At 44.0% G+C, this 71,349-nt stretch overlaps 2 protein-coding genes, 1 long non-coding RNA gene and 2 other non-coding genes across 6 annotated transcripts; 1 reads left to right on the top strand and 4 right to left on the bottom strand.

Moving 5' to 3' along the window:
* Window positions 1-12,820: 12,820 nt before the first annotated feature.
* LOC118632513 lies at window positions 12,821-13,594 on the bottom strand. The gene is made up of 3 exons (XR_004960037.1): window positions 13,339-13,594; window positions 13,099-13,224; window positions 12,821-12,995 (listed from the first exon to the last, which is right to left on the bottom strand). It is a non-coding gene; the product is annotated as an uncharacterized LOC118632513 (long non-coding RNA).
* Window positions 13,595-19,520: 5,926 nt separating this feature from the next.
* On the top strand, window positions 19,521-20,375 carry NANOS1 (nanos C2HC-type zinc finger 1). Its single transcript, XM_036265684.1, has one exon. It carries the CDS (start codon window positions 19,521-19,523, stop codon window positions 20,373-20,375), a length of 855 nt encoding a protein of 284 aa, XP_036121577.1.
* Window positions 20,376-24,731: 4,356 nt separating this feature from the next.
* On the bottom strand, window positions 24,732-64,465 carry EIF3A (eukaryotic translation initiation factor 3 subunit A). Of its 2 annotated transcripts, XM_036264959.1 has the most exons (22): window positions 64,280-64,465; window positions 57,236-57,426; window positions 56,948-57,084; window positions 56,409-56,572; window positions 53,233-53,432; window positions 51,445-51,653; window positions 49,073-49,244; window positions 45,212-45,316; window positions 44,734-44,832; window positions 43,484-43,600; window positions 43,035-43,220; window positions 41,909-42,256; window positions 40,935-41,039; window positions 40,739-40,852; window positions 38,609-38,731; window positions 37,667-37,820; window positions 36,577-36,761; window positions 33,698-33,786; window positions 32,088-32,959; window positions 28,395-28,596; window positions 27,155-27,336; window positions 24,732-25,935 (listed from the first exon to the last, which is right to left on the bottom strand). In XM_036264959.1, exons 1-22 carry the CDS (start codon window positions 64,326-64,328, stop codon window positions 25,706-25,708), a joined length of 4,233 nt encoding a protein of 1,410 aa, XP_036120852.1. In that variant the 5' UTR covers window positions 64,329-64,465; the 3' UTR covers window positions 24,732-25,705. The 2 variants fall into 2 exon arrangements, with proteins under 2 accessions (XP_036120852.1, XP_036120853.1); XM_036264960.1 differs by lacking the exons at window positions 56,409-56,572; window positions 56,948-57,084; window positions 57,236-57,426; window positions 64,280-64,465 and adding an exon at window positions 55,784-55,943.
* On the bottom strand, window positions 43,939-44,066 carry LOC118632815. Its single transcript, XR_004960076.1, has one exon. It is a non-coding gene; the product is annotated as a small nucleolar RNA SNORA19 (small nucleolar RNA).
* Window positions 44,972-45,101, bottom strand: LOC118632817. The gene has a single exon (XR_004960078.1). It is a non-coding gene; the product is annotated as a small nucleolar RNA SNORA19 (small nucleolar RNA).
* Window positions 64,466-71,349: the final 6,884 nt, after the last annotated feature.

Raw genomic sequence — 71,349 nt, 5'->3', positions numbered from 1 at the left:
AGAGAGAGCAAGCACCGATGATGGAAGGGCTCATCGGCCGGACACTGCCGACATAAGAAACGTCCAAACCCAGACAGAATTTTTGTAAAAGTGTGTTGGAGCCAAACTGATGACAGTTGCTGGGGAACAAGATCTAAAGTGCTCCCAAGAATGACCATTTGCAGTGTCTTTTATGCATTTGGGATTAAGGAGGAAACATAAAAGAACTTCTATGAAGGTTCGAGAAAGGAAGGTGGGGATTGGATTACAGAAGAGTTAAGGTTATGTGCTCTGTCCAGGGCAGTTAGGCCTTCGCCTCTGAGGGGTCTGGGAACGAGGACTACTGACATTTCAAAGGTGTGTGAACCTGGATGCACAAAAACGACGAACAGGGCTCGCTGGAGGAAAAGACAGACCTTTTCTTGACCTAGGGCTACCCACCATAGCTGCCCAGTCAGGAATGTATGATCAGATCACCCTGCGAGGTTACTCTCAGATTTGTTGTAGCTCCCCTTTTCATCCACAACATTCCTCCCCGAGGACTTGAAGCTGAAGGCATGTGAAGCCTGGCGCTGCTGTGGCCATTCTGTAACTCTGAGGTCAGGGCTTAAACTAGGAGCCAACGTGAAGGACGACAGGGACAAGCAAAGAGAACATGCCGTGTCCCAGTGCTGTCCCTGCCGCTACTGCTGTTCCCAGCAGTGTCTATGGCCTCTGGGACTGCTGATCCTAACGACGATTACCCTGAAGTGGTTCTCAGCCCTGGCTGCACACTAAATCACCTGGGACAGCTCAACACATCCACGCGCGCGTGCACACACACAAGACACTCGGGCACAGAGATTCTCATTCACTGGGTCTGGGGCGGAGGAGCCTTAGAAGGCTGGGGAGGGAAGAGAAAACCCGCATTTCAGCCAGATCATCTCGTTCGGGTAAGGTTGTTCTCATGAAGACTGGCTCTGTGCTATTCCTGCAAAACGAACACCACACACATTTCCTTTCCGCTCTCCTCCCCATTCGCCTGAGGACATGGGAACTCCTTGACATTTCCAGGGAAAGCAGGAGCAGAGACTATAACAAGAAAGACAGTTCTAGAAAGCAAACAGGAACCCTTGGGCTTTGGGGAGGGGGAGCATTCCTTCACCCTCTGAGTCAGCTGCGACACAAGCAGGAGCCGCAGCCTCGAGGTCAGTGAGTAGCTGGACAGTGCGCTAAGGCAGGAGGACTGGCCTGCACTCCCAGGAGGAGTCGCCCACGAGGAGAGCGGGTGGAAATGGCTTGCTGGGCAGGGAGACCAGCTGCCCGGAATGTTTGGTGCCAGAGCCCGCCACAATGGGCGCGGGGGGGCTGCAGTGAGCTGGGGGAAGGAAGGCCCCAAGCAGGACACCAGGACTGGAAGCCCGCAGGCACTACACAGAGGAGTATAGACTTTGCCTCTGCACGCTCCCTGCCGGGGATCGAGCCCGAAACCTGGACATGTGCCCTGACAGGGAATCAAACCAGCAACTTTCAGCGCACAGGATGATGCCCGACCAACTGAGCCACTCCGGCCGGGGCCAGACTTTTCCCTTGGCTGCACCTGGGGGTGTTTGGGAACCGGTGGCAGGTGCTGGGTGTTTTGAGACATCTTTCCTTCCTTCGCACCTTCCCGTCCCGGGCCACATCAGAGTGTGTAGGTGATGGTGATCAAGGACGGCCCAGGGCTCGGACTAAACAGTTCAAAATGCATTCAAGATGTCAGCGTTGACCTGGGGGTGGCTCGGAGCCTCCATCCGCCACCTGCTGGGGTTTCTCAGGTCGACCACGCCACCCTTGTGAGGGCAAAACTCAGAGATCAGTCTTCACCCTCCTGGTCCTTCTCCAGCGACTCCTCAGCTGACAGCTCCCCCTCCTTTCCCACGGGCCGGGCTGGAACCTGGGGGGATCTGGATAGTTCTTTCTTCCATTTCCCTCAGTGGGGACATTTGATGGAGGCCCAGGAATCATCAAGAATAGACACACTCTCACCCTGGCCTGTTTGGCTCAGCGGTTAGAGCGTCGGCCTGTGGACCAGAGAGACCCGGGTTTGGTTCCCACTAAGGGCACGTACCTCGGTTGTAGTTTGTCCCCGGCCCCGATTGGGGTTGTGTGGGTGGCAGCCACTCGACATGTCTCTCTCACATCAATGTTTCTCTCTCTCTCCCCTCCTCCCTCTCTCCCTCCCGCTCTATCTGAAGGTAAATGCAAAAGAAATGTCCTCAGGTGAGGATAAGAAAATAATTTTTAAAGAAAGGAATAGACACACTCTGTCCTGCAGAAATACTCGCGAGAGCCTGCATTTGCACACCTGTCTATGCTGCATGCATTGTCAGAGTGGCAAATGGGAATTCCCTCCATGACCATCACTGTCAAACAGACCCCGATGGCCATGACCACCCTTAGGTGGGTCCAAAACAGTGAGCGCCTACGTTGAGTTTTCCTCCCTGTGCGCCCACCCTCCTCTGAGCACCGTCCTCTTTTATCTCACTTGACGTCACAACAACCCTGGGACAATGACCCCATTTCCCAGCTCAGGAAACCAAAGCTTAGGTGTTATTACCTATTTTTGCCCCAAACTGAATTTCACTCTACAGCAACCAATCTTTACGTCTATTTTAGGGTGAGTTTTGTTTCGTTTTTAAGTATGGGTCATGGAGAGAAAGTAGAACAAAAGCTTCTGGAAAGTCATGAGGAGACTATTTTCATGGCCTTGGGGTAGCCAAGGTTTGGAAGACAGGACAGAGTGTGAGCTTCCCGGGCTTGAGACCAGCAGCGGGTGTTACTCAGCACTTGCTCCCGTGCAGGAGAAGAGGGCGGGTCACCGGCCGGACTGGCTCCGCACCCGCAGTCCTGCTTCCCAGTGCGGTGTGCAACTCCATCTGGGAAGGGGCTTCGGGTTAGGGGCGTCCCATCACCATGGACACCAGGGGGCACCCTTCAGACAATGCGTGCACACCCCCCCAGCCGCTTGTTTCACTGCTGTCCCCATCCCAGCTTGTCCCTGGCAGCGGGTGACAAAGGATCAGAGTTTCCTGGGGAGGTCAGCACTAGGGGGAAAGGCTGAGGGGCCCCTGTGCCCGCCCAACACCCCATGCTTTACAGAATGCCTTCACCTACCTTCTCACTTTACCCTCACACCAGCTGGCTGGGGAGCTCCTACCCCATAGCATTGATCATGCGACTGAGGTTCAGCAAAGGCAAAACCACACACCTGAGGCCCCTCAGCAAGTGAACCGCAGAGCCCAGCTCCCGGGCCTGGTGCCCAGGAGGCCCCTCCTGCCCCTCCTGCCTCCTCCCTGCACTGTCACCCTCTCTAGGGCAACGTGCTTGATCCCAGCTGCCGAGGCTCGTTGGGAGCATTATTACACTGTTGACAGAAGTGTGGGCAAACACAGGAACCTGGGCGGAAGGTGGGGGCAGTGAAGGAGACAGGCATTTGCCACCCCAAAATATGCTGCTTTGAGCTGAAGGCAGGTGAGCAGCACACAGAGCTCTCCCCGTCTGCCTAAAGCAGGACCTCAATTTCCCTTTGTGAAAGTGTCCCCACTCCCCAATTTCTGTTCCCTTCAGGCCCTCAGTGGGTTGGACAATGTCCGTGTACCCTGGGCAGGGCTGGCTGCTTTACTCAATTCAGCAATTCCGATGCTAATCCAGAGACACCACCACAGACACACTCAGAAATAGTGTTTTACCAACTATCTGGGCTTCCCTTAACCTGCTCACTGGCACATAACAATAACCATCACAGCCGTGCTGTGCGTCTGAACTAAGACGGCCCGTGTTCCAGGGAAGAGATCGCAGACCCCATTCCTCCGTGCAGGGGTCTCAGTGTCATAGAGTAAGAGCATGGGCCTGGCAGGTCTTGCTCAGTGGTTAGAGAGTCGGCCCATGGACCGAAGAGTCGAGGGTTCGATTCTGGTCAAAGGCACGTTCCTCGGTTGTGGTTCAGTCCCCGGCCCTGTTCAGGGTTGTTCAGGAGGCAACCAATCAATGTGTCTCATATCGATGTTTCTCTCTCTCTCCCTCCCACTCTGTCTGAAAATAAATGAAAAAATAACCTCAGGTGAGGATTTAAAAAAAAAAAGGAGTAAGAACATGACAATCTGCCGCAGTCCCCTTGAGAAGGAGCCCTGCTGCCCCAACAAGGCCTTCCGGCAGGTGCCTGCGCCCCTGTGCACTGCAGAGAAACAACGCGACTTGCAGGGATTACTGGACCCAACGTGGCCACGGCACTTTGAATGGTGCTTACATGAGCTCGGCCATGTGGGCTTCCCCGCCTCAAGTCTCCTCCGGCTACAGACATGTCACCAGTCCCCAAGGGGCCAGCCAGTGATCCAGCGGCAAGTTGATTACATTGGATCACTTCCATTATGGGAGGAGCAGTGCTTGCTCACTGGAATAGAATCTCTAAATATGGATTTGCCTCCCCTGCTGTCCACGCTTCTGCTAAAATCACCACGGGCTCCCCGAATAGCTAAGTCACGACAGCGGTATTTACTTAAGAGTCAGCGTAAGGAGGAGAGGGTGACTTCCACAAATCAAAACAAAATACGGGCCAATTGTGAAGTTAATATTTTATCTTCATCCATTTCAGACTTATCAAGGGTCCCTTCTGGCAATTGGAGACCAGCAGATGTTACGTTTCAGGAAGGAATTAGTTCAGAGAAGCCTGCCCCTCCACACCACAATTGAATTTATTATGAAAGATCAGCTAAAGGAAAAATAAACCACTTGCTAATTTATTATAGGAAAACATTCCTTCAACTGTCCGCCAAGCTTTCTACAAGTTGCAGGTTTGGAAACATGTTGCTCCTCTGATTCCTTTTCTTTTTTTTTTAATCCATGACTTTAATTCTTACAGCCACAGTGAAAACAGTGCCTAGGTCCCAGGGTTGCATCACAGTGCATCAATCTGAACTCTTCACCAGCAGCTGAAGCTGTATATGGTCAAGATTCCTGGCAGGAAGTCAGCGTTCCACCCACTCCAATGGACCACTGTCCCCAGCCATGGTCCCACTACCACACGGGACCCGCCTCTGACCCCCTAGCCAGCTCCTGGCTGCCTCCTAAGGGACCAAGCAGCACTCTGAGTCAGCTCTGTCCCTGACAGGTGCCAGTGCTCTGGCTCTGGGCTCTCTCATTGCTCCAGAAACAGTTCTGTCTGTTCTCCCAGCCTGTGGAAGGTCAGATCATCAAGGCACTGCCCAAGCCCAGCCTCATTCCTGAAGTAGGAACGTCGGCCAGTGGGGCTAGATCTGTCTGTTTGCTTAAAAGGTCTCCTTGCAAGGTAAGTCCAGACCCAGCTTGTCCTTGAGTAGAAGTGGCAGCTGCTGCAGAAAGGGTCGGAAGGTGGCCTTATGCTCATCCCTTCCCCGTTCGCTCAGTCACCCTTCACTAACTGTAACGACCACGGTCCACGAACTGTGGGGCCCAAGAGAGGAGCAGGGAGGTCCCGCCGAGCAGGACAGTAGCAAGTGCAACAATGTACCCAGACGTGTATACAAACATGAGTTACTGCCTCCGAAAATGTGCATGGCTCTCTTGTGTCTGTCTACCTTTAAGCGAAAAGGGTGGGGGTGGAGGGTCAGGTCCCCTTCAGGTGCCAGGAACAGAACCCCATGTCAAGCAGTTCAAACACAAAGGAGGTTTAGTGGCTCACCTAATGGGGAGTCCGGATCTGCTTCTGGCCAGCTGGACAGAAGCTGTGCAATGACGGCACGTGGGCTGTCGGTACACAGTTCTCTTCTGCACACAGGGGCTCCTCCTGCAGCTGCCAACTCCCAGCATCCCCGGGAGCAGTGACAGTGAAGAGGACACTTCTCTCCTGCAGTATTCTCACATCAGTCTCAGGAGAGAGTCAGACTGGTCCTGTTTGAGTCACATGCCCACCCCTGAACCAATCTCCGTGGCCATGGGCACCGTATCCTCTGATCGGTCTGCCCGTGTCCTGACCACGCTGGGGCAGGGGAAGAGCTGTGACTGAGGCCGAGCAGGAGCTGGGGCAGGAAGTGCTCCGGAGAAACCGGAGGAGCCGGAGAGCATGCTCGGCAGGTGAAACTCGCTGCCCCACTCAACTCCCAGGCTTTGCTGGGTGCACCTGCGCTGGCCTGAGGCTGGGCACGGTTTACCAGGAGGAGAGCACGGAGAGCACAGGGCAAGGTGTGGGACAGGAGTGACCCGAGAGAGGCTGAGAAGGAGAGTGCGACAGAGTACATGTTTGTGGGCCCCCCCCCACCGCCCCAGTTCGTATGCTGAAACTTAATCCCCAACGTCATGAGATGCAGAGGCAGGACTTTGAGGAGGCGATCCGGCCGTGAGGGTGGAGCCCTGATGAGTGAGATTAGTGTCCTTACAGAAGAGGCCACGTGAGGACACAGAGACAGCCACTGTGAACCCGGAAGCAGGCCTGCACCAGACACCAGGTCCGCCGCTGCCCTGACCTTGGACTCAGCCTCCAGCGGTGAGAATCCATTTCTGCTGTTCACAAGCCACGCGGGCGACCGTCTCCTGTCCCGCAGCTCAGGCTGAGGGGGAGGCCACCTGCCTCGCCCCGCTCTCCTCTCCCCTCTCCGGGCCGTTCAGGCCACGGAACCTGGGGCTGGGGACACAGGGCTCAGCGGCAGGAGGGGGAAAGAACACAGGACCAGACTGCCGCTCAGGCTGTTTTGGAAATGGAGTTGGGCACTCAGAGAGCCCAGGAGGAGGAAGGCGGAAGAACGAGCAGGTGCAGCTACCAAGACCTTTCGAGCAGGTGGCCCTGGTCCCTGTGGTCAGCTGGCTGCAGTCTCCTGGGACAAGAGAGGACAGTCACTGGTTGGCTTTAACGGCAGAGGAAGCAACAGGGATGAGCCAGGAACACAGTATCGGAATCTCACATCCTGGGTTCGCATTTTTTGTATTTAAAAAAAAAATAAGCATAAGCACTTTGTAAAGTATATGATGGACCACTATGCTGTACACCTGAAACTAATACAGAATAATATTGAATGTAAACTGTCATTGAAAAATAAATTTTGTTTAAAAAGGTATATTACTATGCAAAAAAAAAAAAAGTCACCCATAATTCCAGTACCTGGAAATGACCACTGTGAGCGATTCTATATGTACCCTTCTATACTTTTGCATATTTTTATATAGTTCTTTATATTTTACACAAAGCATATAGCAGCAACTCTGCCTGCCAAGCGTGTCCTTTAACAAAAGGGGGAGGTCCTGCCGCTCTGTGACTGGCAGGCAGCCAGTTCTCCATGCCACCGCCTGCGCTTTCCTTAGCCTGAGGAGCCTGAGGTCCGGAGGAGGAAACAGGTTGCACGTGGCTAGGGGGTCAGAAAGCTCCCCCAGCTTCAGCTCACTCAGGGTCCTTCCCAGCCCGTGACGCTGCTGCTCGTGAATTCCCTTCTGAACGTGGGGGCCTGAGGCAGCAGCTAGGGGGCAGTGGTGTGACCACGCCTCAGACTCCCCCAGCAGATTCCAGAGCGCAACCTCACAGCAACCTGCAGGGCAGCCCAGAGCCTTCCTGGCCAGGACCCCGGACCCTGCCTCCCAGGAACTGCCACCTCTGCCCTCCAGCTGGGCCGTCACTGTGCAGAGAAATGGCCCCAGACTTTACCTCTGGCAGAGAGACGAGGTGTGATCGGTTCAACCAAAGGCCATGGGTACATCCCGAGTTTGTCCGGACAGTCAGGATTCATCTTCGGGCTGTCAGGGGACATGTGGGATGTTTTTCCTGTGGCTGGACGATGACTGCTCTGGCTCCAGGAAGGGAGCGATTCATCAGCCAAGGTGACAGACATGGGCAGCAGGGACTGTGGTGAGGCATCCAGCCTTCTGGGAGGCAAGTCCATCACCCTCAGCCTTCCCAGAGAGCTGGGGAAGCAGAGAGAGTCCAGGACAGCAGGAGACACACCCAACAGGGCTGCAGTCTGCTGAGGCAAGAGAGGAAAATCACAGCAGAGCAGGGACGAGGGGCTAAGAGCTCTGGCTTTGGAGTCTAATAACTTGGGTTCAAATTCCCTTCCAGCTCTTGCTGGCTGTGTGACCTTGATGTGTTCCATGCCCTGAGCCTCACCTGCCGCATCTATAACACGAGACTATCCATAAAACCTACCTCCTGGGTTGTTACAGATTACAGGGGGTAGCAGGGTAGAGCTCTTACAGTGCTGGACACAGTACCCAGCATTACTAGCATTTGCCTGGAGGGTCTGAGAAAGGAGAGATGTCACATAAGTGAATGCAGCACCTGATACACTCCAAACACCAGCCTGCATGTGCATCATTTCCTAAACTGCACTATGTATTTCCTGCCTCCTTGAACAAAGTAACTGAAATGTAATCTCTTCCCAGTAATTCAGAATTAACACTGCCAGATGATCACATCCTGCCACAACACAGCATGCCTGTAGAAGTGACTGGATACAAATGGGACTATTTGTCCAAACGGGAAATGGCTCAACCCAAGGCGGCTGTTCTGCAGTGCCCGTATCAGCTTTTTTCCAGATTGCTGGGCTCCTCCCTCAAGGCCTCAGTTACTCTTCTCACTACTCTCAGCAGGCCTGGCCCAACCCAGCACCACCTCCTGCAATCACCACCACCGTATGGTTTGAGCTGAGAAACCAGATAAACAAGCCTGTTACACACATGTGTAAAGTAAGAGTTCATAGTTCCCCTGAGAGGAGCTACTCTTCTGCACAGAGGAAATCTTCGGTCAGACTCTCCGAGTTAGCTACCCAGTGCCTTTCACTCACTCCCCACCTCTCAGCCTCATCTCAGAGAGCTGAGGTTTTAGGGGTCACACCTCCCAGAAAAGTGACTATAAAATGTCATCTGGCGTGACTTCCAACATAGACAGTGCTTCAAGATGCTTGGTTTCTTTGCCCGGCCAGTGTGGCTCAGTGGATTGAGCATTGTCCCATGGTCTGAGAGGTCTCAGTTTGATCCCCAGTCAGGGCACATGCCCGGGATGCAGGCTCGATCCTCAGTAGGGGGAATGCAGGAGGCAGCCGATCAATGTTTCTCTCTCACATCGATGATTCTATCTCTCCCCCTTCCTCTCACTCTAAAAAAAAATCAATAAAAACATACTTTTTCAACCCTGGCCGGTTTGGCTCAGCGGTTGGAGCGTCAGCCTGCGGTACAGAGAGACCCGGGTTCGGTTCCCGCTAAGGGCACGTACCTCGGTTGCAGTTTGTCCCCGGCCCTGGTTGGTCGTGCGGGTGGCAGCCACTTGATGTGTCCCTTTCACGTCAATGTTTCTCTCTCTCTCCCTCCCTTCCGCTCTATCTGAACAAAAAATGGAAAAATGTCCTCGGGTGAGGATAAAAAAACAAACAAACATACTTTTTCAAAAGATGTTTGGTTTTTTAGATACATGTAAAATAACATAATAACATACAAAATTATAAATAATAAAAATATATCATTGAAATAATTGCCAACCTCCTTTAATATTTTTCTAGAAAATAGAGAGATTTCAGCTGAGTTGGATTAAAGTCTCTGACACCCTGAGTTTCTTTCTCCAGCCTGTGAGGACCACTCTGAAGACGACAGGGAGTCATCTGAGGACAGTCACCTGTGGGTGGCCTCTGAAAGACAGCCGGTGTTTCCCCATCACAGGGTTTCTCCTCTGTGTGACGCTCACTCAGCTCACCTGCTCGTTCCTAGGCGTCTTTATTCTGCAGTCACTGTGCCCCGCTCCCCCAGCAGACATTTGCAAAGTCCCATGATGTGCCAGGCACTAGGAGGGCACCGGAAGTCCTTGCCTTCATGAGCCCCATCCTGCAAGGGAAGTAGACCGGTAGCAGTGGTCAGAACTACCTCGTGACCAGAATGTAGCAGGTACCAAGTCCCTGAGCACTCAGAGAAGAGAGTGATCAACGCTTCCCAGGTGGGAAAGGGGAAAGCTTTACCAAAGAGCTCCGAATGCCAAAAAGTTCTGAGAAGGAAGCGTATTCCTGGCAGAGGAAACAGCTTGTGCAAAGGCACTGAGGCATAAACATTCGCAGCTTGTTTGGAGCTGAGAGAGGGCAGAGGCTGAGGCCAGAGTCCAACCACCATCATAGAGACAGTCCGAGCAGGACCAGAAAAGGATGCGGGAATCCCCTCGGGTCCCTTACCTATCGGCTGGAGCTGACTGACCCCAGGAGAACCCAGTCCTGCTTGAAGATTCAGAACTCAAGATTCCACATCAGCTTCCACGCCAGGTCCACCCTAGGCGCAGGCAGATCTTCCAGAGCCTGTGACCGCCTGCTGAAGGCAGCACTAGCTTCAGGCCGTGAGTGCACGTGTCCATAGAGCAGCTGGTCCCCTGGCCAAAAGGTTAAAAATAACCTCGGTAGATTTCCGGACCAGACTCTGAGGCATTCAAACCAAAAAGACTAGAATATTTGAACAGTTGATGGGAACTAAAATATCAACAGGCTCCTCCAGCTTGTGGAGCACTTTGCCCAATGATTCAGCAAAAGATGTTTGCTGAGCACCTGCCAGACACCGGAAGATAGACAGCAGGGAGTAAGACACCAACTCTGAGACACACCATGGTTCATCTTTGTGGAGCTTTAAAAAGATGGCTCTGTATACACTCGCCGGGAAGCTCCTAAGATATATTAAGTGGAAAAAGCAAATTGCAGAACGACACAGAGGATCTCAGATGTACTAAACTTAAAAGAATGTGCCCTGGCCGGTTTGGCTCAGCGGTTGGAGCGTCAGCCTGCGGTCCGGAGAGACCCGGGTTCGGTTCCCACTAAGGGCATGTACTTTGGTTGCAGTTTGTCCCCGGCCCTGGTTGGTCGTGCGGGTGGCAGCCACTCGATGTGTTCCCTCATATCGATGTTTCTCTCTCTCTCTCTTCCTCTCTCTCCCTCCCGCTCTATCTGAACAAAAAATGGAAAAATGTCCTCGGGTGAGGATAAAAAAAAAGAAAAGAATGTGTGGTGTGCCAGATAAGTGCATGGCCAAAGAATTGGCATACCTCGTAAAAATCCCATGCAGTAGTATCATCGACTCTGTCTTGCAGATAAAATTATAAAATTCTGTGAGGTTAGGTAACGTGACCATATGGCTCATAAACTGTGGAACCAGGTTATAATAATAACAACCACTAAAATTTATATAGCACATTTTTTAAAAGAACTGAACTCATTCATTCGTCCATCCATCCATCAACAAATATGAACTGAATGTCTACAGTGTACCTGGCATCACTCCTATCTCTGGAGATAAAATGACGAAAAATACAGATGAAGTTCCTGTCCTCATGGCACTTACATTCAGGGGTCGGTCACCTCTGGGATGGAAATGGTAGAGGGTGGGGGTCGGGGAGATGAAAGAAAATATTAGGCTTGTCTATATTGTTAGAATTTTTCATAATAGGAATTAACCTAGTTGAATAATTAAAATTTATTTGTAATATTTTCATTGAAAAGGTACCTTGGGCTTTGAGGATATTTCATCTTCAAGCCTAGGGCCCAACTGCTAAAAGTTTATTTCTAATAACTTTTGTTTTAATTACGATAACAGTAATGTGCATTCAGAAAAGTAAAATAGAGAGCTGCCACTTAGGGGGACTTGGCTGTGCACCAGCCACTACGCTAACCCTTTCCCTCTCATCGTCTTGTCTGATCCTCATGACTGCACTAGGAAGTGCCCATTTTCTAGACCAGTTCTCGACCAGGGGCAATCCTGCCCCCCCAGGGATATGTGACAAAGTCTGGAGAGAGGGGGAGAGAGAGAAAAACACACATATATAGACATATATATATATAATTTTTTTAAATCCTCACCCAAGGATATTTTTCCATGTGTTTTCAGAAAGAGGGAGAGAGGGAGGGGACCAAACCACAACCGAGGTACATGCCTTTGACCAGAATCAAAACCCCGTCTCTCTGATCCGCGGGCTGACGCTCTAACCACTGAGCAAACTGGCCAGGGCCTGAAAATATTTCTGCTTGTCACACTGCGGGAAAGGAAGCGTTGCTATTCTCACCCAATGGATAGAGTCCACGGATGCTGCTGAACATCCCACAATGTACAGATCAGCTCCAGAACAAAGAATTCTCTTTCTTTATGGTGCTGAGGTTAAGAAACCCTGTTATAAATGAAGACACCGAGGTTCAAAAGAATACCTGCCCAAGGTCACACAGCTGGTTGATTACAACAGTAGCCACACAGACCTGTGACTATGTTAACTTACATGGCAAAGGGAATTAAAAATGCAGATGGAATTAAGTTCTGATCAGCTGATTTTAAAATAGAGAGGTTATCCTAAATTATGAGCACAATGTCATCACAATGGTCCTTAAAAGTGGAAGAGGGGCCCTGGCCAGTTTGCTAAGTGGTTAGAGCGTCGGCCCGCAGACCAGTGAATTTTGGGTTCAATTCCGGTCAAGGGCCCTAGTCGGGGTCATGCGAGGCAACCAGATGATGTGTCTCTATCATGACGATGTTTCTCTCTCTCTCTCTCACCCTCCCTCCCTCCCTCCCTGCCTCCTACTTGGTCTGAAAATAAATGGAAAAATATCCTTGGGTGAGGATTAAAAAACAAAAAGTGGAAGAGGGAAGCAGAAGAAAAAACGAGATGGCAGCGTAAGAAGGTAAGACGGACCTAGTTCGCCGACCTGGCTTTGAAGGGGGGGCAGGGGGACATGAGTCAAAGGAACACAGGCGGCCTCTAGAAACTGGAAAAGGCGAGGAAACAGATTCTCCCCTAGAGCTTCCAGAAAGGAACCAGCCCTGCAGACAGACACCTGATTTCAGCCCAGAGAGACCCACTGCAGACTTCTGACCTCCAGAGAGGTAAGAAAATAAGTGTGCGTTGTTTTAAGCCACTATGTTGGTGGTCATTTATCACAGCAGCCAGGGAAAACCAATTAGCATCCCACCAAAACATCATCACCTGTTTGCTGCTCCGTCTGCCCGGTTAGAGTGTGCGCTCCAGGAGCTCCGGAGAACGGCAGTCTTACCACTCAGTCCCAGCCTTGATGGTGAACAAATAAACTTTAGAGCTAGAAAGAGCCAAGAAAACACTTAGGCCATCCAATTACTTGAAATGAGAGAAAACGGAGGTCCAGAGAAGGGGACTGACGTGCTCAAAGCTGCTTGACTTACACCAGCCTAGGCCACCACTCTGCCTTCTTTCTGGTCACTGAGCCCCAGAAGTCCCAGGACAGATGCTACTGTCGACTCTCCATCATGGACACGCACCATCAGGGCACAAGAAATCCCTGGGGACAGCTAGGGAAATGTACACACGAGTCAGGTAAGACCAGGTAAGACCAGCAGACGTCTAAAATGACTTGAGCTATCTTGAAAACGCTCATCCCAACAGAGCAGCTGACCCATCCGCACCCAGGACCAGCAGCTGCCTGATCAGCCGGAGTGGCTGATCCATCTGAAGCTTCGGAGAGGTCCACAGCACCTAGCTGATGGCCAACGCGAGGCTCGCTTTCAAGAAGCTCAGCATTTCACACGTCCGGCCAGAGCCAAAGCTTCAGGCTCCCTGGGAAAAGGGTACTTCATCCAGAAGACATCTTTTTCCACCTGTCAGAGAAGGGTCGTCATAGGCAAATGCCATTAGGAAAAAAAAGACACTTAACTCTGGACCTGCCAGAACACGATCGTAGATTCACGTGAATACGTATTACCACATGTATGAAGTAAAAGGCACCCCCTCAGCAGGGCACAACCCGTAGAACACAGCAGCCCTGCCTGGCTCTCTGGCCTCTTCCCCTTCACTGACCTCATCTTCCCCCCATCCCAGCCCTCAGGCCCACTGGGAAACAGTCTTGACCTCACAGTTCACCATTTATGCATAATCCCCGACTTGGGGCCCCGGTTTGAGTTCATTCCACTTGCAGGCAGCAGGGCTTGAGGGTGAGCAAGTCTGCGGGTCCCATTCAGCAAAGCACGTGCGGGGGCGGGGAGGCAGGACGCGGTGAATTCTGACACAGTGAATGTCCACGGCCAGGAGATGGGCCAGGCCGGGTGGTGGCTCACAGCAGGCCTCGGAGAAATCCCACCCCCAGCTGGCTGGGAGACGACGCTGGGTAGGTACACTCTTTCTGCCTTCCGAAACTTCTTTTCCTTTTCGTGAAACGGGTGTCACTATAGGACCGCTGGGAGGATTTAAGAAACGATCTGCGCTCATGCTGTGTGCCTGAGAGCATTGCTATTACTATGATTATCAGCACCATCAAACCCGGGAGACCTGCCTCCGACTGCCAGCTTCCAGGCATATCCTGCTTTAAACAAAATGGGGACGATCCAGGTCTCTAAAAGCAAACTCTGTTCTGGGGAGGAGGCACGGTGTGCTACAGAGTCCTCCCTGTATCCAGGAACCCACCACTGGATACACAGACAAATCCAGACCGTTTTGACATGGTTTTGTCTGGGGGACAAGCTCTGACGCAGGGTGGAACGTGCCCAGTTTTGCCCAAGGCAGCTCCCTCTCCTGTCTCCTCCAGCCCCCGCTGCCTCTCCAATGTGTCCCCAGAAGCCCCATGGCCAAAGGATGACCAGGCGCATGGAGTAGGCCCCGCCTTGCAGGGAGAAGGTCACAGGTTTCCACGTGAGCCCTCCTGCCCGTGAGCTGTGCGGCCTGCCCCAGCTGTAACACGAGGCCGATCACGGTACCTGCCTCACGTGGCCGTCATGCCGAGGCCCACAAGCCAGTGCTGGGAAGCACCTGGTCTGCTGATGGGCCGTCGCTATCACTCCCACCAGCTGGGAGGCCTTAGCCAGGCAGGGCCCCGTGAGAGAGGAGACCAGGAAAAGCCCTGTTCTCAGTTCTCTGATTTCCTTCCTGCCCTTGTCCACACACACAATTCCGACCTGACTGTCACCTCCCTCTGGACAGAATAGTGCATCCTACCTTTTTGACAGAAGCACCAAACTGCATTTTTTTCCATATGACTGAGCACTTCAATTAGAATGAATTCAGCTGTAGGTCAAAGAAAACCAGACAGTGGCTGGTTGATAAACAACGAAGATGTTTATCTTGTCACAAGTCACCAAGTCATCAAGGGAAATGTCCCCAAGGTTAGCCAACACCACTGTGCCAGTTTTTTGTCCTTAACACTTGCCCCTTGGGGTGGCCTCAGCTCTACAACCTGCTGGTGGCCAGAAGAATGTGAGATGGTTTGTTTGCTGTTTTTTTTCGTTTTCAACAAGGGAGCAAACTCCCTCCCAGGATCCTCCTAACACACCTCCCCTCATATATCAGGGACCAGGACAGGGTCACGAGCCCTCTCCTAACCCAACCCTTGCCCAGGGGGATGGGAGGTTTCTGCTGCCTGCCACCTGTCACAGCTCATCCCTGAGGCTGAGGGAGAGGACTCACTGGAACAAGAGTAAGCAAGAAAAAGCCCAGCCGGTGTGGCTCAGTGGTTGAGCATCGACCCGTGCACCAAGAGGTTACTGATTTGATTCCCAGTCAGGGCACATGCCCAGGTTGTGGGCCCGATCCCTAGAGTGGGAGACACACGGGAAGCAGTTAATTGATGTTCCATCTCATCGATGTTCCATCTCATCGATGTTTCTATCTCTCTCTCCCTCTCCCTTCCTCTCTCTAGAATCAATAAAGGAAAAATAATTTTTTTTTAATAAGAAGGAGAAAGTGGCTGCCACTTAACACAATGAGCCCCTGGCTGATGACAGGAAGGAGCTGGGACCCAGAGTGGTTAAGTCCCTCCTTCAAGGCCACATGCAACTTTGCAGAGGGCCCAGGAAGAAAACCCAGCCACCAGCCCAACAAGCTCCCGCCACTTCACCACGTGCCTTCCCAACCGACTGTGGCCTACGCTAAGCCCCCAGACAGGAGCACCGTTTCCAGGACTTTCTGAGCTTGGCCAGAGACATGATATGGACAACGTCAACACTGTTACAGAAGAGTCCTGAATGTGCCCAGAGGCACCTCACCCGCATCCAAGCCCCACGGCTGGGGAGCTGAACCACTTCCTGCCCCTCGAAAGAGCTTGGCAGGAAAGTCAGCGGGAACCCAGAGTCTGACAAACAGCATCTCTGTAGCTGCCTGGACACCTGCCAAGCTGCTTCATTCCCCAGGGCTGACCTCATGTTTCTGAAGAGCCTCAAGACGCCTGAGGGCTCTGCTGCCTCTCCTGGTTCAGCTCTGCCGCCAGCAAAGGAAATGGCCCGGGCTGGGGGCCACGCTGGGGGCCCGCGGAGAAGTGGGGACACAGAGCCCAGCGGCCCTCCCTACCACCCGCCCCTGCTCTGCCAGAGCCTTCTGCCCATGCCCACCGGCCCATTCCAGAGGGAGCTGAACAACACTCTCACCTCTATGATGAGACCCTTCCTGATCTGTCTTCCTGCTCCACCAATCCGAGGGAGTCCCTGGAAGACACTTGCATACCCTGGCTACTTCTTTCTGTTTTGTTTCAGACTTCTGGAAAGGGAAGAAAAGCAGACTTCATGGGAGGTGCTCAGAACATGTCTGAAGTCAGTTCTCAAAGAGAGCTGGAGAGCTCATGGCCAGGCCGCAGCCTATGGTTGGTGGCAAAACTAACTGTATAATTTAACCCAGAGCTGACCAGGCACCCACCCTGGCCTTCCTATGGCCACCTAGTGCACTGAGGCCAGCATGTGCCTGAAAACAGAAGCCTTCATGCACTTTAGGCTCTACTTCCAGATATTCTTTCTGGGTCAAAGACCTACTGGCATCTGACAGTGGACAAGGCCAAGAGCAGACAAGGTAAGCAGCCTTTGGAAACAGCACAGAGCCAGGCCCATAGGACACAAGAGGTCCCTTCCACCCCTTTGCAGGGCATCTCCTGGCGATCGTCGCTACCCACCCACCCAGCCAGCCTGCAGCTCTGAATCAAGGCATTTGTTCTTATTCATGTGCACGTAAAGGTTTTTATTCCCCTTGTAAAACCACAGGCTGACAACTTGTGGGAGAAGGGAGAAACCTCACTTTTTGCCATTCTCTTTGGACTGACCAAGGGGGATCAGACAGCAGCTGGCGGTTTTAAACTTTCCTTGCAGAAGTTGTCCTCAGAACAGTGGTTCCCACTCCTCAGAGCTTGCAACGTCTGCATACCTTGAAGTATGCAGGCTGCAGGGCTGTGCGAACAGAGTGGAATTTTCCATTTATAGAATAATAACCTTCATACCACTCTGGGGGCCTCGTTCTCGTGGTAAGAGCTCCGAGTTGTGTCAGCAAACCTGCCATGCTTCTGCGGGAGCCCCACGCCTTACGGGCTCTTTTATTTATTTTTGGTGGGAGAAGGGGAGGAAATAAAGGAATGACTTTTTCATTTGGGTGCCAACACAAACTTGAAAAGGAACTGGGTTGGCAAGTGCAGAATATTACTGCCTGGTTTCAGGACTTAAATCAAGCTTTAGGGAGTAGGAGGTGAGGAAGAGACTAAGAAAACATATCGTCAATCCCTCACATGGACAGGTGGCCAGAAAAAGCCTAACATTACTGCCTCAAGTTCTTCCCTGTGCCTGCCCCTAGCCCCTGAGGGCAGCAGCCCTTGCCAAAGGCAGGGTCCTATCTTCCAGTGTCCCCTGTGTTCTCCACTTGATTTCTGCTGGTGCACACATGGACTCCTCGTGGGAAACACCTTCAGGGTCCAAGGTAAAGCAGGAAGGCCACCAAGCCAGACATGATGGGGCCCAGGTCCTCATTCTTGCTGGTACATATTTACCGTGTGACCTAAACGAAGGCCTTCTCTTCCTGAGTCTCATTTTCTTTTTTCCTTTTTTTTTATCCTCACCCGAGGACATTTTTGCATTTATCTTCAGACAGAGTGGGAGGGAGAGAGGGAGAAAGAGGGAGAGAAACATCGATGTGAGAGAGACGCATCAACTGGCTGCCATCCGCACAACCCCAACCGGGGCCGGGGACAAACCGCAACCGAGGTACATGCCCTTAGCAGAAACCGAACCTGGGACTCTCCGGTCCGTGGGCCGAAGCTCCAACCGCTGAGCCAAACTGGCCAGGGCTCATTTTCTTCATTGGTGCAGTAAGATTGGATTGACTGATCCCAGAGACGCCTTCCACAGCTGACGTTCCGATTCACGCGTTCATTCTAATGGTAACTGGTGCCAGCACTGGGTTCTGGGCATCTTCCTTTGGGCCATTCTAAAGCTGCTGTAAGCGTGGCCTCGTGCCTAATGAGGGCTGCCAATACCAGCTGCCCGGCTCCTTGTTTCAATAGCCACGGGGAAGGAAAACTGCCCTGCCAGCCCAGCCATGGCAAGAGAACCCTACACGGACCCTTCCCAGTACCTTTCCATGAAAACAAAACAGTGTTGCCCCTTCTCCTGGAAAGAGCATGACCATCTCGCACCCTCCTAATCAAAACTCTTTTGATTTTTTTCCATTGCTTTTACAAAAATATTGTATTCGTTTCTAAGTATTCAATTGCGATGCTGAATATGCTTTGCTTTTCAAATTGCACATACACCTCAGATTTCAGTACAGCCTCCTAGGGGAAATGGGCGGGGGGGGGGGGGCTAGACACACACACACATACTCACACACCAATCCTAAGGCTGGAAGGTCCAGCCCCATCCCTACCTAAGTCACCAGTAATGACCGTCCAGTCTGAACACCTGGGAGGCCGCTGTGGGAAGTGCTGCGTCCCTCCACTACTTACTACGGCGAGAACCCTAACCTCTGTGAACGTCAGAGGTTTGCGCGAGGATTTCATCCTGCTGATCTCGCTCCAAAGCGCTGTGCAAACGGAAGTTACTTGATTGTTGGGCGGCTCTGACTCTAAAACTGCATCCTCAGATCGCACCCAATCCTGCCTCCCCACAGCTTTTCTTGCTGATGCTGGTGAGGTGGGAGGCGAGAAGGGGCTTCTGGCTCGGGGGATTAAAAGCTGGGAGGTGGGTGCGTGAACCACGGGGCATTCCCCCATCGCTATAGCTACCCAGTCCTTGGTAAGTCTCACCACTGAGGCAAGGGAGCCCCAGGCCTGGTCACCTGTTCAAGCCCAGGGCACAGAGCTCAGGCGAAGGCGGCCTCAGCAGCCGCCCCTCCCCGGCTCTTCTCTCCCCTACTTCCCCCTCCCCGCCCGGCTGCGCGGGCCAGGGCACGCCCCTCCCCCAGTTTCACCAATCAACGTCCTGAGCGGCACCCGTGGCACTGGGGGGAGCGAGGGGCTCTGGTTGGCAGCCAATTAGCGCCGGGGCCCGTGGAGGCGCCTCGCGCGCCCCCTCCCAGAATGAAAGCCACCCCGCAGCTGGCGAGGCTGGCGCAGCGCGCTGAGCTCCAGAGCTGCGCGGCACGAAGCGGAGATCGCGCACTGCCCGCCCGCCCCCGGCGCGCCCGCCTCCGCTCCGCCTCCGTCCGGGGCGCGGGCGAGGTGGCCGGGGCGGGAGAGCGCGGGGGGCAGGACCGCGGCGGCGAGGCCCGGGGGCGGGGAGGAGCGGGGCCTGATAAAAGGCGGCAAGGCGGCCCCACCCCCGCGACAGGCCGGCGGGCAAGCTCCGCGCGTCCCTTCCGTCCGGCCCGCGCCGGCGGCGGGGAGGCGGCGCGCGCGGCCCGCAGCCCGCCCATGGAGGCTTTCCCCTGGGCGCCCCACTCGCCCCGCCGCGGCCGCGCCCCCCCGCCCATGGCGCTGGTGCCCAGCGCCCGCTACGTGAGCGCCCAGGGCCCCGCGCACCCGCAGCCCTTCAGCTCGTGGAACGACTATCTGGGGCTGGCCACGCTCATCACGAAGGCGGTGGACGGGGAGCAGCGCTTCGGCTGCGCCCGCGGCGGAGACAGAGACGGCGGCGGCGGCTCCCCGCCCTCCTCTTCCTCCTCGTCCTGCTGCTCCCCCCACGCGGGAACCGGGCCTGGCGCGCTGGGGCCGGCGCTGGGGCCGCCGGACTACGAAGAGGACGACGAGGACAGTGACGACCCGGGGTCCCGGGCCCGCTACCTGGGGGGCGCGCTGGAGCTGTGCGCGGGCCCCGCGGAGGCCGGGCTGCTGGAGGAGCGCTTCGCCGAGCTGAGCCCGTTCGCCGGTCGCGCCGCCGCCGTGCTGCTGGGCTGCGCGCCCGCCGTTGCCGCCGCCGAGGTGGCGCCGCGCGAGGAGCGGGCCCCGGCGTGGGCGGCCGAGCCCCGGCTGCACGCAGGCTCCGGGGCGGCCGCCGCCCGGCTGCTCAAGCCCGAGCTGCAGGTGTGTGTGTTTTGCCGGAACAACAAGGAGGCGGTGGCGCTCTACACCACCCACATCCTGAAGGGACCCGACGGGCGAGTGCTGTGCCCGGTGCTGCGCCGCTACACATGTCCCCTGTGCGGCGCCAGCGGCGACAACGCGCACACCATCAAGTACTGCCCGCTCTCCAAAGTGCCGCCGCCGCCTGCAGCGCGGCCGCCACCGCGCAGCACCAGGGACAGCCTGCCAGGCAAGAAGCTGCGCTGAGCCGGCCTGCCGCCGCGAGGGGCACCGCCTGGCGACTCTCGTCTTCGGTCTGCGCACCGTCTCTCCTCGCCGCTGGGGAGGCGTGGAGCTCGGCACAGGGTTCGGCCTGGGATGGCGTCTCTCGAAGCAAGCCGGCCATTCGGAGTCCTGTGGTTGCGACAAGACGCTAGCACCTTGAGTTCTCTCTCGTTTCGAGTTTGTGCACATCCGGACGGTGAAGGGTGTATCCCACTGACTGATGTGGCAACTAAATTAGAGGCGCTGTTTATTTACTGTATACGTCGACCTATTTTAGATGCGCATCGGTATGAAATTATCAATCTAATCTTGGATATTTAATTGTATTATTGGAGGCACTTTACTAGGTCTAGAATATTTTTTTAAAAGCCTCTTAATTGAACCTAAGACTGGCGATTTTATGGAATGTCAGCAAAATGACTTTTATTGTTTGAAGCAGTATTTCTTCGTTGTCCTTAATCAGTTATTCCAATTCCAGGTGAAGCAAGCCCCTGGTTGCATCAGTTTTGAGAAGTGAAGGTTTGTTGAGTAAACTTTCCAGTATTAATTTGGGTGGGTATTCCCCTTGTGGCTTCTGTCCTAGCTGGAGGTGTAAAAATGCACAATCTGTAGCAGGTAGAATACAGCTCCTTATTCTTTCATGTATCAGATCTTTTATTACTAAATTAGCAACTAGCATTTTTCCACCTTAAAAATTGTGCCGTTATAATCATATTGTGTATACACTTGGAAATGGTGCTGTTTAAAAAAATTGACTTGTGTATTTATACAGTAACAGTATATGAATTAATCTTGCCTATAATTTTGCTACTTGACTTGTCTATGCACCTACCCCACCCCCATTTCCAGTTCTTTAAAAACACTTCTGATACCAAGATCAAGAAGAATTGATCCTGAAGTCACTCAATTTCAGGGTTCCCAAATAGTTGAAAGCTCATACCAGCTGTTGCTGCTTAAACTAAATGGAAGATGAAATCTACACTCTGGAAGGTTAATGTAACTGGTGCTCAAGAAGGTTCCACTCTGGGCTGTCTGGCTTCAGGCAGTTCTCAAACCAAAATAAGCACTAATTACGGATTTGAGGGTTGGAGACAACGACCTCCCAATGTTCCGATTCTCACTGGAAGACCCCAGTCTGTTTCTGGAACCCCACCAGTTATCCATAAATAAGGTTAAACCTGATCCCTAAGCAAAGGTTCCTAACCACTACTTGAACTCCCACCCTCATTTTTAAACCCACCAAGTTGAATGCCGCACCATGACATGTAGCTATCAAGACAGGAGGCAAAAATGGAAATAAAAACGAGTTCACCTGAAACAAAAAATGTGTAACTATGAAAACACCAGCAAGAGATTTCGTCTATATAAAAATTCCAGTAGATGAGTTTAACTAGGTTGTTAGAGGTTAGACTGCTTTCATATTAGCTAACTTCTTCCAAATTGGCTTGAGCACTACTTTGAAAGTGGAATAGAGGCTGCGGTAAAGAACATCGAATGGCTTGTGAGCAAGCCCCTTCGGGGAAGGTACATCCAAACAAGGGCGAGGGGTGGGAGACCAGAATACCATTTCTTAGCGAGGAAAACCACTCCCACTAATCGAGCCCCAGGCCCTACAACTCCAGATTTGACTGGGCTTAAACTCAAGTTTTATCAACGCCATGTAATTCCTCTTTTGTTTTGCTAGAAAAATGTATCAGCTTAAATTAGTTGTGCTTTTGGGGTAGGTTTCGGGTCCATATGAATTCCTGTAACCCCTCCCACTGCTGCTCTACTTTGCAAGTCACTGTAATATAAACAATTCAGTGCATTCTTCAGGCCAGAAGGAGTAGGCAGGGAGCTACTTACATTTTAAAAAAGAGCCAAATTTGTCCAGCCATTGTGGCTCAGTGGTTGAGCATTGACCCCATGCATCAAGAGGTCACAGGTTCGCCCCTGGCCAGTTTGGCTCAGCGTTTAGAGCATCGGCCTGTGGACCAGAGACCTGGGTTCAGTGTCCGCAAAAGGCACGCACCTCAGTTGCAGTTTGTCCCTGGCCCCAGTTGGGGTTGTCTGGGTGTCTCTCTTCCTCTCTCCCTCCCGTTCTACCTGAAGATAAATGTGAGGTCACAGGTTCCATTCCTAGTCAGGGCACATGCCCAGGTTGTAGACCAAATCCCCAGTCGGGGGGCATGCAGGAGGCGGCCAATCGATGTTCTCTATCTCCCTCTCCCTTCCTCTAAAATCAATAAAGAAAAAAAAATTTTTTTAAATGAGCCAAATCAGTTTCCAGGTCCTAGGCATGTGGCTTAAATATATCTTCAGTATGCAAATCTCTTGGTGGGATGTGCCTAACTGGAAACACATTGAACGTGGAGTTTGTCCTAATATCAGGAGAGTATTGGGAAAGGTATCCAGAAGACCCTCACAACTAGTTCAGCCATCATTATGTTAATCCATTTAAAACACCCCATTATCACTGCCCCATGTTGCCTACTTTTCCAGCTAACATTAAAATATTGACTTATATGAACACAGACTATACTACTACTACCATTAATTTTCTAAAGATCTCTTATGAAAACTACACTAGCCACACTCCAATACTTTTTTTTTTTTTTATCCTCACTCGAGGACATTTTTCCATTTTTTGTTCAGATAGCGCGGGAGGGAGAGAGAGGAAGAGAGAGAGAAACATCGACGTGAAGAGACACATCGAGTGGCTGCTACCCGCACGACCAACCAGGGCCGGGGACAAACTGCAGCTGAGGTATGTGCCCTTAGCAGGAACCGAACCCGGGTCTCTCTGTACCGCAGGCCGACACTCCAACCGCTGAGCCAAACTGGCCAGGGCTCCAATACTTTTAAAATCAACATTCCAAGTCTTCAAATTTTCAAAAATACATGTGTGAAAAAATTATTTTCCTGCCCGGCCAATGTGGCTCAGTGGATTGAGCATCATCCCATGGAGTGAAGGGTCTCAGTTCAGTTCGATTCCTCATCAGGACACATGCCCTGGTTGCGGGCTCAATCCCCAGTAGGGGGCATACAAGAGACAGCTGATCAATGTTTCTCACATTGATGTTTCTATCTCCCTCTCTCTAAAAAATAAAAACATTAAAAAAAATTATACCACAAATATATGTACTGGAAAGAAAAGTTTTTAGTCCTAATTTTCTAGTCTGTTCTTAGCCACAACATGAGAAACATACCTTCCATAGTATCCCATGTGTCCGTTAGCCTTGTAAAATTATAGCTCTAGTCAAAATGGTCAAAGACAAAGCACAGGTAGTCCTTGACATAAAAAGACCCTGCACATAAGAGGCCTACTTCCTCTTGGTAGCAACTATGGACTACTAAATGGGATTGTATTTTGGCCACTGTATTAACAGTAATAGTATTCTCGTTTGTTAAAATGCAGTAGCCACTGGGAACATGTAAGATTTCTCTACACATTACTAAGTTGTTCAGCTTTGACACTTGTGGGAGAGAAAAGTGTGTGTGTGGGGGGGGGGGCGGGGGCGGGGCAGAGAGTGTAAGGCACTGGATCACAAAACCAGCAGTGACTTCCACCTTCATCCTGCTTTGGATTCTGACTACCAAGACAAAGCTTGGGAGAATAGTAAGGCTGGGAAAGGGTCCTGACAGAAAGGGTGGGCTTGCTGACTAGCCCAGACACCTAATGCATCTGTAACTCATCTAAACAACTCCGCTTAAATGAATCATCTATTGGGGCCTGCAATGTCAGTACAGCCCGGCTTTAATAACTTGAAGACTCAGAGCAGGTTACCAACTTCTTTTACTTGTTACAAAAGAAAAGGCCTTCTCCTCATAAAAAATCTTTTAAAGACATCTACTTGTTTAGAAAGCTAAATGTTTAAAAAGTGGTTTCCATCCCTGGGAACATCAAACAGAAAAGGCTGTATCTGATACCATTTAAGTAAAAAAGCATCAATACTCCCTCTTCTGGCCTTAGAGCTGTACCAACAGGAATTCTCACCACTACTCATTTTCAGAAATAATTAAAGTGCCTACAGCCAATATAAAGTTGCAACTAACTTCCGTGGAATTACGATTTTTCTCATTTCAATATGGTACACCTCCCCCGCCCCCATGCATATAAACTCACAGAGACCACAACATTACAAAGAAACTACGGGGGTCCACAATAATGAAGGAGGACATCTTAGGGGAAACCTAGCCCCATTTGCTTTACAGTATACTTAGGTTATTTGCTTCCATACTAAATACTAAGACATTTTAATGGCATAGTTAAAACAAGCTCAACTGAATATGCAAATTAACCATTATAAACTAAACACTTTAAATATTACCACAAATCAACACAAAAACAAACTCTGTAAGTATTTTATTTATCATTAAAGAAAAAACACAGCAGCAAGTTCTGTGTTGGCTTCAATAAGACCAAATAGTTAATCTTGAACACAGCAACTACACTCCAGGATTGAAGTCAACACAGTCGTTACTACAAATTACTTGTTGAAAGAATCTATCCTGAAGAGAAATGAAATTAAGAAAAAGAATTTAAACAATTCCTCTGAACCACACATTTATAAATATTGTCATATTTAAAATGCTCGAAAGGTATGAATTCCCCATTAATGGAAAAGCAGTTTGCTATTGGCAACAGAAAAAAATTCAGCAAAAGTTTAGCAAATGCTTTAAAATTTGAAAGCTGTAATGTAACTGTTTTGGATTCACACTTGAGCAGTATTGTCATTATAATAATGACTGCAGATTGCCTTATACTCACCTTTTTTCAAGTAAAATCTACAGAAAATCCCACTGTATCCAATGTGTATGTTTACTGCACTTACAGTGAACGTAAAAACTTTTTAAATATTTAGTTGAGAGGTATGTCTCAACTGTTAATGGTGTGAAAATTGTTTCAGCTCCCTGCTAACAGTCTTGAAATACATTTTCTATAACAGAACCTTACCTCATTCCAAATTAATATCAGATATTTCAAATTCAAAAGGAAAAAAGACCAGTTCTATACCAAGATACAGGTGCTACTCAATACCTGAAGAGTTCACATTTTAAATTTATTTTTTAGTTTTTCTTTTTTTGTAAACAAGTGATTGATGAAATAATGCCAACACCTTAAATTCCAGAAAATGGCATGGTTTCCAACCTTCTGTGGATACGGTGCATGATCAATCTATTATATAGGATTAATACAAGTTCATGCTTTTTGTGTTATGGTGAGACAACATTAAAGAATCCAATTTAGACTGGTTGAAGCACAAGTATAATAACCCTTGAATGTGATCAAACCTATGTAAGACATGAGTCTGAACCCATTATTTTGAGACTTAACGTCGTACTGTAGTCCACCCGTCTTCATCAGTCTCATTTTTAGTACGACGAAGAGATTCCCTATCTTTCTCAGCTCTCCATGAGGCCTTCTCTTTTTCACCTTCTCTTTCTCGGTCTCGGTCTCTTTCTCGATCTCTTGAAAGAGCTGGAGGAGGAACACGACGAGGGGCATCCCGCTCTTCCGCCCGATCATCTTTCCTGTCATCAGCACGTCTCCAGGAACTTGCTAAAAATTGTAATTAAAGGAAAGAGAGTAAATATGTACTATATTCTATTGGCTGAGACTAAACAGAACTTCAGCAAAAAGGAATGCCTCAAACCCTGTACTGAAGGTAACAATACAGAATTGCCATTTTAAAAATACAATAAAGCTAAATACATTTAAATAATTTTGATACATTTCCTGACAACCCTTTAAAGAATATACAGGCCAGTGGGTGTGGCTCAGTTGATTGAGCATCATCCCAAGGACTGAGAAGTCCAGGTTCAATTCCTGATCAGGGTACATGCCCAGGTTGCAGCCAATCGATGTTTCTCATCTCTCACATTGATGTTTCTCTCTCTCCCTTCCTCTCTAAAAAATCAATAAAAACATTAAAAAAGTAAAAGTACTTTTCTACTAAGTTTCAATTGTTAGTTTCAGAGAATGTTTTGTTTACACTTTGTACTAATCTACTACGACCTTACTTTTAAAGAACTGATAGCTTCCTCATTTACATAATCCAATTTAATTATTAGTCAACTACTATACTTTGCATTTAGAGATGAGCTAACTTCACAGAGCAACTGTTGACTCAGTTTATGATAACTGTGAATTCTAAATTAAGTAAATATCCACTGTCTTATTTTTGGTGTTCATATAAAGTTGTAAGACAGCCCTGGCCGGTTTGGCTCAGCGGTTGGAACGTGGGTCTGTGGTCCAGAGAGACCCGGGTTCGGTTCCCACTAAGGGCATGTACTTTGGTTGCAGTTTGTCCCCGGCCCTGGTTGGGTCGTGTGGGTGGCAGCTACTCAATGTGTCCCTTTCACATCGATGTTTCTCTCTCTCTCTCTCCCTCCTGCTCTGTCTGAATAAAAAATGGAAAAATGTCCTCAGGTGAGGATAAAAATAAAAAATAATAAAAATAAATAAATAAAGTAAGACAGCCTGGCCAGTGTGGCTCAGTGGTTGAGCATTGACCCATGCACCAAGAGGTCGCCAGTTCAATTCCTGGTTGGGGCACATGCCCAGATTGTGGGCAAAATCCCCAGTGGGGGGCATGCAGGAGGCGGCCAATCAATGTTCTCTCTCATCGATGTTTCTATCTCTCTCTCACTCTCTCCCTTCCTCTCTAAAATCAATAAAAAAGATTTTTTAAAATTAAATAAAGTTATAATTAAAATCCAAAATTCCCCAGAAGTTATGGTTCTCCAGTAGTTCAGCAGCTGTGTAGACAACTGTCTACCTTCTTCACGCTCTGATCTGAGAGGAGGCCCTCTACGGTCTCTGTCATCTCGTCTTTCTCTTAGATCACGACGATCATCTCTCTCACGTCGACGGTCATCTCTATCCCTATCGTCACGACGACTTGAATCTCTCCAGCTTGAAGTTTCCTCAGCTGGTCCTCTTCTCCAGTCACCTTCATCCCTGTAGCCATTCAAAACGACACGTTAAGTTATGGTGTTAGACTACATGGGTAATTATAGCGAACATATCATATGGTGCTCAGAGAGTTTATGAATATAACAGGGATAAACTCATCACTTCATCTCAATCTGATGCCTCAGGCGAAGCTGTCAATAAGAACATTTGGATGTGTGCTGGCCAACACAGAAGCCAGTATCCACATGTGGCTTCTTAAATTAACTAAAATAAAATCAAGAAACTCCCTCAGTAGCATTAACCATATTCCAAATTGTCAACAGCCAAATTTGACTGCTGGCTACCACAATGGACATTACAGAAAAAGGAAATTTTCATCCCTGCAGAAAACTCTATTAAACAGTGACGGTGTCTAGATTTAACAATACAAAGCCACTTTACCAAAAGCAAGGAAGAATTACCACTAGTTAAAGTAAAGGGACTTCAGAGACATAGAAAGGAGTACAGTTTAGACGGACAAACCTCAGAGGAGGGGGTTGGAGGGAGGGATGGGATAAACCAAAGAACTTACATGCATGTTATGTGTAACCAATGGACATAGACAACAATGCTTGGGGGGGGGGGGTGGGAGCAGGGTGTCTGGGGGCGGGGGGAAGGACAAACACTTGTACAAAAATAAACAAAAATTGCAAAACAAAAAAAAGTAAAAGGGTTTTCTGAAACCTATATAATTGTATCAATAAAGTCAATTAAAAAGTAATGGGGCTTTTAATAACTTAAGAGCAATAAAATTGATTGACCTAAACCACAGGGAAAAAGCAACAGCCTAGTAAAGATACCTGAACTTGTTCCACTACCAAAGAGTTACAACCTATAGACAGCCACACAGCTCATGCTTCCGTTTTCACACTTTGTTAAGGAACATTCAATTAGACAACCACCAAAATTCTTTTTTAAAAAAAGTTGATTCTAACAGATAAATTTGGGCAGGGGGAGGAATAAGGAGCACCATCTCTCAAAAATGATTAGGAGTCCACAGGAGTATGGTATGTAAGACAGCCCTAACTGTAACTCCACAAATAGTTTTAATTAGAGTATCAAACCTAGGTCGCCTGAAGCGATCCTCTCGATCCCCGTCTCTCTCTCTGTCCCTTTCTCTCTCCGGGTCCTTGTCATTCTCTTCACGATCTTGACTCTCTCTCTCTCTTTCTTTTTCTCTATCCCATTCACGTTCTTCTGGCGGTCTTGATTCTCGAGGTGGACCCCAACTCTCTTCTCTGGCTTTTTCTTTCTCTCTCCATCCACCTATTTTTAAATAAGCAAAAAGAAAAAAAGAAATGTCCACTCAAAAACAGATTGGCAACTATGAATAGAGAGGTCTTAATGTCAATATTAATCCATCAGCATTCTAAACACTAATTTAAGACACTCCAACCTCATTTAAAAACAAAACTAAAGCCACTTACCTCAATTCACAAGATCCCTAGCTCCTATTTATGACTACCTGTCCTGTTTCTTTAACATACCGGAACGTATGAAATAAGAAACTTATTAGCCTGGGTTGAGTGTCCTATATGCAGATACTTTGGGTATAAATAGTATTTTGATGGTAAACAACTCATTTAAGCAAAAAACTTGAAGGGTGAAGAGTAGGAGCTAGATCTCTGAGATAGTGCCCCAATTATGTGTGTTCATTTATATCCTGCAACATTTTCAAAACCTTTCTAACCAAAAACACTCTTTCCTGTCATATCCTACCCTCCACCATTTACTGCCAATGCAATCATGAAACAAGGATAAAACCTTGACCCTGCCCAATACCTCACACTTATCCAGGGAATGTCCAAATCTAAAAACATTTTTTATTTATATATGTGTACAAAGAGGCCAAAGGCAACAGAGATGTCAACGAAAATGGATTATAGTCGTAAGGTTAATAATTATTATTGCTGTTAGCATTTGTATTACCAAGTGCCACAGCACTATTCTAAACTCTGTACATTAACTCATTCAATCCTATCCATTGCTCTAAGCTAAGTAGATTTCATACTTACTAATTTGTCTATATGCTAAAATTTACTTTTACCTCCAAAATTAATACTCAAGAACTTTTACAATTATTCACAGACATGTGCAAAGTGGCAAAATATGTGAGTCACCTGACGAGTACATTCTCAACAGAGTGAATAAGGCAACACTGTCTTCTTGTTACATATCTATTACAAATAAATGTCCTTTTGGAGGTCTAGTTAGTGCCATGTTTTTGCTTTTTTGTGCTTTCGGTTGATGGTTTCACTATTTAAAATGGCCCCAAAGCATCAGGATTGAAGGGTTCTCCAGTGTTCCCAAGCATAAGAAGGCAATGGATAGGAGAAAATACATGTGTTAGATAAGCTTCATTCAGGAATAAATGACAGTGCCTTGGCCATAAGTTCATTGTTAATGAATCAATACTATATATCAAATAAAGTATCTTAAAATAGAAATATAAAAAACAAGTTATGTATTGACTAGGTGACAAAACCGTTGTGATCAGAAGGCTCACGGTACCCTTGTATTTTCCCTAGGGTATGGGAAAGTGGCTTGCCCAATGTCACAGTTAGACAGTAGAATGAAGTGAGACTAGAAATATGCAACAGAAACCACTGTCGGTAAAGGTAAGGAAGCTACTCACTTAAACCTGCATTTAGAACAGATTACACTGGTTATTGCACTCAAATCAGGGATGGGAGAGACAGCAGAGATCATAATAGCAAGAGTTCAAAGGAAAGAATGAATGGTGGTGGCCCCAAATACGTGCAGGAGGAATAGAAGTAGGTGGGGCTTAAGGAACATTGACAAGGTCGAAGGGAACTAAATGAAAGATTTAACTTCAAGAATAAATGCAAGAGCAAAAAACTGCCAGAGGTACAGCTTAGCTTATACAATTAGATGGAAAGTGGTACCCTTGAAGAGAAGGAGGTGTCTGTATGTATGTGTATGTGTAGGGTATTTGCATACGAAGTCAGTTTTGACAAGTTGAGTGTAAAGCGTCAGTGACACTTCCAGGTAGAGATGAGCCGTGTACAGTATGCAGTTGGGAACACCAGGCCTGAAGGTAGAAGTCATCTGGAGAAGATGATAAAAGTCTCAGACTTGTATACAACTGCTTAACAGTAAAGTATGAAAAAAGATAATCAGACCTAGGACTGACAAACAAGGAAATGAGCTCTTACTATGAGTATAATCCCATGGTTGGCAACAATACAGACAAATATTTAGTTAGGTGCACTTTGCTCTTCATTATTTATTACAAGGAGGCTGGTCCAGAACAGAATCTGAAGAGCAAGGACACTTAAAGTATAGACACAGGAAGAAGAGCACTTAAAGAAGCAATCAAAGAGGCAAACAAGAAACAAAGCAGAAAAAAGGGTGAAGTTAATTTGTTTTGGTGTGTGGGATATTAAAAGTAAGCTTTGCCCGGCTGATGTCACTCAGTGGTTGAGCGTCAACCCATGCACCAAGAGGTTGCAGTTCGATTCCCCATCAAGGGCACATGCCTGGTTTGTGGGCCTCATCCCCTGTGGGGGCGTGATGGAGGCAGCCACTCAATGTTCTCTCTCATCGATCTTTCTCTTTCTCTAAAATAAAGAAAATATATTTAAAAAAAAAAAAAAAGTTTTGAAATAAGTCACTATACAGATACTCAAAAAAAGATAAAAGACCAGTTTATCTAGAAACAGGAATATAGACCAATCTGTCATATATATATTAAAAACGTCTTTTCCAGTTGAAAAATACTTAAGTAAAAAATAATAATGTAGCCCTGGCCGGTTTGGCTCAGCGGTTAGAGCGTCGGCCTGCGGTCCGGAGAGACCCAGGTTCGGTTCCCGCTAAGGGCACGTACTTCGGTTGCAGTTTGTCCCCGGCCCTGGTTGGTCGTGCGGGTGGCAGCCACTCGATGTGTCCCTTTCACGTCGATGTTTCTCTCTCTCTCTTCCTCTCTCTCCCTCCCACTCTATCTGTACAAAAATTGGAAAAATGTCCTCGGGTGAGGATAAAAAAAAAAAAATGTAGCCCTGGCCAATTTGGCTCAGCAGTTAGTGTCAGCCCAAGGAACAAAGGGTCGAGGGTTTGATTCCCAGTCAAGGGCATGTACCTGGGTTGCAGGTTCAATCCCTGGCCCCAGTAGGCAACCAATTGGTATATCTCCCTCACATCGATGTATCTCTTCCTCTATCCCTGCCTCCCTTTCCCTTTCCTTCCCTCCCATCTTAAAAAAAAAAAAAAAAAATCAATGAAGACCAGAGCCAGTGTGGCTCAGTGGTTGAGAGTTGAACCATGCACCAAGAGGTCAAGGGTTCAATTCCTGGTCAAGGCATATGCCCAGGTTGTGGGTCAAATCTCCAGTGAGGGGGGACATGCAGGAGGTGGCCAACTGACGTTCTCTCTTGTGGGTATTTCTCTCTCTCTCTCCCTAAAATCAATAAAGAAAAAAAATTTTTGCCCTAGCCAGTTTGGCTCAGTAGTTCAAGCATCAGTATGCAGACCAATGAGTCGTGGGTTAAATTCCAGCCAAGGGTACATACCTTGTTGCAGTTTTTCCCTGGCCCTGGTCAGGTCGTGCAGGAGGAAACCAGTCGATGTGGCTCTATCACATCGATGTTTCTGTCTTGCCTGTCTCTCTCCCCCTCCCCCCCCCCCGCCCCTTCCCTTCCTCCCACTCTATCTGAAGATAAATAGAAAAGTATCCTCAGGTGAGGAATTTAAAAAATAATAATAATCCAATCTGATTTTTCTGAACCTGAGAATTTTACCTGGCTTAACAAATGGTCTCCAAAGACCAGGTCTTGAGTCCTCGCCCCTTCTGCTGGGAATCCGATCATCATCCGTCCGTCTTGAGACCCGTTCATCATCCACGTTTCTCCAAGAACCCCTGTCATCATCTGCACTGCGCCTGGGGATTCTATCATCATCAGCGTTCCTCCATGGTCCTCGCTCTTCATCCAACCCACGCCTGGGACCACGGTCATCATCTATGGCCCGCCTGGGAACCCGGTCATCATCCATGCCTCGCCTGGAACCCCGGTCATCATCCATGCCTCGCCTTGGACCCCGGTCATCATCAGCATTACGCCAGGATGACCGCTCATCATCAGCACCTCCTCGCCGCGGTCCCCGGTCCTCATCCATACCACGTCTTGGTCCTCTGTCCTCATCGGCTGCCCGCCAATTTCCTCTGTCCTCATCCAGTCCTCGTCTAGGTGGTCTGTCATCATCCACATGACGCCAGCTTCCCCTGTCTTCATCACCAATTCTTCTGAGAGGCCTGTCATCATCACCGATCCGTCTGGGAGGCCTGTCGTCATCACCGATCCGTCTGGGAGGTCTGTCATCATCACCGATCCGTCTGGGAGGCCTGTCTTCATCATTGATTCGTCTGGGGGGCCTGTCATCATCTGCATTACGCCAAGAATGCCGGTCATCGTCTGCCCCACGGCGAGAGAACCTATCTTCATCAGGACCACGTCGAGGGCCTCTGTCATCATCCATGCCCCGCCTGGAAATCCGATCATCATCTGGTCTAAGAGAAGATTCTCTCTCTTCATCTTCCCCCAACCGCCTTGGGCGATCTTCATCTCTTCTAACAGGCCTCTCTTCATCTCGCCCTTCTCCACGTCTCCACTCTCTACAGAGCAACAAGCCAAACATCTTTGAGAGTAAATTTTTTTAAAAAACATATTGTCCTTTTGGTAATTATTTCACTTTAAAAAATCACTTCAGTGTAAATTCATTAAAACCTACTCCCAAAATATGTTCTCCTAATAAAATGAAAAGAAAAATGTTATGAGCTGTTCACTCTTACTCTAACTTCAATACTATTCCAGAACTCATCTCTCAAGATGTTTAAAAGAGTTCAGTAATTACAGCAGCGTTGAAGTAAACTATGAAAAACATTGCAGCAAGAGGCGTGCACACAATTCTTCCCAGCTCTCCTCTCCCCACCGCTACAAAATAAACCAAATTAGCCCTGGCTAGTTTGTCTCAGCAGTTAGAGCATCAGCCCACAGACTAAAGGGTCTCGGGTTCGGTTCCCAGGCAAGGGCACATACCTGGGTTACAGGTTCAATCCCTGGCCCCTGTCTGGGTCATGCGGAAGGCAACCAGTCAATGTATCTCTCTCACATCGATGTTTCTCTCGCTCTCTCTCTCGCTCTTTCTCTCTCTCTCTCGCTCTCTCTCTCCCCCTCCCTCCCTTCCATTCTATCTAAAAACCAATGAAAAAATATCTCTGGTGAGAATTAACAAGAATGAGTAAATAAATCAGTTAAGTAAACCATGTTAAAAAACCAAAACTAGAAAACTACCAATAAGATATTAACAGAACCTATGATCAGTTGGTACCATTTTTCTTAACTCTACTTACTTCTCTGGTGGGCCTCTTCTCCACTCAGAATCTACTTCAGGTCCTTTTCTCCACGTGCCTTCTGAATCTCTATCTCCCCAACGAGAGTCCTACATTGACCAAAGTAAGACGCACTAAATCGACAACAATTACTATAACTACTGGTATTATCATTCAAACATTTCTGTGTTTATATTAAATAACCTTAAGTCTTTAAATATAAGTTTTAAAATTGTTTCTCTTTTAACCTGAAATCAGACTGACAGTAAAATGAAACACATTCTCATGTGTTCTGGGTGGCTTTATAAACTGATAAAACACTACTTGAAAGCATTCTGGCAGCATCTTCCTGAAATCATTAAAATGTCTACAGATTGTCTTGACCTAGAAATTCCCTTTGGAGATTATATGACAAAAGCCGAGTGTCCCACAGTGCCTATTAAACAGAGCTGGAGCAAATGAAATGTCTAATAGAGGATGTTTAGATTAACATTTCCCCCTTCAAAATATTATGCTGTCAATAAAAATTATGGAGAGGTTGTGGGAGATACTCAATACCTTTAAGGTGAAAATATAAATGCGGCACAACCTCTGTAAGAAGCAATGCATACCATTTCAATCACAAACACCACTGACATAGCTTGACTACTCCTACACACGTAACCGAAAGCCACAAGCAGAAAAGACTATAAAACAAGCTCTAGGGATGGGGATGGAAGGATTAAAATAAAAACCTAAGACACTGAGAATAACTATAGTCACTCGTAGGTGAATATGAGAATTTTAATTTAAAATGTAAAGTGTCTTGGCAACAAAACCCTTCAACAACTAGCAATAAGCAGTGAAGGACAAAAATGGCCAGATGATAAGTCATTTGCCATTATCGCTACTGACTCTGAGCAAGCTTTTAAAATGGGATTGTTCTAAGAGACTTTCACCCAAGTGAACACTGTGGGAAAAAATATGAACTCAACTGTCAATGTAACTTGTGGTCACTCTAATGGAGGGAATGTCCACACCCAGAAGACCACATTTCTCCCACCCTTCATACTTACCCTGCAAATTAAAATAAAGAATTCAAGTTATGAGGATTTAATACAAATATTAGAACCTCAAAAGAAATTTTTGGGGTGGTTATGAGAGCCATTAAGCAAACAAAACAAATTCTAATAAATTAATATGATTGCCAGAACCTTTCAAGTTACTTGGTAGATCAAACAGCAGAATAAGCCAGATATGAACATAAAAACTAAACAATCTCAGAAACCCAGTTACAAAAGGACAAAGAGTTAAAAAAAAAGAAAAGTGAAACATTAAGAGAGATAAAGAACAGAACTGTGAAAGGCCAGAATAGAGAAAAGGAGAAAAAATTTTTCCTAAGTTAAGAAAATTCAATCTTCTCAAAGCTCAGTAAATTAAATCCTCTGACTGAAAGGTTACATGAGCCAAAAAGGATGACTCATAAATACCACACTTAGGCACCTAAACATAGTCTTAAATTCCCTTCACCCCAAACAGAGAAAATTCTATAAAAGCTTCCAAGGAATAAAACAGAGTATCTACCAACCAAGACTATTATCAAGACCTCCACTCCAACGTGTACTAGAACAGTGAGCACGGGTCTAAGTCTCTGAGGAGGATTTTGAATTGGTCAAATCAATGTTCAACTGTGAGATAAAAACAAAAACCTCTTTTGAGACACGCACAAAGACATTCTGAAAAAAATTAAGAAAATAAATAACAAAATGAGAAAAGTTATCTGCAAAGGGGGAAAGATGATACAATATAAACATATTTGAAACTAGATCATGTTTGCCAATATGGTTGTAAAACTTAACTGAGTCCTGAAATAGAGAACACGTTTTAAATGCTCTGGAGAAACTGCAATAAAACATAAATAAAGGTATGCTCAGAATTTTGTTTTGTTCTGAAGAGACAGAAGAGTTCTCAAAATTTACAGGCTGTTAAATAAAGTTCACAAAGATCTTGGGAAACATTACTGGTCATCACTAAAAGAACAAAGAAAACAAAATCTTAAGTTTGGCTTAAAGAAAAGAAGAAATGGCAGGCACATGGAAGTAAATAAAAAGCTCCAAACCATATGTTAGGAATAAAACAAGCATATAATAGTTACCATAATATAACAGCTCTGGTTTCATACATACACACAGAACTTTGTGCCCAAGAATATTCAGAACCTGACCATGTTTTAGAACACAAGGGAAAAACGTACTAAATTTAAAAAAATTAGAAACTATACAGGTTACAATCAACAACAAGTAAAAATAGAAATTAGTAACAAGAGTAACAAAATTAAAAATCTATCCACATACAGATAAAACTGAAACTGAAGACTACACAGTAACTTAGCAGTGGTTCCTCCAATAAAGATAAGGGCTTGGAAAAGGTGTGGCAAAGATAAAGGAGTGAAGAAAAGGCAGGCAGAGAGCATGCAGTAGATGTCACAGTCATAATAAAGCATAGAACTAGCTCTGACTGGCTAATAAAAAAAACGATGCAGATGAAGCTAATGAAAAAAACAGTGAACATGCAAGGCCTTGCTTGACTAAGGCATGTTTTAACCTTTGGTTCTGAGTAATGAGTACCAACCAAAGGAAGGTCTGAAACCCAAGAGCAAGTGAAAAATCACTCTTAGGACAAGTACAATAATCCACTGCCTATAAAAATCTCAGCTTCACTAATATAAATTTAACTTTCTCCCCTTAAGAACCTTCTGTCTTTGGGAAGACAAACAATACCAGACTTTGAGAGAGATGAAATGTAATCGGTTTAAAACACCAAGTCCAGACATTGACACATACACTAACATGTATGTATCGTGCCAGAGGATGGCTGATAAACCGAAGTCATCCCAGGGAAAACAATGTCTATATACTCACCTTTCTAGAAAGTGGATCATCACCAAGCCTTCTCTCTTCCTCTCTACGACGCTCCCTTTCTTCAATTTCCAACTCCCTTTGGCGTTTTTTCCTTTCTACTTCTTCTAACTTCTTGACCCGCTCCTGATATTCTCGAAGCTCTTCCTCACGTTTTGCCCGTTCAGCTCGTTCTCTCTCTTCACGCTCTGTATGATGCATTAGGTTAGAAAGTTTGCCTCCTATCATACCTTTCCCTTAGTGCTAGGTCTACTTTTTTGGTATTAAATATGCAGCAGAATATAGAAGTAAGTCCTTTTAAAGAATTTAAAAATAGCTTACAATCAGCTAAAGGGCAGAAGATAGTTGAAAAAATAAGTATTATGCCACACATCATTAATAGTTTTGTAATGACTTAACACATTGCCTACCGCATAAAATCTAAGACATTCGCCAGAGAACGCACGTTTTTGGGCAAACTGCACGTTAGGTTCTGAGCTGCACTCATTTGAACCAGCAGATATCCATTCCCTAGCTACTTCAAGAATATAGAACGGTGTGCTGTTTTTTGAACTTCGACCCTCAGGGCGAAGAGTCACAAGTACAATAATCCTATATCACCCCAAGTTTCAAAAACTGGAATAGCTAATGCAAGTGCAAACCCGAGTTAACTCCTGCGCGGTCTGCAACGTTTGGGCAAGAAAACACGAGGTAACTCGTGAGCGGTCAAAAATGTGTTAAGACGATACTAGAAATTCCTCCCCCAACTCTTGAGCATCTGTGATACCAGATAAAGATCACATGACAGACTTCATCTGACAAGTAATCCTAACTAAATATTAACTACATAGAATACAGTGATAAAATTTTAAAGGCAGTATTAATTTTTAAAACACCAAAAATGTGAAATTCAGCTGGTAAGACATAACACCTTCACATACAACAAATTGCAGACAACTAAGTTAAGATCTCAGAACCTTAGAACTAGTTAGTTGCAGTTTATAAGACAATGATCCCTATTCCTCAATTGATTTATTTTCTAAATAAGACCGCTATAAACTGACCTAATATCAACTTTGTGTTACTGTAACCTCCAATCTTGGTCTACACTTACCTTTTAGCATCTGCTCTTCTGCCCTCCTCTGCTCCTCCTCTTCTTTTTCTCTATAGTAGGTTATTCTGCGTTCTTCTTTACGTTGCCTTTTACGGTCTTCTAATCGATTATGCCTTTCTTGTGCTAATCGCTCTTCAAACTGTTTAAGTTTTTCCTATATTTGGTTACCCCAAATTAAAAAAAAAAAAAAAATCAGATTTTTTTGGAGAGCTACAAACTAGCAGTGAGTTTGTTTTATTATCCTCGCCCGAGGACATTTTTGCATGTATCTTCAGATACAGCAGGAGGGAGAGAAGAAGAGAGAGAAAAACATCGATGTGAGAGAGACACATCAACTGGCTGCCACCCACACAACCCCAACCGGGGCTGGGGATGAATCGCAACCAAGGTACATGCCTTTAGTGGGAACCGAACCCGGGTCTCTCTGGTCCGCATGCTGACGCTCTAACCACTGAGCAGAATGGCCAGGGTACTAGCAGTGAGTTTTAAAGTTTACAAAAGCATTGCAGGTTCCTTGGAATCATAAAAAGCAACCTTCAAGTATAAAAACCAAAATTTCCAAATGACTTAAGTTTCTCTCACATCCAATTTCCAAAAATTTAAATTGTTGACAATATTAACTGGGCCTGTCACCACACAAACTAAGCTTAATGATTCAATTAGAATGTTAAGAGCAGGACACTTGATTTTTTTCTTCCTGAATTAAACAGCAAACCAAAGCTTGTATCAACAGCAAATTTTATGCAGCCCACCTTAACCTTCATTAAAAGTGCTGGTTGACTACTATTTAGCTGAGGAAATATTTACAAGAAATTTTCTATTAAAATATTATTTGAATAAATTATGTATGTTACCTCAATACAGCAAGGGCAACTGTGTTAAAAAAAAAATCCTTAAGGCAAAAAAAAAACCTAAAACTCTAAACATTCCCCTTCACCTCACCTCATAAACAGATTGTCGTGCTGCCTTGAGTCGCGTTACAAATAAATCTCTGTCTTCAAGCATTCGTGACATTCGATTCTTGTGTTCAAGAGCCTTTTCACGTTCTAGCTGCATGGTAGTTATCTGCAAATGCATAATACAAAGTTAAGTTTTCAAAGCATTCATTATCTGATTACCAATTTACCCCAAATCCTGACATATTTTTGCCAAGTTACAAGCAGCTCTTGTGCCCTGTCCACCTTGCCACAAAAATGAAAGATGAACTATCATTCGGGCCAACAGGACCCTAGGAAGGCAATCAGGGAAACGGGTACAGGAGTCTCGGGGCATCTGTAAGAAACCATTTTTATTCAGGCCCACAATATTACAAATTTTATAAAGAAACAACTACGGTGCATATGATAAAACAAAAAAGTAATAATAAAGCATTATGACTGAATTATTAAAGGCATTTCTTCCTTAAAAACAACTGGAGGTTCAGGCAGGAAGAACTATTGATTTAAGAAGGCTTTTCCTTTTGTGCTCAAAGTGAAAAAAATGGAAGGCTTCAGGGAAGAGAGAGCAAATCATCTAAAATATTTTATTTGATCTGTAGCACGTTCCTAATTTTACATATTAAAAGAATTATCACAAATATTTCAACTTCTAAAAAAAAAAAATTGAAAGAACTGGCAATACTAGTTCCAGAATGACAACAATCCCCCAGAATCAAAAAGGAGCTGCAGACCTGACCAGTGTAGCGCAGTGGTTAGACTGTCAGCCTGAGCAAGGAAAGAAGAGCTCAATTACTGGTCAAGGGCACATACCTGGGTTGCAGGCTCAATCCCCGGCCCACGTGCAGGAGGCAACCAATTGATGTGTCTCTCTCACACTGATGTTTTTCTCTCTCCCCAATCCCCCTTCCCTTCCGCTCTCTCTAAAAATAATAATAATCAACAGAAAATATCAAATGAGGATTATACAAAAACAAAGATAAGTGGCTGCATTCTCCACACTGCAGTCCCCTCAAATGTACACTGTCTCCTGCCTGTGGTTACTTTATTTTAACCAGAACAAGGTCACCTACTTTTAATACAAATATGGCCAATACTAGCAAGCCTTAACTTTTGTATCATTAGGTAAATGCAGACTATCAAAACTATAAATGGAGCGGTCACAAGACAACATATGATTCCATTACATAAAATAATCAAAATAGACAAATCTAAAGGCAAAAAGATTAGTGGTTGCCTATAGGCAAGTGGTGGAAAGGACACAAGGAGTAACTGATAATGGGTACCAAGTTTCTTTTGAGGTATGTTCTAAAATTAGATGGTCGTACAATTCTGTAAATAATACTAAAAACCATCAACTGCACACTTTATTTTTTTTAATCCTCACCCGAGGACATTTTTCCATTTTTTTGTTCAGATAGAGTGGGAGGGAGAGAGGAAGAGAGAGAGAGAGAAACATCAACGTGAAACGCACACATCAATTGGCTACCTCCCGCACGCACGACCCAACCAGGGCAGGGGACAAACTGCAACTGAGGTATGTGCCCTTAGCGGGAACCGAACCCGGGTCTCACTGGACCACAGGCCAATGCTGTAGCCACTGAGCCAAACTGGCCAGGGCTCAACTGCACACTTTAGATAGGTAACTTACATGGCATGTAAATTCTGTATCCATAAATCTATTTTTAAGAACTGAACTTTCCTTTGTATTTTACAAGTTTCACTTTCTATCTGCCCACCAATCTGTTAGTGTCCAGCCACTAAGGTATCATTTCTGGCAAAAGAATGCAAAATAAATCAATTTTGGCCCTGGCTGGTGTGTCTCAATTGTTAGAGCACTAGCCGACACACCAAAGGGTCGGGTTTGATTCCCAGTCAAGGGCTTATACTTGGGTTGTAAATTCAATCCCTGGTCCCAGTAAGGGTGCATGCAGAAGACAAACAATTGATGTGTCTAACACCGATGTTTCTCTCTTTCTCTCTCCAAAAAAACTTTTTAATTAAAAAGCCATTAAAAATATCCTCAGGTAAGAACAAAAAGTAAAACTGAAAATAAAAATAAAAAAAAATCAATTTTGAGGTCCTTGTCCCTTTACTTGCAGTCTCTAAATATATTTCAATTAAATTAAAACCTTACTCTTTCTTCTTCTTGTTGTTCCCACAGATGCATGTCTTTAATTCTCTGTTCTTCATAAGCACTTTTTATTAAAGGGATTTCTTCCAAACGCTTAGCTCTTTCAAAATAGTCGATCTGAATAACAGAAAAACAAATGTAGTTTAAAAAAAAATCTTTTAATTTGACATGTTAAAATTTTACCAATCCTTTTATTTACCTTCTTTTCTTGATTCTTTAGGCGTTCCTGAAGTTCCTTCTTTTCTTTCTCCAGTTGTTCAACCTGTTTAGCCATGATGAAATCTGGATCCAATTCTTCAAGGTCCTAAAAAGTAATACAAATGCACAATCATTAATAAAATATTCAGCCCAGCTGGTGTGGCTCAGTGAATTAAACATCGTCCCATGGACTTGATTCCCAGTCAGGGCATATGCCTGGGTTGTGGGCTCAATCCCCAGTAGGGGGAATGCAGGAGGCAGCCAATCGATGTATCTCTCTCACACTGATGTTTCTATCTCTCCATTCTCTTCTCTCTAAAAATTAAATAAACGTGTATTAAAAAATGCAATGCAGCACTGCTTCTAGAACTAAATCCTAAATTACTTTTTATACAAAGGGTAAATTTAAGCAACGTAAACATGTTTTACAAGAGCCATCTTTCCACTGGACTATAAGAACAAAAATAACACCTATTTCTCACTTCTCCAATATGCATGTACTAAAAACTCCATTTTAACAGAGGTAAAAAACTGCACAGAGTCATTAAAAACAAATGCTTACTTGCCCTGGCCGGTTTGGCTCAGCAGTTAGAGCGTCGGCCTGCGGTCCAGAGAGACCTGGGTTCGGTTCCCGCTAAGGGCGCGTACCTCGGTTGCAGTTTGTCCCTGGCCCTGGTTGATCGTGTGGGTGGCAGCCACTCGATGTGTCCCTTCATGTCGATGTTTCTCTCTCTTTCTCTGTTCCTCTCTCTCCCTCCCACTCTATCTGTACAAAAAATGGAAAAATGTCCTCGGGTGAGGATAAAAAAAAAAACAACAAAACAAATGCTTACTTCACAGAGTTTAGTTAATAAATTCTGTGTACCAAAATGAGTGAAACAACCAAATAACCCAAAATAAACCAATAAATGATAAAGGACTATGCCTCTAAGAGATCTGGAAAAAAGTAAATTTAATAAGTAATGTGCTACATACTTCAATATCAATATCTTTGAATGCTTTGGCACCCAGTTCTGTCTTCTTGATCTGCTCCAACCGCTCACGAACAGTTTTCTTTTTGATTTGTTCATGTTCCTGTAGGATACGCTCCTTCTCTCTCTCCTTTGCCTCCTGTCGCAGCCTCTCTTCTTCAGCCTTCCGTACTTTCTGGAGTTCAGCTTCCCTCTGCTCCAATTCCTCTTTCTCACGCTGAATATTCAGACTCTCAAGGCGCTCTTTCCTTTCCTCAATTGTCTGCCGGCGAGCCAAGATACGCTGATGCTCTTTCCGTGAATTTTTAAGGTATGCAGTAACAGCCAACTGATGTTGTTCTTCTTTCTCTTGCTTCAAAAACAAATGTATTTTAAAAATTAAGTGACATTATTTAAGCTACTATCTCTCAGTTCCAAATGCTATAGCACTACTCCCATAGCAAAGACATAGGTGAAAACCTCCACTTGCTAGGTCAACTTTTCTCTGCACCAAATCTACTTTAAAGTGTTCAAGACAAGGAGGAATATGAACAAAACACACAAACAAGGAAAGAAACAACTTAGGCATGAAGGAGAAGCCCAATCATAATACTCCCTATTGTGGAGATCATTATTGTGTGATCTGTTGTACAACTAACTAATATTTATATTACTATGTGTAGTGTACTATTTTACTCCATGGAAGGCAGCTCAGTGATCAGTATATCTGATAAAGACATTTGAGCCCTGGCCAGTTTGGCTCAATAGTTAGAATGTTGGCCTGCGGTCCAGAGAGACTGGGGTTTGGTTCCCGCTAAGGGCACGTAACTCGGTTGCAGTTTGTCCCCAGACCTGGTTGGGTCGTGCGGGAGGCGGCCACTCAATGTGTCCCTTTCACATCGATGTGTGTGTGTGTGTGTGTGTGTGTGTGTGTGTGTGTCCCCTCCCTCCCTCCCACCCACTCTATCTGAACAAAAAATGGAAAAATGTCCTCGGGTGAGGAAAAAAAAAACAAGACATTTGATAAAAATACCAAAACTACCAAATACAACTGAATAGGTAATATATAATAAATCCCTTCTTTCAGACACCATCTCAAACCTTTTTGAGAAAGACATTACATGTAGTTCATTTCTCCCAAAGATACATACCAGTATATGAGCTGGTTTAATGACTTCGAGTGCTTTTGCAAGTACTGAGGACATGGCTGTCAGCTGGTTTCTTATCTGCTCTGAAGGCATGCTTTGCAAATAAGGACCAAGTGGAGCATCTTCTCGAGTAGCATAATTCAAATCAGATCCAAAACTAAGGGTCCGAGAAGTGTGGTCAATACGAACCTTTGAAAATTAAATAACATCAATAGTTAAATCTATACGTGTATATGTGGTCATTCTTCAAATGAATGACTTCTGATAAAAAAATTTCAACTAAATTTGAGGAAAAAAAATTAACAAAAGAATGTTGAATACAAAACCTAGAAGATTCAGTTAATAAAGCTTTAAATCAGTGCCAATGTATCAAAAGCTGAGAAACAAAGGCTATGTGTGTTTAGTCCTCAAAAGCCTTGCCTTCCACCTCAGCATCCCCTTATAGCACATACCTGCAGGTCACAGTGCCTGGCTGCATCTACTATGGCACGTTCCAGTTGGAAAGCATCAACAAAAGGAACCAGAGAAGTCAAACGAGAAAACTCAATGCTCTGATAAATTTGTGCCACCTGCATAAAAAACACAAGGTTACTAATAACAGGTATCATTTATTCAGCATTTTTTACATGCAGCCTCATCATACAACCATGGGAAGTAGAAATTATGCCCATTTTTCAGAGAAAAGAAGTTGAAGCTTAAGAATAGCTATAACATTACATTGCTGGAGTCGGCATTCCAATACAAGGCTCTCAACTCCAAATCCTATGCTTTAAAAACCACAGACTCATATCATTTCTAAAAAACATCATCCTTTCATAGTTCCATAAACAAAAGAACACTCTAACTGGTTACATATTTACAGAGGAAAACCTGCTACCTGATTCATCTGAACACTTTTTATAAAATTGTTTGTCTGAAGGAGACTGGCAGCATGACTATTTAGTTATACTGCTAATTAACCTTCAACCGATTGTATAGCACATAAGAAATAACACTGCTCACATATACAAGAAGGCAGGTCAATCAAATGTGCACAAATACTGAAGTGAACATATAATAAAAGCCCCTCCCCAAATCAAACAACTGGAAGACAAATGGGAACCATTTTAGCCATATTCTAAACCGTAATAGTCAACCTTAAGCAAGAAATTGGACTTAGAAGACTGATAATTACCTAGTGTTAAGAGAAAAGGCATTCTCCTTTACGACTGATGGAAGAGTCCCTTAATAGAATCTTTTCAGGAGCTATTACAGCTTTAAATGTGTAAACTCTATGACCAATTCTACTTATGCTACAGAAAGTCACAAAAGTATGTAAAGATACATGTAACAAAAATGCTCACTGTAACATTTTCTAGTAACAAGAGCCTTGAAATGCAGGTTTGCATCAATAGTGTAAATAAATTACGCACGATACCCTTAGACAATGAAAAGCACATAGATATTAAATGAAATAAGGTAGACTCTACATTACTAAAAAGGGTAAATATACAAAATTAGTGTTCAACAAAAAAGCACTTGCAAATTACATAAAATTCTTTTTTCAAATTAAATAGATAAATAAGAAGACTAATTTTGGACAGGCAGTAGAATTTGGGGACATGTTCACTTCCTAGGCCATTCCTAATGTTTTGTTTTGCAATCAAAACAATCAAGGGAGTAATTCCAGCTCTTACATAAAACATCCATTTTTCATTTTTACCTGCTGCAGAAGACGGAGTATGGTGTTGTTTTGCAGCTGTGGGACATACTGTTGCAGCTCTGGCTCTTTTTCAGGTTGGTCCTTGATCCAATTTAGAACCTATAAAAATCCATTAAATTGAAAAAGACTTATACTTTCTACAAAACAGATAGTAAAACATCTACAAAACTTTTTCCATTTTCTTAACATACAAAAACACAATACAAAGATATGCAGAATATCTTATGAAGCTATGGACACTTGTCTGAAGGTGACTGGCAGCAATGGCTAAGTTAAGTCATGCTGCTAATTTACCTCCACAGGTTTGTTTAGCACACCAGAAATATCTTTTCTCTTGACATAAAGAAAAAAGACAATGAAATGTGCACTGCATTCAAACACAAAGGACAATACTTCTCTCTTAATAGAAATGCATCCTAGAACTGCACTAGGGCAGGCTACATGGTGATATAACCAAAACTTAAATACAAAGGCTTACCTTTGTGACTCTCTCACAGAGTTTTAGGGGGTTAAATTCTACTTCCAGCCAGTTGTAAAGGTCTTTCACTTCTGGAACAACATATTGTAGCACATTGAATCTAACCTATAGTAAATAAAACAAAAGATTTAATTTCTGAAGGAAATTTTCCAACTGGGATTATGAACTGATAAATTTTTTAAAAAACACAGAATATTAGAAATCTAGACAATAATTAAAAGATTGCCTAGCCTCAATATTTAATTTTACTGAATAGGAATCCAGGACAACTGCTGAGTCTCTTACCTCAAATTACATAGCTACCTACAGTGAAAAACCCCGTAAGAACATAAAAAGCAAATTAAAAACTGTAAACACAATCAATAAATATTTACAAATACAGCCCGGCCCCTGTGGCTCAGTGGTTGAGCCTTGATCAAGAGGTTGCCAGTTTGATTCCTGGTCAGGGCACATGCTCAGGTTGTGGGCCAAATCCCCAGTGGGGGACATGCAGGAGGCAGCCCAGAGATGTTCTCTCTCATCGATGTTTCTTTTCTATCCCTCTTTCCCTTCTCCCTTACTCTCTCTCTAAAATTAAAGAAAAAAAAAACATTTAAAGAAATGGACAAAGACAAAAGTTATATTGAACACATAAATTTCACCAATAAAAGGGTTAGAAAAAGAATTTCACATGATTCCACTAATATGACATTTAAAATTCATAAAAAAGTAAACTTTAGCCCTGGCCGGTTTGGCTCAGCGGTTAGAGCGTCGGCCTGCGGTCCGGAGAGACCCGGGTTCGGTTCCCGCTAAGGGCACGTACCTCGGTTGCAGTTTGTCCCCGGCCCTGGTTGGTCATGCGGGTGGCAGCCACTCGATGTGTCCCTTCACGTCGATGTTTCTCTCTCTCTCTCCCTTCCTCTCTCTCCCTCCCACTCTATCTGTACAAAAAATGTTAAAATATCCTCGGGTGAGGATAAAAAAAAAAAAAAAAAGTAAACTTTATCTTTAATGGAATGCAGTGTGGTATAAGAATCCAAATTAAATTCCCTCACCTCATTTCATTCTTTTTTTTTTTTTTTTTTTTTTTTGTACAGATAGAGTGAGAGGGAGAGAGAGGAAGGGAGAGAGAGAGAGAGAAACATCGACGTGAAGGGACACATCGAGTGGCTGCCACCCGCACGACCAACCAGGGCCGGGGACAAACTGCAACCGAAGTACGTGCCCTTAGCGGGAACCGAACCCGGGTCTCTCCGGACCGCAGGCCGACGCTCTAACCGCTGAGCCAAACTGGCCAGGGCTCCTCATTTCATTCTTATCAAGATATTCTAGATTCTCTATTTAACACCCTTTCCAAATAGGGAATGTGCTAAGATGGACTATCCTAAATTACTAAAGTATATTGCTTACTAAAATTAACAATTGGCTTTCTGACCTAACAATCAGTCTCTTATGAACTTAATTTGATCCTGAATTTAATTAATATGATAATGGAATCATTCTCTTGGTGCTTATGCCCATGAGCCCAAAGCTCATGGATGCATAGCAAAATCACCAAAATTTATAAAGGCCACTTGGCAGTCACCTAATCTACTGACCTGACACAAACCAATATCCTCCCTACAAACATCTATACTTATCTATGAGCACAGTGAGGACCCAAATCATGTCCTGGCTGCTGGCCCAAAGCTCTCCATCACTGATCCCTGAAATGGTGTGGTATGTAGAGACACAGGCTCAAGAGATACAGATTATTCTTCCAGTTTGGCACACTTCTTCAGTATTAAATACAAAATTTTATCTTTTTATCCTCAACTGAGGATATTTTTGCATTTATCCTCAGATAGCAGGAGGGAGAGAGGAAGAGAGAGAGAGAGAGAGAGAGAGAGAGAGAGAGAGAGAGAGAGAGAGAAACATCGACGTGAGAGACACATCAACTGGCCGCCACCTGCACAACCCTAATCGGGGACAGGGACAAATCACAACCGAGGTACTTGCCCTTAGCAGGAACCAAACCCAAGACTCTATGGTCCGTAGGCCAATGCTCTAACCCATGAGCCAAACCGGCCAGAGCTAAAAACAAAATTTTAAAACATATTTGCTACTAAGACCTCTTCCTAAAGAAAATACTAGTGTTTTTTTTACATTTAATCCTAAAACAGTCCCATAAAAACTTGCCAAAACACAAAGCTGATACCTGTGGACAGTGGAAGCAGAATAAAACATGGAGGGCATACAAAGACAGAGAAATAAGGTTTTACATTTTAAGTTATTTTCAAAAGTTGACTAAAAAAGAAAACTTGCCTTACTACTACAACAGAGAAATATTACAAGAAAAAACTGCTGCTATACAAAAAACTTACTACAGTAGCTCTACACCATCTGCATTTTACTTTCCACAGCTTGTTACCTGTGGTCTGAAAATATTAAATGGAAAACACCAGAAATAAACACCAGAAATGTTTTAAATTGTGCACCATCCTGCCCGGCTGGTGTGGCTCAGTGGTTGAGTGTCGACCCCATGCATCAAGAGGTCGCCAATTCAATTCCAGTCATGGCACATGCCCAGTTGTGGACCAAATCCCCAGTGGGGTACATGCAGGAAGCAGCCAATTAATGTTCTCTTTCATCGATGTTTCTATCCCTCTCTTCCTCTCTCTCTAAAATCAGTAAAAGGAAAAAAAAATTTTTAAATAAATAATAGTAAAAAATTGTGCACCACCCTGAGTTGCACAATGAAATCTCTACCTGTCCTCTTGCTCTATCCCATCCAGGACATGCATGATCCTTTTGTCCAACATATCTAAGCTATATAGTCATGTAGGTTATCAGATCAGCTCTATCAAAAGTACTCGTGTTCAAGTCACCCTTATTTTATTTACTGCGCACAAAGGGCAAGAGCAGTAATACTGACAATTCAGATATGACAAGGTTATACAGTGTCCCAAGTAAAAAGGTGAAGACTGTACATTAAAATATTTTGAGATCACATTCTCATATTTTTACAGGATATAACTGTTCTATTTTATTACTAGTTACTGTTGTTAATCTCTTACTGTGCCTAGTTTATAAATTTAACTTTATCATATGTATGTATAGAAAAAAAAACAATATTTATAGGGTTTGGTACTTTCAGGCATCCATTAGGAATCTTAGAATGTATCCCTCAGAAATAAGGAAGAATTACTGTAGTTCTTACCTAAACTGATGATCAATTCTGTCAAAAAAATAAGGCCTCTTCTCAAGCACCTGACTCTCTTTTTTCTGGTGTACAAGTAATTTGCTGGAGGTGTACCACAATAACTACTAAAATCTAAACCCCTAAGGCATACGAATTCCATTTAAGTATCACTTGTCTGGCATATAACAGGCACTCATGAATGATAAATTTCTGCTGAATGAAAAGATTGCAATCAATGTAAAACATTGTAAAGATACTACCTTGGGTGCAGTATTCTGAAATTAATTTAGTGTTTGTGGTGGGTGAAACCTACATATCTGCATTTTACCCTCGTCATCATATTTCCAATACAGTATCTGTAAGTTTGATTCATTTTCCTAGAGTCCCCTGAAATAAGCCATGAACCTTCTTGGCCATCATTATTATTCTCTTACTGAGTGGTCTGGTCCATATTATTCCCTCAGAGCTAGTTCACATTTCATTTGCTACATCAAATTTGAATCCAACTCAGCCACTAGAGATAAATCATCTCAACTGAACACAGTGCTGACTTACAACATCGGTTCTTAAAACTTGTGTCCATTCATCAGAATCCCCTGGCAATGCAATCAGAATTTCCAGTTTTAATCATAAATTCTAAAACCTGACCATAAAGTTTTTGTTCAAAGTTTATACATTAGAATGGCCAAACATATACCAACCATATCATTAATAAGACCAATCCGTGTTGGTGGGGCTTGAAGACCTAGCAGTGTTGCAAGGCGCCGTTGTTTTTCAACTATAATGCCATCCATATCCAGAAGTCGAGCAATATCAGTACGCTCTGGGGTAATAGGGATAGAAAGAGTAGCCAAAAGCACTCTTGTAGACATTCTACAGAACAAAATTACAAATGTGTTAAATGTATAAATGTTACTTAATGAGCAGAAAGACATTACTCTTTAATTACCTAGTATAGTATGCCAGTGACAGAATACATACACCACCATGTGAATGTGAACTATACTCATAAATATTATTCATCAAAGCATGAGATTTATTATAAATGGACTGTACTAAAATTAATACCCGGAGAATCAGATCTTCATCTACCCACTTACTGTCAATGGTTTCTAGCTATAAAAAAATACTAGTTAAATGTCAAGAGAGACACATTTGTACACCCCTTATTTCCTTACAAAAACAATTAAAGCAGCTTTAAAATTTAAGAAAAAAAATGACAGTAAGAAAGGGGGAAAAACTTACAAAGACCTTAAGTGAATACAATTAAGAGGGGGGAACAAAAGCTAAATGTTTGCTCCCTTAAAACACAAGAGGAAAGTAAGGTTAAATTCAGGACACTAAGGATTGTGGGCTCTGCAGCCCTGGAGTCAAGGGTTGGCATCTCAGCTTTACCATTCTCAAGACTAAATCTTAGGCAACATACTTAATTTTCTAAGTCACAAGGCTGTCGTGAAGATTAAGCAAAGTAATATACATAGAACTAAACAGCCTAATGCTTATTATTATAGTACTCTCTAAAGAGAGGTTGCAAAAGTACCTTAAAGGAAATCAAGTGTTTTCTTATCTCAAACAGATTTGGATTACATAAGGGATAGCAAATGATATAATAAACACTATCCTCAAGAGTCTCAAAGAAAATACAGTCGTCCCTCGCCACTTCACGCGTCGATCTTTGCGGCTTCACTCTATGGAGGTTTTTTCAAATATAGAAACCGCCATAGAGTGAAGCCGCGAAGGTCGACGCGTGAAGTGGCAAGGGATGACTGTGTATAAATAAAGAATCCTACTTCGCAGAAATTCATTTATTGCTGTAGAGTCTGGAACTGATTAACTGCGACAAATGAGGGCAGACAGTACAGTAGAAAGATCCATTTAAGTTGGTTCTATGTATTGCTATATTAAAGCTAAAAGAAAAACAATTTGGTGTACACAGTTCAACTTGAGGCCAAAATATCACGGTCTACACCAAGAGGAGAAAAAGAACAATATATGAGTCGCCTAGGTCCAGCTAAAATGCTTGTTTTGTTTTGTTTTTTAAAATCCTTACCCAGGATATTTTTCCATTTATTTTCAGGTGGAGTGGGTGGGAGGAAGGGAGGAAGAGAGAGAGAAACATCAGTCTGACAGACACATCAACTGGTTGCCTCCTGCATGATCCAACCAGGGCCAGCGACTGAACCGCAACCAAGGTATGTGCCCTTGACCGGAATCGAACCTGCGACTCTCTGGTCCACAAGCTGACGCTCTAACCACTGAGCTAAACTGGAAAGGGCTATAATGTGTTGTTTTTTGTTTTTAAAGGAAAATGACTGGCCCAGCTAGTGTGGCTCAGTGTACTAAGCATCGTCCCATGGACTGAGAGGTCCCGGTTAGATTCCGGGTCAGGGCACATGCCCTAGTTGCAGGCTCAATGCCCAAAGGGAGGCATGAGGGAGGCAGCCAGCCGGTTGATGTTTCTAGCTCTTTATCCCTCCTCTCTAAAAAAATTATGATTTTAAGGAAAATGACAAAAAATAAACTACTTTTAATGTTTAAAAAAAGTCTAAGTTGTTAGGTTACAGACCCTTTTTTATATTTATATATGTACACAAGTATTTTACATAGTGTTTTATAATCAGGGGGAAAAGTGACTTGATGGATGTAGTAAGTGTCTAATTTGTTCTAAGAATAGATTCTAAATACCTGGATGTGGATAGAAGGCCTGTATTTTAACAATGACTGTCTTCTATGTTCAATATTCCTAATCAATTTTTCTCAATTGCACTTTTGGTAAAGTTAGTTATTGGACAACACAGCTACTGAAGGCCAGAAATACTATCCAAGAAGAACATCTGAAGACATTTTTGGTTGTCACAAACTGGAAAGGCTGCTACTAGAATCCAGTGGGTAGAGATAAGGGATGCTGCAAAACATCCTAAATGCACAATCCCCTACCACAAAGAGTTATCCAAACCCAAATGTCAATAGTGCAGAAGTAGAGAAACTCTAAACTAGAACATACCACCACACCATTTAGTAGTAGATATACTTCTTTCATAATCTTAGTTCTATCTGACTATAACATTCTTACCTTTGCATCTCTTCTTGGGTAAGATTCTTTCTCATTTCTCTAGATAGATGGTAAAGACGATGGAGCGTAGATGCATGAAAAAGAGCATTTCCAGATTTCCAAAACACAGTTGAGACTTTGTTATAGTAATTTGCCATCAACTGAGGTTTGGGTGGTTTTTTAGATAAGGAGAATAACCCATGAATATCTTCCACAGCTTTGAATGCTTCCTAAAATTAGTAGCATAAATTAGTTATTACATTCTAAACAAACAAAAATTGTAATTCAAATCTCTTTATGAAACCTAAAGCACAAAACAATAAGTGGCAAATAAAATGCTTTCATGTATGGTTTTTATTCATCTGTAAGATATATTTCTGAAAACTGCCATATTACAAAAACACTAAATCCTTTAACTCCTTAAAGTAGAGCAGACTTTTTTAAAGAAAAATATGCATAGTATCATACCACCTGGGGGAATATATATATATAAAAATCTGGAAGTACAGAAAAAACAATATAGATGTTATTTCTGAATTATAAGATCATAAGTGACTATTGTCCTCTTTTTACTTATCCAAATTTTCTATAATGAGCATGTTTACTTGTATTCTATATAACTTTTTCCTCTTTAGTTTATTAGGTATTTTTAAGGGTGTCCCTACAGAAAAAGTAAAATACCATAAGGAACGAGTAGGAAAACAAATCCCATTTTCACTGGCTTAAAAACTACCAATTTTTCGTTTCTTCCTCTTAGTCTCAATTAGATTTTGGGGGAATCAAATATACAAAAACTTCACCTTGTCTGGCCTGTGTGGCTCAGTGGTCGAGCATCGACCCATGCACTAAGCAGTCGCCGGTTCAATTCCCGGTCAGGGTACATGCCCAGGTTGTGGGCCCAATCCCCAGTTGGGGGCATTCAGGAGGCAGCCGATTGATGTTTCTATCTCGATTCCCAGACAGAGCACATGACCAGGTTGTGGGCCCAATCCCAGTGGAAGGTATGCAGGAGGTGGCCAATTGATGTTTCTATCTCTCTCTCCCTTTCCCTTCCTCTCCCTCAAATCAATAAAGAAAAAAAAATTTTTTAAACAAAAGCTTCACCGTATGACTACAAAATCATGTGAAATTTCACTAGAATTCTTAGAGTAAAAAGACCAAGTAGAGGATGATTCCCAACACGGCTGAGATCTCCAATGTAGGATTACCTGCCATGTACGATTACTAAACCACAGCAATGCTAAGAAATCCAGGAGACAATCTAGTGCAGTACTTCTCTACTTGCAGTAAAGGACAAGTTTGCTTTTTAATTTCCAATGTATCATTACCAATACTTTTAGAAAATACAATAAAATTACTACAAAAATAAAATGGAAAGACAAGCTGTTTTTTTTTTTTTTAACCAAGTAAACAGACCTAAAACAATCATGAAATTGCTATTAAAAAGAAAACTTTGTAAATGCATGTTCTGCTCTAGACTTAGTTTATCACAAACCAGTAAAAAGGTCACAGACTGACACCAGGCATTGAACATACTAAGCAACACTGAGGATGAACTGTTATATATGGAAAGAAACTGGGTCTAAAAGAGATTACATGATTTGGCCCAGATTTCATAGCTGATAACTAGAACCAAAATATTCTGAGATTCCTTATCCAGAACTCTCCCTATTCCATCAGATAATTTTAAATTCCTCACCTATCTACTGAACTCAACCAACAGATATCAAAATAAAGATACTCAGAAAAGGGGAAAAAGTAATATGGGCTATTATTACTTGAAAGATAAGCTAGTAGTTCACACCATACCTGCCACAATTCCATGCTGATGGCACTGTCCAACTGAACAAGCCTGGTTTCCAAATGCATAGACTGGCTCTCTGGATTATTAAGATTGATTGCTGTACTTTGATTATGGTGGCGTTGAATCTGAGACAGGTGCATTCTCAAATTGTCGCACAGCTTACGGAATTCGGCCTTACGGGTGTATTGAAGGCAGAATTTGAAAGCTATAAGCATAAATGTAAAACAAATTAGGTACTGTACACCATCAACTTAAGTATTTGAATAAATTTTATTTCATGTACTAAGAGAAGTTATTTTAAAAAGATTTGCCAAACATCATCAGAATTTAGAATTGATCAGTCATAACTCACTTCATGAGCTCTGATCACTTTTTGGACATAGTCATCAGCCTATCCTAGGACTAAAATACGGTTCTGAGTTTACACATGAAATTATTCAAATTTAGGTCTAGGAGGAACTTACCTTTCAAACACTTATTTCAAATCCTAAAAGAGCAAAAAAGTCTAGCCTGAAATACAGATGACCCTTGAACACAGGTTTGAACTGTGCAGGTTTACTTATTACAGATTTCTTTCAATAAGTACTGTAAATTTATTTTCTCTTCCTTACAATTTTCTGGACATTTTCTTTTCTCTGGCTTACTTTAGTGTAGAATACAGTATATAATACTTATTTAAAAAATGTGTTAATTGATTGTATGTTATTGGTAAGACTTCCAGTCAACAGGCTATTAGTTATGTTTTTGAGAAGTCAAAAGGTCTACGCAAATTTTCAACTGCATTGGGGGAACCAGCACACCTAACCCTGTGTTGTTCAAGGGTCAAATATACAATGAACTTTGTTATCTAACTTACATAGATAGCAAGCTTTGTACTGATGAAAACTGCACAAATTAGGGGTTTACAGTAACCTAATTTCAACTGTGTACAGATGTGCACATGAACTACTTGCTGTCATCAAAATATTAATATTTGAATCATTTATTTATTAATAAATGAACATTCACTTATTAATTTTAAAGTAGTAATTTTCTGTCATATATGCAATATTACAATAAGTTGGGGGGAATTCTTCTGCCCCTCTCTAAATAGTATTCCTATTTCGATAGGCCTAACACAAAGAGATGAAGTTTAACTGCAAGTTAATATTTATGTCAATAGTTATCAAAAAGCCCAACTTTACTTAAGTGAACATTCATATCTACTAGCCATACAAGATAAACAGAACACAGGTTCCAATACTCCTAGAAAAATACTCATAATCACAAAGTCAGTTAAAACTTAAATAAACAAATGCCAATTGTTCCCATATTAAAAAGAATGGCAGCACAAGCTTGTTCTAAGGCCAAAGCAGAAAAAAGCCAACAGCCACTCTCAAGTCGCATATAGTTAGTTAAAAGGCTGCAATGACAGCAAGACAAGAAACAGAAAGGGAAAGAGACAAGATTAGGAAAACAAACAATACATTCTTCAGATTAAAATTATATGCAGCTGCCCTGGCCGGTGTGGATCAGTTTGTTGGGTGTCATTCGTGCATTAGGTGGCTGCAGGTTCCATTTCCAGTCAAGAGTACATGCCCAGCCCTGGCGGGTTTGGCTCAATAGTTAGAGCATCAGCCTGCGGTCCAGAGAGACCCGGGTTCGGTTCCCGCTAAGGGCATGTACCTCGGTTGCAGTTTGTCCTCAGCCCTGGTTAGGTTGTGCGGATGGCAACCACTCGATGTGTCTCTTTCACGTCAATGTTTATCCCCCCCCCCCCCCAATCTGAACAAAAAAAAAAGGAAAAATGTCCTCGGGTGAGGATAAAAAAAAAAGAATACATGCCCAGGTTTTATGCTCAATCCCCAGTAGGGGGTGTGCAGGAGGCAGTTGATGTTTCACTCTCTTCTTCTCCCTTCCCCTCTCTCTAAAAATCAATGAACTATTCCTTCTTTAGGAAAAAAAAAAGCATACACAGTATATGCCCAGCCAGTGTGGCTCAGTTTGTTGAGCACCAACTCATACACCAGGAGGTCGCCAGTTCAATTGGTTCATTTCCCAGTCAGGGCACATGGCCGGGTTTCGGGCTCAATACCCAGAAGGGGGCATATAGGAGGAAGCAAGAGAACGTTTTACTCTCACCAAAGTTTCTCTCTCTCCCCCTCTCCCTTCCTCTCTGAAATCAATAAAAACATATTTTACAAAAATATATATATATAACTATTGGATACTTTTAATAATGACCCAAAGTGCCATCAAAAAGACTTAGTTCTACAGCAAATAATACGGTTTAAGAAAAATATATATTGCCCTGGCCGGTTTGGCTCAGCGGTTAGAGCGTCGGCCCGCGGTCCAGAGTGACGCGGGTTTGGTTCCCGCTAAGGGCACGTACTTCGGTTGCAGTTTGTCCCCGGCCCCGGTTGGAATTGTGCGGGAGGCAGCCACTCAATGTGGTCCTTTCATGTCGATGATTCTCTCTCTCTCTCTTCCTCGCTTTCCCTCCCACTTTATCTGAACAAAAACAAAAAAGAAAAAAATGTCCTCGGGTGAGGATTAAAAAAAAGAAATGAAAAATACCTATTTTCCATGGAATCCTAAGTCTGGAACTTTAAAACACCTTAGAAATCCAGTGCACAGTTAAGTAGCTTTCCCAAGAATATGCAGCAGTGGAGCCAAAAGTAGAATTCATTTATCAGAAAGCAATCAAAATAAGTTTACTTTTTCAATCACCTGGAAAATTCCAAAATTACTTTAAATAATCTTTCAGCTATCAATGGAATACATTTCACACAGAATTACCTTAAATAGTAAAACAAATTTCTTACAGTCACTTATTTAATATTCAAATGGATGCCAATCTTTCAATAAGGATAAAAACTATATAAAATAAGTACTATGGGAAAAAAGGAGGTTAACATTAAGTTATTCTTTTGTAAAATCTATTCTTTAAGATTTTTTAAAATTGATTTTTAGAGAGAAAGGGAGAGGGAAAGAGAGAGAGACATCGATGTGAGAACAAAACATTGACCAGCTAGCTGCCTCCTATACTCCTCACAGTGGGATCAAGCTCACAACCCGGGCATGTGTCCTGACCAGAAACCAAATCATCAACCATGGGAAAACGCCTAACCAACAGAGCCACACTGGCCAGGGATGCAAAATCTATTCTTAAGCCAACTTATCAAATCAGTTCTTGTTTTACCTTGTTGGGCAATATCATGGTAGAGACGCTCTACTCTAGAATTGTTTCGAAGAAGGTCCAAACACTGTCTGTATGACTCCCACAGGAATTTAACCCATGGAGTTAAAAGTAACCTGTCAGTACGATCCTGAGTGTCTTCACCACTTACAGCACTTAGGAGAACACTACAAAAACAAAAAATATTGAATACACTTTTAGACATTTTTCCTACTTTGCCATGATTAAAACACCAAAACCAAATGATCATTATAAAATAGTGCAAATTCTTCCTACAACTTTGGACACACTGTAAAGCTGTCACACTTAGTGTCCAAGTATCTGAATTCCCAATCAGTAGTTCAACCATTTAAATTAATATACACACCCACCTATCTGAAGGTTATAATTTTCCAGTTACAACACATGATTCTTTTGGTTACTGTACATTTAAAATCTCAAAGATAAGCAGTCTTTCTAATAAACAGCTACTTCAAATCAGGATGGAGACACATGTAAAGGAAAACACTGAGAAAAATTTATTAGCCATTTAACCCACGTACCTCTCAGGAGTTTGAATATTATCCAGATCTTCTATGTCTAAGACCATCTGCTGGGATTCTTCTTTAGCAGCTTCAGTTTTCTCCTCTGCCAATTTCAAATATGCCCTAACAACATCCTCTAGAGATTTGATGTTCACCTAAAAGAAAAAAAAAATTTTAATACTTTCCCCAACAAACTATAAAATATTTTAAAAGTGAATTTTATGACATATTTAAAAGGTAAACTCAAAATTACTAGAAGTCATTATCATCACTTATCAAAAATATTAAACCCAACTCTGTTCATACCTGTTGACAAATGTTCTTATACTGATATAATCCTTCTTTAGCCAAATGGCTCTTGCGAAGATCCACACAAAGTTCCAAGTATTTCAACATGATTGGCTCGTGTATTTTTTGCCATGTTCTGTGTTTCTTACTTTTCATAACATCATAGAGAACATCCAAAGCAGGCTGCTTTTTGCCAACCTCAAGAAATTCTAGAAAAGTAATTCAAGAGAATTAAAATCAGTAATAAATACTATACAAAAGTCTAAATCTTGCTTTTTGTTTTTTAAAGTTTATCTTTACTGTTGAAAATATTACAGATGTCCCTCCATTTTTCCCCCATTTACACCACCCCGACGCCTTCGTGCTCTCTCTGTCCATTGGTTATGCACATAAGTTCTTTGGTTTATCTCTTCCCCTCCCTCATTCCCCTTCTTTCTGAGGTTTGTTAGTCTGTTCCCTACTTCCATGTCCCTGGATCTACTTTGTTCATCAGTTTATTTTGTTCATTAAATCTTGCTTGTTAAATTGGCTGTTTTACTTCCTGAACTCATTAACATTTCTTTTTAGGTCACATCTATTTTTGACTTCTCAAGCTATGCCAAAATTATCCAAGGTAAAACTATGAAAATCTGGTACTATCTCAAAATATGGTCTACAGATAAAGCTAGATTTCACTTAAGTCCCCTGTGCCAAACATATCTAAGTGATTTTAAAGTTCTAGAAACTGAAGTCATGAGACAAAAATCTTTCCCAGAGAAAAGTATGACTTTAGTCACCAATCCTCTGGCTGATGTAATTTTTGCTAGTTTATGCTAAGACTTGAGGCAGAAAATACATTAGACTGATGTACCTTTAAGATCAATTGACTATTTATGTTAGTCTATTTCTGGGCTCTCTATTCTGATCATTCTCTACTGATCTATGTGTCTAGTCTTTTGCCAATACCTCCTGTCTTGATTCCTATAAAGGAACGCATGGTAAAGTACTGAAACCAGGTAGTATGAGCGTTCTAACATTGTTCTTCAAAACTGTATTGGCTATACTAGGTTTTCTGTCTTTTCGTGTAAACTTTGGAATTAGTTTGCAGATTATCTACAAAATAGCTCACTGGGATTTTCAATTGGGATATTCTTTACATTCAGTTTGGCAGAATTGACAACTTAAAATTTAGTCTTCCAACACATGAGCACAAAGTATCTCTCCACTTATGCCAGTCTAAACATGAGGAAATATTAAGACAAATCCCAATTGAGGGACATTCTATAAAATACCAGACAAGTACCCCTCAAAACTACCAAGGTCATCAACAAGGAAAGTCTAAGAAATGGTCACAACCAAGGAGCCTAAAGAGAGAGGACAACTAAATGTGATGCATCCCAAGTGAGATCCCGAAAAACAAGATCGACATTACAGTTGAGGAAATCTGAATGATGTATGGCCTTTGGTTAATAATAATGCACCAGTATTTGTTCATTAGTTGTGACAAACGTACCATCATACTGATACAAGACATTAATAGGGGAAACTGTGTATGGTGTACACAAGAACTCTGTACTACCTTTGAAATAATTTTGCAACTCTCAAACTTTTAAAATTACAAGTTTATTTTTAAAAACTGAGAAACAACATGTAATTCTTTATCTTCCTCCTTAAAAAAATCTTTGGCCCTTGCTGGTCTGGCTCAGCAGTAAAGCGTCAGGCCTCAGACCAAAGAGTCGAAAGTTCGATTCTGGTCAAGGGCATGTACCTTGGTTTTGGTTCATCCCAGCCCTGGCCGCAATCGTGTGGGAGGCAACCAATCTATGTCTCTCTCTCTCACATCTCTCTTTCCCCCAACCCACTTCCCACTCTATCTGAAGATAAATGAAAAAACATCCTCTGGTAAAGATTAAAAAAAAAATTTGCCTTGGCAGGGTAACTCAGATGGTTAGAGCATCATTCCAATACACCAGTGTTTCAGGTTCAATCCCAGAGTCAGGGCACATACAAGATGCAACCAAAAGAATGCATAAGTAAGTGAAACAACTAACTGATCTTTCTTTCTCCCCACTCCTTCCTCTTTCTCTCTAAAAATCAATAAATTAAAAAAAAAATCTTTGACAATTCTTTAAAAGTAAACAGTGCACAGCATTATTATCTACCATGCAGTTTTTTGGCAAACAAAATAGACAAAAAGGTCCCTAAATCTACAGATTTAGTAATTCTCTATTATTTCTTCTTCCATCTATCATATCTTTCAGGAATGTTGACTGAACATTCCTTCCCCCAGGAAAGCTACAAACAATATTCTAACTAATATATTAAAAAGTTTGCAACAGGATAAATCACAACACAACATAGTACTTTTACACAGTATCCTACTTCATCATGTAATATATCAAATCATTATCCTCACATGTAAATGAATGTAAATCCCTCAATATGTCAAGTTAAAAAACTCAATATTAATATCGCCATTATGGCCCTGGCCAGTTTTGCTCAGTGGTTAGAGCGTCAGTCTGCGGAGCGGAGTCTCTTCGATTCCCGCTAAGAGTATGTACTTTGGTTGTAGTTTGTCCCTGTCCCCAGTTGGGGTTGTGTGAGTGGTGACCAGTCGATGTGTCTCTTTCACATTGATGTTTCTCTCTCTCTCCTCCCCCCTCTATCCCTCTCGTTCTATCTGAAAACAAATGCAAAAAATGTCCTCGGGTGAGAAAAAAAAATATTGCCATTATGAAAGAAAGCCCATTTTCAGTTGTCAATTTTAACCACCCCCGCCCCCAAATGCTGTGAAATGAAACAAAGATGTAATACAACTAGATACCTTGGAATAACAAACCTTTCCTGTTTTAAGGGGTGGAGCTACCTATCTTACTCCTGGAGCACGCATATAAGGCTAATTTCTAAAATCCAACTGTACTTTAGGTCTTTTTCAAAACTATTTAACAAACTCAGTATCTATCGGCCAAAAACTGGGGAGAAAATGTTTTTAAATGTATCCTTTACATTAAAAATATCAAAATAGCCCTAGCTGGTTTGGCTCAGCGGTTGGAGCGTCCGTCCGCGGACCAGAGAGGTTTCCGCTAGGGGCACGTACCTCAGTTGCAGTTTGTCCCCAGCCCTGGTCGCTCACACATCAATGTCTCTGTCTGTCTGTCTCTCTCTCTCTCCTCTCTCTCTCAAGATAAATGCAAAAAAAATGTCCTCAGGTGAGAATAAAAAAATAAATAATAAAAATATCAAAATAGCCCTGGCCAGTTTGGCTCAGCGGTTAGAGCGTCGGCCTGCGGTCTGGAGAGACCCGGGTTCGGTTCCCGCTAAGGGCACGTACTTTGGTTGCAGTTTGTCCCCGGCCCTGGTTGGTCGTGCAGGTGGCAGCCACTCGATGTGTCCCTTCACGTCGATGTTTCTGTCTGTCTCTCCCTTCCTCTCTCTCCCTCCCACTCTATCTGTACCAAAAATGGAAAAATATCCTCGGGTGAGGATTAAAAAATATATATATATCAAAATAGTCCGGCTCATGTGGCTCAGTGTCACCCATGCACCCAGAAGTCACGGGTTTGATTCCCAGTCAGGACACATGCCCAGGTTGTGGGCCAGATCCCCAGTGGGAGGCATGCAGGAGATGGCCAATCAATGTTCTCTTATTGATGTTTCATTTCTCTCTCCCTAAAATCAATAGAGAAAAAAATTTTTTTAATTTATGATTCCAAACCCCATACCATACTTTCAACTTTGAAATAAGTTCAAACAAACCAAAGCAAATGCATTAAAAAGTTTGTCTTCTTTATTGAGAGAGGGAGAGAGAAAGAAACATCGATGAGAGAAAACATCAATGAGCTAAAACAAACAAGAATGGGAACAGATTTCCTCATGATAATCTATGATGTCTTTACCCTAACATATACAAGAAGGATTTAGTTCCTCTGAATTATCTACTTTAGGAGAGAGGGGCATGAGGCTAGTAAGAACTGTCAAATACTAAAAGCCCTACTGCAATGCTTAAAGAATGTTCCTTTCCAGATTGATATTCTTGAAATAAAAATAAAATCTGGAATTATAAACTGTTATCAGGAGGGTGACTGAAACTATGTATCTATCTATAAAGAAAAGGTTTAAGTGAAGGCAGTCAATTTTAGTACTTTGTGTTGCACAGCAAGTAGATAAATAAGCTATAATATAATGTAACACAATTTGTGGGTTTAGTAACTTTATTTTTAAATCCTTGGTGTAGTTTAATCAAAAAGCTATTACACCCTCAGCCAGTTGGGGTTGCTCAGTGGTTGAGCATTGACCCACGCACCAAGAGGTCATGGGTTCGATCCCCAGTCAGAGCACATGGCCAGGTTGTGGGCCAAATCCCCAGTGAGGGGGATGCAGGATGCGACCAATCAACGTTCTCTCTCATCAATGTTTCTATCTCTCTCCCTTTCTCTCTCTAAAATCAATAAAGGGAAAATTTTTTTTTTTAAAGAAAAAAAGGCTGTTACAGGGTCAGGAGCAGCTAATTCAGCACTACTAACATGGAAAAGGGGATTTTCCCAAGTGATGCTAGGGCATGAATTTTTTAAAATATTTTTATTGATTTTTTTTTTTTGAGAGAGAGAAACATCAATGTGCAAGAGATGTATCCATACATTGATCGGCTGCCTCCTGCATGCCCCCTACTGGGGATCAAGGAGGAAACCCCAGCATGTGCTCTGACCAGGAACTGAACCTGGACATCTCAGTCCACTGAATCACACCAGCTAGGACAGAGAATGAATTTTTTGCCTGTAACTGCTGGGCCAAGCTCTCATCTTCCTGAATAATTACAACAATTGTTTCAAAAAACAGTGTTCTGATATGCAGACTCAGGGTGACCTAAAGGACTATTCCACTTAAATTTATTCACATTTTATTGAGATAATGCAATGAATTAGTTCTACATGTGTTTGAGGTTAGAAATGTTACAGGTAAAACATTTAGATAAAATGAGATTATTTCCATTAAATGAAACACACTTTAATAATCCTATTTAGTTTTGTAAGCAGTACCAAATGCCATCTAAAGAGATCTTTATTCACAAGATTAAAGGTACAGAAACTACTACATGAATGGTAAGGCATTTCGTCTCTACCACAGAAACACCCATCCTACAGCTTAAAAGGGCTGCACCAAGGAGCCAACAGTCTTTTTTTAAAACTCCAGAAACAAAATTCACTCCCCACAGCAGTAACCTTCTCATCTTGCCTATTTTAATTTTAGACACTTCCCCAACTTTCCAGTCACTAAACAAATCAATTTCAACTTAGAAAATGTAAGACAAGTGTTTAAAACTTGTTACACACCACCTATCCCTGCCAATTTTAAAAAGTTACTGAAATGCGAAGTTCATATGAAGATTCAGAAGCCTGAACGCACCTAATGTGCAATATTTAGGCCGTGGAGATTACACTGCTTCAACCCATTAGAATGGGGAGGTGGGAAGGACAGCCTGTTAGTAAAAGCATCCAAATGACTGTAAAACTTTTATCCAAGCCATTTAATATTAATTCTAAGTTTTGAAACTTAAAAAAAAATTCCTAACTTTGCTACAGTTTATTTTTATTTTGTTGGGATAAACTTCAATCTATTTTCTTTCCTATAAACTTAAACTTCTCCCCTGTTGTAGCCATTAGATAGCTGGTTAGAATGAGTAGTGATTAGATCTTCATTTCGCAGTTTTAGCTGTTTTTTTAAAAACAATTACTCTTATTTCAAAGAATGCACAATTACCCTATTTCAGACTGTTAACTCCCCACAAATTGTTACTTTTAGTTAAAATAACAAGCATGTGACAAACACATCTCTGGCCCTGATAGACTATTGGTAGTATCAATTTTATGTAATGACTGAGACAAGCCTTTTCGCAAGAGGAATTTTCAAACCAGCTAACAAAATAAGCCCCACAAACATAATATTGTAACACAAAGGTATATCCATCTACAACATGGATGAGACCCAAACCTTGTTTGGGTGGCGGAAAGGTGAAAATAAGGGCTATGGACGCCCTAACAAATTGTTAGGCTAAAAAAACCTAAACAAGAAAGTTTTTAAAGACCACTGACATGCATAATACACTTGCACCCCCATAAAGCCAACGTAATAAATGCCTATTGAATACACTGGGACACGCACAAGTTTTCCCGAAAGGGCCCGTGGCTGAAGTACACACAGCAAAATAGAAATCGCAGGCAGCAACGCTGTGGCGAAAAAAACGACTCATCTGGAAGTCAAGAGACCTCAGTTTTATCCCCTGGCTCAACAAGCTCAACAACTAACCCCCGGAGTGACCTTGGACAATCCATGCTCTCTCTCTAGGCCTCAGTTTCGTTATCTTTCAGAGAGAATTTTAAGTCTCTCTCTTACAGTATTAACTCTGTTCCAACTTCCTGTGATTCCAAATAGGCTTTGGGGCAGCCAACAACCGATGCCAGGAAAAAATTGAAAACAGGTTAAATGGGTCAGAGTCCCCAAGCAGAGAGGTACAGTGGCTGGAGGCAGAGTAAGTGGACCCTGACCCAGCTAAGCACCGCGCTAGATTTGGGGGGCGGAGGGGTCCGGGGGAGGGCCGGAGGTGGGACTGCCCGGCTCCCGGCCCCGGCGGGAGGTGGAGTCGAGGTTCTCGTGTGCATTGTCCCCGGGAGGGAGCCATGTTTCTTCCTCCCCGGCACTCCCAGATGGCGGCCCGGGGCGCGGGGGCCTAAGCAGACGAAAGACCCATGGTCTAAAGAGCGAGGCGGAGGGAGACAGGGCGGAAGAGCTAGCTCCAGCCCGGGTAGCCCAGTGTCCCTGGGGGCGGACCCCAAGACACACCAGAAGCAGACGGGGGGAAGGAAGGGCCCCCGGGGCGACGGTTCCGGGCTCCGCACCTCCCACTGCCCGGTCGTTGGGAACGAGAAGGGAAACCATGCCCCACTACGGACTGGACGGCGGCGGGCAGGCCGCATCGACCTCCTCTCCGGCCACAGTCAGGCAGCGGGGCAGCGAGAACAGGCCCAGGCCCCTCGACCTCTGAGGCCTCGGCCGCCCCAGCCCGGTGCGCTCCAACCCCCTACTCACCGTTGGCGCGTTTGAGGGCATTTTCCGGCCTCTGGAAATAGGCCGGCATCTTGACGGCAGGCTCAGCTCACCCGGCGTCAGTGAACTCTTTAGAGGCCCTGGCCGGGAGAGGAGACGAAGGGGAACCAGCGCGAGGTTCCACGCGCCTCACCAGCAGACGCCCGCGCCCAGCCAGCCAGAAATGGAAAGGAGGGAGCCACGTGACCTCCGCGCGGCGGCGCCGCCGCCACCCAGGCCCCGGATGTAGGGGGCGGTCCTCCGCGTGCGCACCGCCCTTCTCCCGCGCGCAGGCGTGCTGGCTTTAAGCGCGGCGGCTGACGTGGCGGCGACTGGCGTCATCTGCGCGCTTCGGTGCCTCGTAACTCCGAGGTTAAACGTCAGGGAGGCGATTCTCTGGCTCCTCGGTGCTCAAGTGAGACTGGGGGTGAGAAAGGTGAGATTTGGGTCCGAGTTTCTGTCTGAGTAGAAGTGAGGCGTCTGCACAGAATCATTTCTACCACGATTTGTGCAGAGTCATTAAAGTTACAATCGGGTCCCATCCGCCCAGGGAACGGCCCGTCGTGGCTGGGTGAAAATGCGGAATTTATCCCTTAACGGAAATGCATTGAGCAGGTGCTCACCTTTGGAAAAAGTGGTGACCGGTCACATCACGGACTCGCATGGGGAAGAGGGACGCAGTCGATAGCTAACCAGATAAGCAAGCTTATTTCGTATCTAGGTAAAATAAGAAAGTGAGTGACTAAGTGCCCGAGGGAGGGGGACCCGCAGACAAGGCGAGTGTGGAGCTGAGCCCTTACAGATGGGGACAGACAGGTGACAGAGCAAGCTGGCCGGGGGCAAAAGCGCTGCAGCAGGACAGACCTGCATGTTTGAAAATACGTGGAGTGCTGTCGCCTTTACATTCAGCACACCACAAACCTAAGAGAAACGGGCGTCAGGCCCTGGCCGGTTTGGCTCAGTGGTTGGAGCCTGGTCTGCGGTCCAGAGAGACCCGGGTCCGGTTCCCGCCAAGGGCACGTACCTCGGTTGCAGTTTGTCCCCGGCCCTGGTTGGGTCTTGTGGGTGGCAACCACTGGATGTGTCCCTTTCACATCAATGTTTCTCTCTCTGTCCTTCCCCCTCTGTCTGAACAAAAAATGGAAAAATGTCCTCGGGTGAGGATAAAAAAAAGAAAAACAAGCGTCTGTGAAAATTCATAACAGGCCCTTTCCTGCAGTCTTTAATATTGATTAATAATCCTAGCATTCAGACATTAACTATTTATACCTAGAATTTGAAAGCCATTGAAACCGGATCTAATTACTCAAGCCCTTGGTGTGAAATTAAGATGAGTTCAGAAGAAAAATTCAGAAAGCGGTAGTGGAATAAATTGTTGCAACTTGATTACACACTTTGTAATAATGTGAACTAATGACAGTATTAATTAATGAACGAGGAAACCACAATGCATACACACAAAAAGCATTTCCCCTCATTTTTTCTGCCTCACCAAAAAGAGTTTTTTTCTATTTAAATGTATCACTGTAAAGAAAGAAAATTTGGGAAATGCAGACAAAAAATAAATAGCAAATTCTAAAACATTATGTTAAAAATAAAATTCAGAGAATTTGCCCCGCTGGTGTGGCTCAGTGAGCGTTGCCCCCTGGACTGAGAGGTCCCAGTTGGATTCCCAGTCAGGGCACATGTCCCCTGCAGACTCTGATCCCCAGAGCAGGGCACACAGGAGGCAACCAATGGATGTTTCTCTCTCATTGATGTTTCTGTCTCTCTCTCTCCCTTCTTCCCTCTCTAAAGAAATCAATGAAAACATACAAATTTTTTTCAAAGAATTCTTCCTCCAAAGTGCTTAAACCACGCTAAATGCCTGAGCGTACTCTCCAAAAACTAAGAGCCAGACAGGATTGAGCAACAAGTACTAAGAAGTTGTAGGAACTGTTTTATGGGGCAGGATCAAGAGACTCGTTTGTGTATGTAATAATTAAGGCAAAGTTAAAGAGCTAAACATAAGAGCAAATGCAGCTTTTAAATGCTGTAGATAGAAAACTAGTAGGCAATAGAGAGATGTAATAATAAAATTAAAGGAAACCTGGCCTAAACAGCAGAAAAAGCTTCCCAACATTCTTCCATTATCGTATCTGAATGAAAATAGTAAAATGACTTCATTAATTAGTACTCATTATTTGGCAGAACTAAAACACTAGGAAATTGGGAGGTAAGATGAAATCCAGTACAGTCGTCCCTCGTTTATCGCAATTAATCCGTTCCAGACTCTAGCGGTTGCTCCTGGTGTTGAAGGATTTCTGGGATGCTCGAATACATAGGCCTACAGTCCATATGTACAGTAATTTTTATTTTAATTGTAATACAGGGGTGTATAATTGACTCAGACAACCAAGCGCGCACTGTATCATTTTCACTGTCTCTATCAACTTTTAAATGAATATTTTTGAAAAAACCGTGATAGAGTGAAGCCGCGAAAATCGATGCGTGAAGTGGCGAGGGGCGACTGTATTTCTGTACGTTTACCTTTTCTCTTTCAAATTCTTTACAATATATGAAGCAGTTGGTAATGTAATAGCCAATGATCATTTAATTGCATTAAGTAAAATTATTTAGAGTCTAGTACTGTATTTGTAAATAAGTTAAAGTATAATGTCAATTTCCAGGATAAATTTACCTATTAAATTCAACCAACAAGTATTCAGTACCAACTAAGAGCCATAATGTTAGATACTGGGAATAAAAAGATACAAGATTCCTGATTTCAAGGACTTGATTCACTGGTGCATGAGAGACAAGATAGGATCTATTCTGGGCCAGGAGAAAAGCATACTTACTTGCTGTTGATTAATGCTCACTTAGTAGAAAACAAACAACCTGAATATGTCAGAAGCCACTTTAGGAAATGGCAAAAGGAAGTGATCAGGCTGATGAAGGATTTTTCCTAATAAAGCTACTTTTGAACTACATATGACTGGATACTTTCTCTAATACAATGTTTGGGGGGGGGGGGTGTTTGACTTGAGTGGAGTAAATAAGATTCTCAAAAAAACAATTGCTAAGGGAACAACAGAGGTACTACCTTATACATATTTGCAACATAATATAGCTTTAAAACAAGTATTATGTTTTACAGATTACAAAAATGCTATAATGATGGTATTTATACTGATGAACATAAATTTCAGAGATGTAAACTAAGGTTCGCAGTTGTACATTCAACAAACTATTGTCAAGTGTGTACCATGTTCCAAAAGGAAAGTAAACACCTATAGGTACACAGCAGCGAACAGGACACGTGGTTCCTGCCTTCTTGGACTTTGCTTTCTAGAGAGAGAAAGATTTCAAACACTTGCCAGAGGCTCCATGAAAACAGAGACACCACTCCTATCTGGACTCCCATTGTCTCTCCAGCCCCACCTCTCACCACACTAAGTGTCTTTCAGTGCCTTAAGCAGCTCTCTCCCCCACCTTCAACCCGAGGCATGCCATTACTTCACTTGGAATATTCTTGCTCTCACACCATTTCTTGCTCTCACACCAACCACCTATTTCTCCTTCAGGTTAAATATCACTTCCTCCAGGATTCTTCCCGGGCCCCCCAATTAGTTTAAATGCCAATGCAGTTAGCACGAATAACACCCTGTCTTAGTGCCAATCATACTTCAGTATAATTACTTACAGACTGTTCGCTCAGAGAGGGAAAGGACCATCTTTCTGTTGTTCATCATTGTGTCCCTAATGCCTGGCAGAATTTTAGGCAGATAGGACGCTCTCAAAAACTGCTAGAGAAATAAATGAATCAATCCCCATATTAACATTTATATAAAACAGTTTCCTACTATACCTGTGAGGAAGTAATATGTTTCAAAGTCAGATCTATGTCTTCTTTCATTCATACAGCATGTGTACCCACCAATAGGAAGTGCTCGATATACCTAAGCTCCAGCATGCAAATATTAAAGAAGAAACAATCATTTTCTTCACCAAAAGCTCCTAATTGCACAGGTTCTGAAACTTCAGCTGTGCCAAAGTTCATTTGTGATTTTCTGAGGTCAGTGTGCAAAGGTATCATGCTTTCCTACACCTGTATATCCCCTTCATTCTTCCCCCATCCCTCCCACTGTTACCTGACTAACTTGTGCTAATACTTCCAGCCTCAGCTCCAAGGCTTCCTCTGCAAAGCATTTCCTGCCAGCCAAGGGCTGACATAATTTCTGCTTTGCTTATGCTGTGTGCTCAGGCCACCACCACTAACTCCATCACGTGAGCCATCCTGAGCACTCTGCTGTCCCTGCAGCCCTGAGAAGGGGCGGCTGTATTTTTTCCTCAAACCACTGGCACCTAGAGGTGGACCAATGACCAACTAGCTCTTCCCACTAGCTCCTTCCAGAGCATTCTCTCTCCTACCTTAAACTCCATGCTTTGAAGCTCACACCCCCAGATGAGACCATGTTCGATTCCTCCATGTTCCGGTCCTCTATAGGCAACTACGGATCCCGGGTCACACCCCGTCATTCCTTGACTCTTAGTTCTGTTTCCCTGTCACTCTCTCCAACACTACCATCACAATTATCGGTAGTTTCTATACCATGTAGGTATCCTGCCAATATCCTGACTTCCTGGCCCTTACCTCAGCCACTCATTCACACATGGTAATACCCTAGAGTCTAGACCAGGGTCAGCAAATTTTTTCTGTAAAAGGTCAGATCATAAATATTTTAGACTTTGCAGGCCAGGAGGCAATATCTCTAATTATTGGAGCAACTACTCTTGCTGAAGGGAAAATAGTCTCTCTTTTTTGTATATTATATTTAAAAACAGAAAGACCTGTCTTAACTCAAAGCTGTATAAACACGGGCAGCAGGCCAAATTGGACACAAAGGTCATAGTTTGCTGACGCCTATTGTCATACCAACTATCTTGGTTTCCAAATCCTGATTTCAGGTATCTCACTTGCTGGCCACCACCGCCTGTGGTTAATCCTGTTGTACCCCATGTCCAACAGGCCTGCTGCCTGACTGGGCCTGCAATCCATTCATCAATCCTACTTTGTCTTCACTGCTCCTCATACTCATGTCTTCTATTTCCTCTGTACCTAGCTTGGATCCCATCATTTAGTTTTTTTTTCTTGCTTGGCTCTCCCTTTATTCTACCCAAACCCTGGCCAATCCAACCCTCCACCCACTTCTTGTCTGCAGCCTAACATGACCAGAGTAAAATTCACAATGCTGTTGACAAATTTCACTTTAAATTCCCAACCACAAGCCTCAACAAAACCCATGTTACTCTTCAGTCATCCTAGTACAGTTCCCTAGGCCATGTCCTTGTTGTCCCAGATGACTGTTTCATGCCCTTTCTTCTCTCCAATACTCTGCTCTCAGCTTATGGTCTCATTTTCTTTGTTGTTGTTAATCCTCATCCGAGGATATTTTTTCCATTGGTTTTAGATAGAGTGGAAGGGAGGAAGAGAGAGAGAGAGAAACATCAATGTGAGAGAGACACATCAATTGGTTGCCTCCTGCTTGACCCCCAACCAGAGCCAGGGATCAAACCCGAAACCCAGGCTATGTGCCCTTGACTGGAATTGAACCCATGACCCTTTAATCTGCAGGCTGGTGCTCTAACTGCTAAGCCAAACCCACTAGGGCTATGGCCTCACTTTCTTTCTTTTTTTTTTTTTTTTGGTATGTGCCCCTAGCGGGAACCGAACCTGGGACTCTCTGGTCCGTAGGCCGACGCTTCAACTACTGAGCCAAACTGGCCAGGGCAAATGGCCTCATTTTCTACAGCACTGCAAATAGTGGAGCAATTGGAAGAGAACTTTGGTGCTCTACCACCTACTCACCCACCTGCATCTATATTCATACACTCTGTCTTACTTCCTATTACTCTTCAGTCCATGCTCCCATCTAAATCAGCCCCTATATACCAAAGTACTGGATTCTAATTCTGCTCACACACAGGGTTAATCATACCATCCTCCCTGAAACACTTTCTTCACTTGGCTTCCAGGATCACCCTTTCCTGATTTTCTTCCTGCCACTCTGAATACTCAGTCTCCTTTGCTGATGTCTCCTCATCACTCTGAATAGAAGGTTTAAAAGTCTCAGGGCTCAGCCCCTGGACCTCTTCCCTTCTCTAACTACATTCATCTGTTGTTTCTAGCTCGTGGCTTTAGACATCACCTCCATGTTTATAAGTTACAAAGTTGCATCACAGCACTTGACCTCTCTCCTAAAAGCCATTCTCACACCCACACGCCTATTTGACACATCCATTAAATGTTTAACATACAGCATAACCCAACCTGCCCCAAACCAGTCTCCTGGTGTCTTCTGCCTCCAACCTGCTCCTCCTGTCATCTTCCTCATGTAAAATAATTCCAATCTTGTTCTTACAGTTGCTCAAGCCAAAAATATTAGAGATATCTTGGACTCTACTTTTTCTGTCACATCCCCACATCCAATCAATCCTTCAACAAATCCCATATCTACCACCTCCACAGCTGTCACTCAGGTCCAAGTCACCCTCATTTCTCACCTGGAGTGTATAATAACCTGCTAACTTGTCTTTCTATTTTCTCTTCGCTCTTCTCTTTGCCCTCCACATAGCAAGCAGGAGAACCCTTTCAGAACAAAAATGAGATGATCATGTCAGTCCCCTGATCAAGACCCTCTTGTGGCTCCACAGCTCATGCAGTGATAGTCTAAGTCCTTATAATGCCCTGCAAGGCCCTACACAACTGCTTCCCACCCCTTTGGCCCCTGCCACACCAATGTCACCTTTTCAGTGATGTTTTCCCTCAACTCTTTTTTTAAAGAATATATTTGTATTGATTTTTAAAGCGAGAGGAAGGGAGAGGGAGAGAGAGAGGAACACCAGTGTGAGAGAGAAACATCAGTCAGTTGCCTTCCATATATGTCCCCACCTAGGACCAAACCTGCAACCCAGGTATGTGCCCTGATTGTCAATCAAACCGACAGCATCTTGGTACACAGGCCAACACTCAACCAACTGAGCCACTCTGGCTGGGCTCCCCTCAACTCTTTAATGAAATAATAACTTAC

Source organism: Molossus molossus, unplaced genomic scaffold, assembly GCF_014108415.1.
Source record: "Molossus molossus isolate mMolMol1 unplaced genomic scaffold, mMolMol1.p scaffold_m16_p_17, whole genome shotgun sequence".
Taxonomy (NCBI): domain Eukaryota; kingdom Metazoa; phylum Chordata; class Mammalia; order Chiroptera; family Molossidae; genus Molossus; species Molossus molossus.
The sequence above is the reverse complement of the archived record's forward strand: the minus strand, read 5'-3'. Positions and strand labels throughout refer to the sequence as shown.

Excerpts from the sequence above, each read along its gene's own strand:
- NANOS1 (XM_036265684.1), top strand. The coding sequence starts at position 19,521 with ATGGAGGCTTTCCCCTGGGCGCCCCACTCGCCCCGCCGCGGCCGCGCC.
- EIF3A (XM_036264959.1), bottom strand. The coding sequence starts at position 64,328 with ATGCCGGCCTATTTCCAGAGGCCGGAAAATGCCCTCAAACGCGCCAAC. Across the intron at positions 57,427-64,279 it reads TGCCCTCAAACGCGCCAACG|AATTTCTTGAGGTTGGCAAA; the intron begins GTGAGTAGGGGG and ends TTACTTTTCTAG. Across the intron at positions 51,654-53,232 it reads TCAGCATGGAATTGTGGCAG|GAAGCATTCAAAGCTGTGGA; the intron begins GTATGGTGTGAA and ends TACTAATTTTAG.